This window comes from Ambystoma mexicanum, chromosome 2p (genome assembly GCF_040938575.1).
Source record: "Ambystoma mexicanum isolate Mex_15411 chromosome 2p, UKY_AmexF1_1, whole genome shotgun sequence".
Lineage (NCBI taxonomy): Eukaryota > Metazoa > Chordata > Amphibia > Caudata > Ambystomatidae > Ambystoma > Ambystoma mexicanum.
The window spans coordinates 511230279-511302367 of record NC_090923.1 but is presented as its reverse complement, the minus strand read 5'-3'; the positions used below and the strand labels follow the sequence as shown (position 1 = coordinate 511302367).

The 72089-nt window shown below is 47.3% G+C and overlaps 1 long non-coding RNA gene across 1 annotated transcript; it reads right to left on the bottom strand.

Moving 5' to 3' along the window:
• Window positions 1-59577: 59577 nt before the first annotated feature.
• Window positions 59578-68952, bottom strand: LOC138566512 (uncharacterized). The gene is made up of 3 exons (XR_011301948.1): window positions 68861-68952; window positions 60941-62335; window positions 59578-60514 (listed from the first exon to the last, which is right to left on the bottom strand). It is a non-coding gene; the product is annotated as an uncharacterized lncRNA (long non-coding RNA).
• Window positions 68953-72089: the final 3137 nt, after the last annotated feature.

The window sequence follows — 72089 nt, the reverse complement described above, 5'->3', positions numbered from 1 at the left end:
GCAAAGATTGTATGTGAAACAATGGCACCATAGCCGAATGTACATATCAACAAATGTTACACGGCCATCGGGTACAAATACATGATTGCAATAGCAAGATGCCATTCCTCGATTCGCAGCGTTGTGTGCGGGACGTGCTCGCCCAAAGGGGAGAGCAGCTTGCACAGGTGGAATGAATCACCACAGGTGGAGGCCATACAGCCTGAAAACACATAAAATGCACACCCAGTCTCCTCCCACAACCACACCCACTCCGAAATGCTACCGGCAGGACTCGCGATGTTGGCCCTGGGGGACTTGATAGCACTGCAAGTACTGCAACTCCAAGATGAAGACGAACACCAACTACAACCGGCCGCACGGAGGAGAGGCAGGAGGAGGAGGAGGCCAAGGCAGGGCCAGCAAGGGCCGCCAGCACAGCCACTACCACCACGCAGGCAGCCCGCAATCCCACGCCTCCGAGCACATCCGTTCAACCTCACTGATGAGCAGATCCACACCCTCTACCGTTTGGACCGGGACACCATAGCCGCAATAGTGGACATGACACAGGCTGACCTTGTCAGCATGATAGATAGCCCAACCGCCATCCCACCCCTACTGAAGGTGGTGTCTGTACTCCACTTCCTGGCCACAGGCACCTACCAGCACACAGTCGGACAGTTGCATGGCATTTCTCAGCCACTGTTCTCACGGACACTATTGCAAGTGCTCGATGCCCTCCTGCAGCACGCAGACGACTACATCTCTCTACCACGCTCGGAGCAGGAAATTACCAACACAAAAGTGGGATTCCATGCACTTGCCGGCATACCGGGTTGCATTGGTGCCATCGACTGCACCCATGTGGAATTGGTCGTCCCACATGCCATGGAGGCCCAGTACCGCAACCGAAAACAATTTCATTCCCTGAATGTACAGATGGTGTGTGACTCCAACAGGATCATTACACATTGTTGTGCCAGATTCCCTAGATCAACCCATGATTCTATGGTCTTGAGGAACTCTACTATACCACGCTACATGGAGCGACACGCAGGGAACAGATCCTGGCTACTCGGTGAGTCTCTTTTCATGCATGATGATGTGGGGTATGTGATGCGGCAATGACCTGGCAGGAAGGGGGGGGGTGTGCGTACGTAGCAATGGCATTCCACATCATACGTTTATCGTCCACATACAGGTGATGCTGGGTATCCACTGAAGAGATGGCTCCTCACACCAGTCCGGAACCCACGGAACCAGCAAGAGGAGGACTACAACCATGCCCACTCACGTACCCGTGTAGTCATTGAACAGGCATTCGGCCTACTGAAGACTCGTTTGCGCTGCCTCAGCAGGTCTGGCGGGGCACTCCTGTACCGCCATGAGAAGGTTGCTAAGATGGTCATGGCATGTGTCATGCTCCACAACATGTGCGTACGTAGAAATGTGCCCATGCCCCCTGACGCAGAACTGCAGGCACCTGATGATGGTCATGATGAGGGTGGGGATGTGGCAGCACCTCAAGGAGTCTGCGAGGCACCGGAGGGCCGTGACATTCATCAGCATCTCATTGATGCATGCTTCTAGCACTCACGCCTGGTGGCTGATACATGGACACGGGACTCGTGGCACTGTGTGTGTCTGGTACATGCACAATATGGACTGTACGCCTATGATGGCCTAGTACACTAAAATCATTGTCCACACATCTCATTTGTTGATCGTGCACTGTTTATGGCATATGTGATATCATGTTGAACACCCTATCGACCCGCCACCCTAGTGAGCCCAACACACCCCCTCCACCCTCCTACCTCCCCCCCGAACACCAGTGTCCAAAGATGCTCATTGTCAGTGGGCGGTCGCTATTGCAAGCCCCCTCTGCGGGTGTCAGGGGCACCCCTGCCTGTGGAGCGCAGGTTCCTCCCAGATCTACGTTGGGGGCTGCCCTGGACGGAACTTGCAACGGATGATGTCTCTGCCTCCTCACGTCCATGCATGTCCCTAAGGGTTTGTGAGAGCTCAGTGAGCACACGGCGCACTGCGGCAAGTTCGGCACATACGTCTTTGGACGTCGCATGCAGTTCCCCCCTCAGGCACTCGGTGCTACTCTCCATTTGTGCCCTTAGTGTCTCTGTACTTCTCTCCATTTCTGCCCTGAGTGTCTCAGTTGATGTTTCTATGTCTGCCTTAGTGCGCCCACATTCATCGGCATGGTCCTTGAGGAGCGTGGCCAGTTGCTGCTGTTGCACGATTAACTGGTCGAGGGACTGTTGCCTCTGCTGGGCCATGGCCATTTTCGGGGGTGTCACAGAGGGGCTGTTGACCTCATGTTGCCTTGCCACAGGGCTTGTGGGGGATGGCCAGTCGTCGTCTTGTGGGTGCCCCTGCGTGGTATCCTCATGTTGTATGGGATGGGACAGACAGGGGGAATGGGACAGGTCATGGATGGATCTGACTTCGACATCCCCGTCTTCTGTGTCGGAGCATGCTGCCATCATTGGGGTGTCACCTATGGTGCTGCTGCCACCAGAGGCAGTGCCTTCTGTGGCATCCGTTGAGGGGACCGGTGGTGGTGGTGTTGTGGGCATGCTGGCTGCTGGGGTGCCTGTTGATGTTCCCTCCTCTGTGCTGACACCTGATGTGTGCTGCTGCCGTGTCTTGATGCGTGCAGCTGAGGTGGAGGGTCTTTGGCCGTTGGTCTTGGCCCTCTTTGCAGGTGCGCTGGTAGGGGTGTCCTGATGCTCGTCGTTTGGATCAGACACTGTGGTGGAGTAAAGGAGGGCGAGGGTTAATAATGGGTCTATGGGTATTGGAATGGCATTGTATCACATGCATTGGGGTGGTACCTGAGGGTGATTTGGGTCGGGGCCTTGGAGGTGCTTTCATTTGTGTGTGGAGTGAGGGTGCAGTTGTTTGGCAGCCTGCAGTTAGGGTGTGCCTGCTGCACGTGTAGTGGGTGTTTTAGGGGTTTTTAATTATTTATGTATTTATTGTGAGTTTTAAAGTGCACTATCAGGGCGATGTGTGTGGACGTTCTCCTGGACATGTGTTTCTGTTGCACTATGTGGACACATGGTAGTTCACAGGATTGGACATTGTGGATTTAGCATTGTTTTATCTGGCCCACCTACCTGAATCTTCGGATGTCTGCACTCCTTTCTCCATCCCTCCGACTCCCTCTATGCTCTCCATTCCGATGGTGGAGGCACAGATTTCTTCCCAGGGGGTCAACTTGATGGGTGATTCTGGGCCTCCCCCGGTGGCTGTGGCAATGTTGCGGTTGGCAGAGAGTATGCTGCGGACGCGTATCCGCAGGTCGTCCCATCGCTTTCGGCATTGCTGTGGGGTGCGGGGTGCGGTCCCCACCGCACTTACCCGCTGTGCCACCAGAGCCCATATGGCCTTCTTGTTCGCAAGTGCCGTCCTGGTCATTTGCGTGGAGAAGACGACGGCAGCATTCTCCTGGAGAGTCTCTGTTAGCACGGTGAGTTCCTCACGGGAGAAGTGGACCTGCCGTTTGCGGTCGCACGCTTTCTTCGCTACTTTTCCCATTTTTCTTGGTTTCGCTAGGGTGGATGACGGGTTGGGGTGTGTCTCGGGGTAGTGTTCTTAGTGGTTGTGTGGTTTTTGTGGTTTTATAGGTGTACGGCGGGATGTTTCCCGTTCCGGGCCCATGTTTTTACTTCCGTTTCCGTATATTTCCGGTCACCGTACTTTCCGGTAGGCGCACTCTGCGGTGTCCGCTGTGATGGGTGGCGGTATTGCACCTAGGGCGACGTATGGCGGCGGTGTGGGCCGTTTTGGGGTCATTTCCGCCATCGCGGAGTTTGCACTTCCGCCATGCCGTGGTGCTCGTGCCCGATGGGTCGGAATGGGCCGCACTTTGCTCCTTCGTGCAATGGCGGAAACGCTATTTACGCTGTTGCGGTCCGGTCAGTCACTTTCCGCCAGGGTCGTAATGAGGCCCAATAACTTTTACCACCAGGCTTACCTGATTTACCACCGGAGGCATTACCCTTCACTACGCCACATCTTCTTATGCTGCATCTATAAAGAGAGAGAAAACAACAAGTTAAACTCACGCAACTTTTACCAGACAGTGTTGGGTAATACAGACTCTTACCTGAACGCCATCAGCAGCCTCCAGCCAATATTTTTAGCTGCAATTCAACAAGGGTATGCAAGAGTGAACATCGGACATATTGAACTCTTTGAACTTTATAAACCCCAGAGTCAATTTTCCTCCGGAACTCTTCCAGTACCCCAAACCAGTGAAGTAACTGGTATCTACGCGCCCCTGCATGCCACGCAGGATGGAGAGCTCATCATTTAAAAATATAATGTGAGGATACTAATTGAGAATATCGGAGGTGACTAGTGTGGAGAACGAGAACACTGGGGAGGGACCATCACTAAAATCCACGGGGCTAAATCCCTTTCTCCACTTGCAGGAGAATACTTCTACGGGTCAAGCAGACGAGATTAGGCGGGCCAGTCCAGACTGTCATCTCTGCACTACGCTTCACATTGGTGGAGACCGCAGCTGTCCGGGTTCGATCGACACCCCTGTGGGAACCAGGTGAGCGTAACAGGCACCTGCAGAGGAGAGAGATCTACCCTCCACTCTCTGCTTGGAGAAGCATCTTATCTGCAGAGAGTTAGAGCTAGACGACCGAAGGGCTCTAGCAGGGACATATTTAGGGAGAGCGAGTTGGATGTAGCGGGGTCCCAGGCCTCAGAAAGCCTTGTGGGTGATGCAGAGGGTCTTGTACTTGATCCTCACAGCAACCAGGAGCCAGTGGAGAGATTTAAGGGCTGGAGAGATGCGGTCCCTGGGCTTGAGGCAGGGATACATCCTGCAGTCCTGTTCTGGATTAATTGAAGGGGGCGAAGGGAGGAGTTAGGCAGATTGAGGAAGAGGCTGTTGCAGTAGTCTACCCTGGAAAGGGCCAGAGCTCTGGAGACATTGGGCCTCATTATAAGAAGGGCGGAATGGGTTTAACGGCGCCGGTAATGGTGCCGGCACCGTTAAACCCATTCTGCCATACTAGGAGGTTCCCTCACGGGACCCGCTCTGGACGTCTGGTTTTACCAGATGTTCATAGCGGGTCCCACTAGGGTGCCAGGGAGCTAACAATGGGCCTGTTATTAATGGGCCCGTTGTTCGATCCCTCCCCATTCCCATTGAGCCCTATGGGGGCTTGAATGGGAATGGGGAACAACCGGGTCCGGGTTCCCTGAAGGAGGAAATACCGGGCCCTCCAAAGTCTGAATGGCCTGGTATTTCCCCATTCAGGGAACCCAAACACGATTTTGGAGGCAGCCATGGCGCTAATAGCACCATGGCTACTTCCAAAGTCGTAATGAGGCCCCTTGAGTTTCTGGGGAAGGTGAGGAAAGGGAGAATGCCTCTGAGGATTTGTAGCTGAAAGTGGGCCTTATTGGCAAGGTCTGTGATGTGAGGAGAGATAAGAATCGAAGAGGCACCAAGGTTTTTTGCCTCACAGGAGGGTGAGGGGATGGGTCCATGGAGGGCGGCCAGACTGTGGGAGGGAAAGAGGGAGCAGAGTTCCCAATTAGAAGTATCTCTGTCTCACTAGTATTAAGGCAGAGATTGTTAGCAGAGCACCATCCCTGAATAGCAGACAGGCCATTAGGAATGAGAGAGGAAGAGGAGGATGCAGAGGAGGTAAGCTTGAAAGAGAGCAACATGACATCTGCATAACACTGGAAGTTAGGAGAGAAGTTGGAGATCAAATGGGCTAGAGGGGCCAGGTAGATGGGGGGACAATGCAGGTGGAGAATGAGATGGCAGAGAGAAAAGGGCCCAGTTGAACATGGGACGGTTGGTCCAAGAGGAAGGAGGTAAACCAGTCCAGAGCCAGATCAGTGATGCCAAGGGTATCAGAGAGCTGTTTTATCAGGGTGGCATGATGGACTGTATCAAAGGCAGAGGAAAGGTCAAGAAGGATGAGAATGGAGAGAGAGATGGAATTGAAAGTTTTGAAAAGGTCTAGTTTGATGTTTTAAATAGGAAGGATCTTTATGAAGAACAATGGGGCGAATTCAATGAGTTTTATACATGACTTGTCATAATAGGTTTTCTTTTGCTTTGAATCGGTATTGGAGCAGTTAATTTATGGGTGGGATTAAATGTTTGTCTTGTGTCTTGTGTTTTAATAAATAATGTGTTGCTTCTGTTGATTTTTTTGTTATTTCACAGGAAATTGGTTAGGATATTGTGTGCATGTTGATGAATTTTATATTGTCTCTATTTTTGCCTATACTAATTTATTGCTATTTTGATATTTGCTTTTACAGATGCTCTCTATATTGATCTGATATTGTTGTTTGAAAAATATAAATAAAGTTTAAAAAAAAAAAAAATTGAGAGCAAGTCTACACAGGTGCTCAGGAGAGAAGTTTCCGTGTATCTGGTACATGTGAAGCCAGACTGGTGGTTGTGTAGACAACCAACAGATGCAATTTGGTGGATAAGCTGGGAGATGGCCAGCTTCTCCAAGTGTTTGCCCAGGAAGGGGGTAATGGGCATAGGACGGTCATTTGCTGGACAGGAAGGGTCAGCAGAAGGCTTGTTGATGAGAGGTTGCACAAGGGAGTGCTTGAGGAGTGAGGGGAAGGATCCAGTGATTGCAGAAATCGGCCAAGGCTGGAGCAAGGGAGACAATGTGTCCTTCATAGTTCTGGATGAGCAGGTGGACACCTGTTTGGATGAGACTTTCATAGAGCGGACTTGTCTAGAAACCTCATCAGGTGATATGGGAGAAAAAGAGGAGAGTAGGAGGGGAGTGGCGAGAGGGGCCAAGGGAGGCCTGAGAGCGGCAGAGGGTGTTGTCAACACTCGCCCTTCCTGGCATCTCTGGAGTACGTGGGTACTCCGGTATCGCTGCGGTCTAGTCTATTCTCAGATGGCCGCCGCCAGAAGGTTTACCTTCAGTCAATGGCTTTCCCCCTGTGTTCTTTTTTCCTCTGGTCAGACTTATCCTCCCCTGACAGTGCTTCTCCAGTCTTCTACTCTCCAGGCACTTCTCCTTTCTGCAGCGCTGTTGCTCTCTATCTGTGGTTTGGATGAATCTACGGCTCAGGAATTCTACTCACATTCTCTCAGGATACTACTTAACAATTGTAGCCAGCTTCACCATCACACAGGGTTTTTTTGAGCTTTGAGCTACCAAGGCTTTTTCCCCTAACACAGCTGTTCCAGGTGAGAGGGCCCTTGCCTAGATAGTCTTAAAGTCTGACATAGTGGCTTCCCTTCATGGCAGACCTTATCTGTATAAGGAGAGAAGAACCACCAGGAGAAAGAAACAGGCGACACCCCTGGAAGACCCTTCATCTCCTTTGTCCATAGAAGAATCAGGTGAGGAGGAGGAGGAGGGCAGCTTTGACAAGTGTAGAGTAGAGCAGAGTGTGGACAAGATATCTTGAGTTTTAGAAATGAAGTGAGAGGCCAAAGAAGTGCAGAGGGCCAGAGGAGACGTAGAGACTGCAGTAGGGTTGACGGGTTCCTTGCAGATTTTGAGAAGTTCAGCAGTGTTGTTAGTGGCCGCAGAGATGCGGGCTTGGATATAGGCCCTCTTCTTTGAGCCTATAAATCGAGCTTTCTGCTTTTATAAGTCAAATGCTAGCCAGTTTTTGAGATTTGTGGTTTTAGAGATGACAGTTTATCGGTATCAGGTAATATTGTCCCTGTATACAATGTCGCCATACATATAGTCGCCGGGAAACAGCATAGGCAACATTATATATGGGGACAATATATGGAGTCAATGGGAGCAGGGGTTGCGGGGTTGTCCCCCTGATCCCTTCAAAACAAAAACAAAAAATTCAGGGGCTACAGGGGTGTCCCCTGCATATTCCCTATGACAATGTCTCAGAAAAACAAATGGGGACATTCTTGCATGGCGACATTTTGCAGGGACATTATCACATGGAACCATTTTATCATAGTAGTATGTGTTTATGTAATTATTGTATGCTTAAATTGGTTAAACAATGTATACGTTTATGCATAAACTATAAAAACCTAAACTAAAAAATAAGAAAGATTAAAACAAATAGTACACCACAGACAAGGATCAGTGCTTTGAAACTACTACATTGGTGATGCTGGACAGTACGAAAGCATTGTACCATAACATAGCATTCACAGAACAGATGCCGCAGAATAGTGTGTGCTTCCTCTCTTCATGCTATTCATTTTTCTTTCTCCTCCCCTTTCTCTCTCAGTCATTTGTAATGCACCAATATAAATTGTGGCAATCTTGCTCTACCTCTCTTATTTTCTCATCACCATGTCTCCAGGTCTGTCTCCCCTCAATTTCCACCTCTGCTACCTTTGTGCTGAAACTATGGGGGTCATTCCGAGTATGGATGCAGCCATACGGCTTTTAGCGGCATGGCTACCCCCATACCGGGTACCGGGTCCGGGTTCCCTGAATGGGGAAATACCGGGCCATTCCAACCCTGGAGGGCCCGGTATTTCCCCATTCAGGGAACCCAGACCCTGTGCATCCCCATTCCCATTTGAGCCCCCATAGGGCTCAATGGGAATGAGGAGCATGCAAACAACGGGCCCGTTAATGACGTGCCCATTGATAGCATGCTGGACCGCCTCCAGGACCTGCTAAGGATGCCTGGTTTTACTAGGCGTCCTTAGCGGGTCCCGCGAGCGGACCTCGTAATGAGGCGGTAGTGAGTTGTAATGACCCCCTATATATAAACCAGTTAAGCAGCCACAGATATCTATTTTCAATCTACAGGAGAGATGTTTAAATCCTGGCAGTCAGCCTATCATCTTTCCTATGTCAATGCATTGAGCAACATCAACTTTGTTGATAATAGCTCTAGCTTCTACAGTAGTGAGAAGTGACAAGAATCCTGCAATAAAGTCTATATTTTAATGTGATGTTGTAATAATTATTTATAAAATCTCTTTTGATCCCCAGATTATCCTCTCAACATTTCCAGATCTACTTCTCTTATTGCCATGATTTACCATCTCTTTCCCTTTTTTCTCTTATCTTTACCACTTTCCAAATGTTTCCTGCTGCCTTCTCTTCCTTTCATCCCCTCCTTCCATTCATTCCTCACCACCTATCATCCAGTCTTACTCTATTTCTTCCCATACATATCTATCCCCCTCTTTCTTTCCTTCATCCTTCACCCTTCTTCTCTGTCCTTGTTCCACCTTTGCCTTAGTTCTTCCCACCTTACCCTTCTACATTTTTCCTTGCAATCTCTTTTCCCTTCTTGACCTCTTCCTTCCCTTTGTTTCTTTTTCATTCCTTCCTCCTCCTTCCACTCACTTGATTTAATTCTCTCTTTGTTTTTTTTCTTCATATTCTCTCTCTGCTGATCTCTTTTTCCATTTCGTCTTTGGTTTCAGGAGTGGGTACATGCAGCTAGTAGTACCCTTGGCGAGAAAGCCTGTGAACTCTTCCCAGGTCAGCTTTTCTTGCTGAATAAAATCAGGTGGTGCAGCTGCATAACCACCAATGCCACAAAGTATATGTGCCCCTAATAAACACAAATGAGAACATTTCTGTTGAATATATGATACCTTTCTTTCCAACGGAATTCCGACAAACCTGCAGTGAGGCCCTTTGGGTTCAATGGTACAAGTCTCTTCTGCCATTTGCCAGGACACAGTCCTGCCTACTGTTCCTAACACTGCCCTCGCATTTGCATATTGCTATCCTAGTTGTGTGCAAACAAATGAGCGTGCTTTCAAAACCAAAAACGAAAATACAAACTGGGAAGAGGGTACATTCCTTAAAGGCTCCATTACTATTCAGCAGTGTCAGGCACACAGGAACTCTGAGGGTAAAACACTGACGATGTCCCTGTTGCAGCGCTGTGATGCCACAGGGTTAGAGCCATGAGGACTTAGAGCATGCTCAGGGGAGGCATCTGCCAAAGAGGGAAAAGTAGCAATGATGAAACAGGATCTCAGTAACACAAGCAGCCTTCTATTTAGGTGCAATGACGCCCTAATTATTGTCCCTATTGATATATAATAGGCAGGACCTCTTATGGTTTTGCACTTCTCTCCCCTTCAATCAGTAGAAACATGGTATCACCCACACTTTGTGATATCATGATGACAGGGATTAAATCCCCATTGTGACAAGTCTCTGGTATAAAAGCCTTATCACCAGGGAGCTGCAACATTGGAGATCAGGACCTTGGTCAGGGATGATGACTGCTGAAGCAATGGGAAGTAAATGGATATAAGGTGCAGTGGTGCCCAGGAGAAAACAAAGGAATAGGGCGTAGGGTGGGGGGGCAAGGGGAAGAACGGTGAGTAAATAAACTAACAAAGAGAAAACTAACAGAACTGCACTCAACCGAACAGATTACCAAAATGAATACCAAATTGAAAATCCCCTTTGAACCTTACCCTGAACTTCTGCTCCCCACTCAACCCTCACAATCCTCTAAACTGAACCATTTTCAGAATCTTTGTAATCCACACTTCAGCCATTATTTTCCTTTCACAGCTGTTTCGACAATCTTATTTCTATGCTTCTGCAATCCCCCTTCTCATCTATTTCAACCCACAATCCTTCCTCACCACTATCAATAGTTAGCATTTATAAAATATACCTTAACCTGCTACCCATTATAGCCCTTGACCCAAACCCACTGCTCCTTTCCTCTATATCCCTGCCACATACTCCAGTCTCTCCCTTACTTTACCTCTGCCTACTCCCATTTACTTCCTCTGCCTTAACCACACCATCCCTCTCCGCACCAGCACCATATATTACCACCCAGCCAACTATCCACTGCAGTCTCCTAATCCCACCTTCTTTTCTCACATCTATTCCCACCCCCTCACATCTTCTGCATCCTTTCAACTCCCTCTTACCACTCATACGCTATCTCCTTCCTTTTCCCTTTCCATATATCCCCTCTGCATCCACTCACAGTTTGCCCCGGAGCCTTCTCCCTCCTCATGCCCCATTTTTATTCTCACAGTATCTACCCTTCCATTCTCTCCTCCATCTTCACTATCCCCTGTCATCCCCATCACAACACTCCATCAGTCCCTCCTCCTTCTCACCCATACACTCCTTACCCCTCTCTTCCCTCCTATCACTCTTTTCCAACTCTATGCATGTCAACTCTCCCAATTTAGGCAGGAGACTCCCAATTTTTGTTTTGAAAATGTTGATAATTTTTCATTTTTTAAATTATTGTTTATGGTTTAAAACAAACTAATGCAATTCACGTTAAAATATACAGTCAAAGGGGTGTGGCCACGATGGCGAGTTGAGCGGACGTGGGCAATGCAAGCTCCATTCCTGCATTTGAAAATATACAGTGGATTCCCGCATTTCCTATAAAGTGATTGGGGGACTGTAAAGTGCAGGAGGTGGAGCAGGCATCTGATAAGGAAAGAAGGTGTAGATGTGACAAAGAGGGTTGTGGACTGCTCATTAAGGAGGAAAGTACGAGTGAGAAGGGAGAATCCTGGCAGGAAGGCTGAAGAGGAGACAAACAGCCTTGGGTGGAAGAGGGAGAGGCAAAAAGGAACATTTTAAAGCTACTCCAAGAGTAAGGTGAAAGGAGTGCCATCTGGAGCGTCAAGCAGCAGCACCACTGGAGGCCTCTGAAAAGGGGCCTGCAGGTGTTCATGGTGGACAGACTGGCTGCCAGTAGCTAGTGGAGGTGGACAAGCGGAGAGGGTTCGACCTCGCCCATGGAGGGGAGACCAGCTGAGAGGTGCACCCACAAGCTGTGAAGGTGCCCAGGTGCTACAGTGGATAATCATGGAGGGGCAGAAAGGAGTAGAGAAGCAGCAGAGTGCTCCCATCGAAGTGGTGGAGCCAACTAGCAGAGGCGGCCTGGAGGATCTAGATGGGACCGAAGAGGAAAGGTATCACATCTGGAGCTTGGGAGCAGGAGAGACACCAATGGGGGCACACTCAGACCACTCTCCACTTTGGGAACCAGACAGGGCAAAGCAGAGAAGAGAAGAGAGATGGCATTCACCAAGGAGGAAGTTTAAGGCGGGCGTTAAAACAGAGGCAGCCAGTATCAGGGAGGAACTCTCGCAGGCAATCACGGCAAATCTTAGAGACATTGACGCACTGGGGGTGAGCGATTGATGGAAGTGAAGGGTCACATCATGGGACTGGCCAAAAAAGAACCTGAACTGGCACAGCATGCACAAGGCGCGGACAACAATATACGGGTTCTGAAGGAGAAGTGCAAGGATCTTGAAAGTAGATCACGGAGGGACAATATCCGGATCAAAGACCTTAAGGAAGGGGTGGAAGGTTCAGACCTAGAGGGCTGCATCCAGGAGATGTTCATAGATCTCGTGGAGGGGGAACGAGGCCGAAACATGGAGATTGATAGTGTGCACAGAGTAGTTAGTCGGAAAGCAGAGCCAGGGACCAGGCATCGGGAAGTTGTGGTGAAGATCTACAGTTTCAAAGACAAATCAAGATTTATGAGTGCATCCAGAGGGAAATGGAAAATTCAACTGAGGGGGAGCGAAATTCAACTATACAATGACCTGTCTCAGACAACACGGACGAAGAAAAGGCTGTTTAAACCACTTACGGAGGAACTTAATAAGAGGAAGATGAGGTACCGGTGGCTTTTCTCAACAAGGCTTCAGTTTTGCAGGGGGAATGAAGAAAACATTGTCTCTCAGGTGGGGTTGACCTGAGAGTGTTGGGCATGTGTTCCAGAGACTCTATGGAGGAGAAGGCAGTCTCAGGTTCCTGTTTTGCCTTCTGAAGGAGCTGCTGAACCCCACAGTCCCTCTCCAGCTGTGCTGTGCCCCACTTTTGATTTTACATTGTGGATCAGATCAGATAGGAGGGGAAAGGGGAATGGGACAAAACAAAAAATGACACAGGAGCTCTTCTTGCTTCTTGCTCACACCCTGCAGAGGAATTACATCATGTTAAAACATAATAGCACATACAATTGAAATTAAACACTTCCAATTCAACTCCTTGTACTGTAATATACCTGTGACTCCTCTGCCTCTGGCTTGGAGGAAAGGATTAGACTGGTAATGCTTTAAATGTATTTTGAAATTCAAGATTTCTTTGGCTCAATTGCCTTCCTTCAGATTTCACCTTTTACCTTCCAGGCAAACTTGCATTCCTTATATTGTATTGGAACTTAGAACATTTCACCAGTTTTCCAAAGAAGAGTAGTTAAAATATGCAACTTGTGAAAAAAACTTTTATTGCCCCACTGCTTGCTATATTCTGCTAGTCTTTCAACTAGAAGGTATTAAACTTCAGAAAGGAACTAAAAATGAAAATACAGTTTATTTTCTGACTAAAAAACTACTGTCTACCTAAGATGCACATCTCTGACTACATTTCCCAGAATGCCCAAACAAGATGTCTGCCGGCCTTTTGATTGCGTGAAAAGCGCCTCAACCAGCTTTTTTATAAATGTGAGGCTTTCAGATAATGTGTTGCTTCCTGGTGCACATGCAGGTACAGGCTTTCTTGTTATTTATTTTCAAATTCGTAATTCTAAAGCTTGCTTGCCTGTTTTACCTACACATGCCACCGAAATTGGAGTTGCGTAGTCCAGCAGAACTCCAGCATCGCTTTATAATAATGACAAACGCATCCGCGGCTTTGCAAAGCTTCCCAGCAGAAGAATGGATCACACGCGAGAGAACGAGTTACTCAGAATGCTTTTTAAAACAAAACTGTTTGGGAAACTGTCACAAGTTAACTGTACAGGACATGAATGAGACTCTGAGTCAATACGTAGGTTGTTTGGATTACAACGAGAATCCAATTCTTTTATTAAAATAACTGGTTTTTATTCTTTCTTTCTAGGTATTTTGGAAAAGGATACGTCTTCTCTTGAGGAGTTTCCGGCTTCAGCAGGAAGGCGTCGCCAAGGTAAGTTCAGGTAAGAGTCATTATGTGTAGTTTTTTAATGTCTCTCCTTTCTTGACTCTTATGTATATTTCTTTAATGTCTCTCTTTTCTTGTGAGCTTCTTACTTCTTGTCTTTGGTTTATTTAAGAATGAATCTCTGAAAATGTCTTTCTCCCTTTCTTTGTCTTTTCTTTTTTTTCTCTTGCTCTGGTGTCTTATTTGTACACGTAGCTTCTGGTTATTGGGTACTGGTGCAGCTTTTGTCTGTCTCTTTATTTAAGTTCTTTGTCATTAGGCACATCCCTCTTCTTTATGGTAAAGGTGCACTGGAGGACGGAGTTCTCTTATATTTCATTGGTTAAAACTGTTCTCTCCTTCTCTTTCAGTGACTAACTCCCCTTCAGTGATAGAGACAGTACGTGCTCCGTTCACCATTTAAATGATTAAACTCAGGCTCTTTCAGGCTATGTTACAGCTCATGGGTGCTTATATTCTAATCTGGTACGAGCGTAACAGTTCCTTTACCTCTGACAGCTTCTGAATGGTGGTAGCGCAATGGCGCTTAACTCATAACTTTATATAAACCTTAAAATTTGTGTTCGTCATATAAATCTCATTAAGGAAAAGCGCAACAGTGCCAACTTCGTTAATGTCTATTCAGCGACAACAGTCGCTTGGGCTCTTTACCCAACCCTCATACGAGCAAGCCGGTATAAACTGCCCCTCTCTCTCACTCACCTCCAACTGCGTGATGTTTGCCACGGTAGGATATAAAGGCCGTCTTCAGATACGGTCTTCCCATCGGCCTCCGACGAAAACGTTTGCCTCGTCAGTTTCACTTCCTTGTTATCTTACTGCTTTGGTTGTCAGGAAACCAGCGCTCAGGACTCAATCGCGGACGTCCCCGCTTCGGCCAGCTTCCCACATCTGAATCGACCTTTTTTAAATATATCAGCACACAGTGAGCCGCTTCTCGCTCAGCTGTTCAGTTTCCCTGTTACCTTTTCTTCAGTACGCCCAGCTCAAACCATCGTTCTCTGGCTCACACTCCTCGAGGACCGTTCCCTAGGTAACCAAACAGAGGCAATCACTAGAGGAAAGTCCATACATGCAGGACTTCCTGTATTTACATTCTGTATCTTTTCCCCACTATTATGTCTTCAAACCTTGTTAACCAGGTGTCTAATATGACACATTGTCACAGAAACATTTAAAGCAGCAGCCCTGCCAACAGAGGTGTAGCTGGGAGGGGCATAGGGGGGAGGGGGGCTATAGCCCCTGGTATTTTGGTTGTAGCCCCGGATAGAATCTCAGGAGCTGCAACCAAAAGGCTAGCTAGCCCCCAGTCCAGACAGTTCCGACAATAGAGTAGCCCTGGATCGTTTCCAGGCCTAGCAACACCCCTGCCTGCCAGAAACGTAGTATTTATTTATGCATAACTTCACAGTTGAGAAATACACTATACACGTAAGGTCGCATTTCCTCAGAATGCTTTCTTTTATAAGCAGAACAGTTTGGGAAACATTCAAAGCAGCAGCCCTTCCAGCAACGTAGTAATACTTATTGCGCAGCTCCACATTAGCGAAATACGCCATACACGAAAGGTTGCGTTTCGTCAGAATGCCTTCCTAGTTTCAACGGAACAGTTCAGGAACATCAAAGCGACAGTTTCTCCTGCCACGTAATAAATACTTATTATATCAAGTGCCGCTATGCTGCAACTCGTGTAGACATGCAAGTTACTTTCAGTTTTATAAACAAAGCGCGAAGGTCGCATCAAAGCTGAATGCTCACAGAGTCTGATCTCATCAGTTCAGGAATTAAAGTCATTACATTAAACAACTTGCAACTAAGCATTAATTAATTCCTTTATGCGCTGCTTTCCCTAACTTGTCACACAGTTCAAAGGCTTTAAAACTAAAAATTTAATTTGCACTTAGCTCGCCAAAAAGTTGTGCTCGCACCAGTTTATAGTAGATAGCTGGTCTCTTCAAACTTCCTTCTTCTTCAGGTTTCAAATGGCAAAAAAAGGTAGGCCTCAAGGGAGCTAAACTAAAACATGACTGTAAATTCTAAGAGAGTTGATGAAAGGCAGTTTAGAATTATCTGCCAAGACTATCTGCCCTCAACATTCTAAAATGGATCACTGCTAAGGGATCCACCATCTTGGCCTGGGTTCGAGCCCAATGCTGATCTCTGACAAAAGGCACTAAGTAAATAACATAACCACTCTTCCTGTATGACCCCTGATGTCCCTAAAAGGCAGGAAGGAGGAGCCTCGAGAGCAGAGCAAAGCAACCTCCATTGATGGAGCTCAAAAAAAGGGAAGAAGCCGTGAATTGGACAGATGGACCAAGGAAAAGATACATATCTCATATGCCTACAAGCCTCACTATTGGGGACAGAAAAGGCTAGAGCAGGAGATTGGGGAGGGACAAGGGGAACAGGAATTGCACGATGCTCATATATGGGGGTCATGTCGAGAACCTGGACGAAGGATCTAGGGATAGTTGTGGGTGGGGTATATGCTACTAGTCTAGGGGGCAGTGTTAGGCAGAATCATATGCAGTACCCTTTGGGAACACCACACACAATTAAGACTAAAGGTGCAGCACAATTTCACCTTTGGTGCAAGCCTATACTACACAGTAGATTGGTAGCGATGGCTGAGCAGCCAAACTTATCTCAAGAGTAAGTGAGCAGTATCAGAAGTTACACAAAGGACAGCAATTACTATGGCTCAAACAAACACTGATTCACAAGTTAAGCTCAAAATGAAGTGTGAGCAAAATGGCACTCCAGCAATTTAAAAGGGGAGGAAAGACAAAGGTTAACAAAATCAACAACACCAACAGGTGATATGCAGGGCAATCTAGAAAAGGCTTACTACAACTAGGATTCAATTCAATAGGCCTGGGCCAATGTTAATGGTTCAGCGTCTTTGCAGAGGATCACACAGTTCAGAGTAGTTTGCGGTTAAGTCTTTGCCAAGAGTTCAAAACGAAGTTGGTCGGAGGAAAAGTTATTCAAAAGAGTAGAGAAGGACAAGCCTTCGGTTAGGCGAAAGATTTAAAACACTTTCACCGCGGTCGGACGGAACGAACGACAGGGTTTGAACAGTACCTTAAAAGAAGAAGAATGCTGTACCTGAGGCGGTAGTTCCTGGCAGTTCCTGCAGGCTCAAGGATCCTGAAGTGACTGTCAGGCTGACAAGAAGGAGGAAGAATGGAGGGTCCTGCACTGAATACGGAAGAAGCCAGCAGCAGAGCTAAACAAAACGTTGAATAAACGGTGCGCTCCTTAAATCCCAAACAGGTTACTCTCCACCTGGCTATCCGGTTCACTGCATCAATGCAAAGCAAATTCAGCCAGGAAGAGGATCGTTGTCTGGCGTTTGGTTATCTGGTTGGTCCCACCAAGCTCAAGGGAAGAAGATTCCTTGCAGATCTTCTCTGTCGTCTGAGTTCTGGTGATTCGGACCTGCAGCAGGGCTTCACTCGGATGTCCAGTAGTTGCAACAGTCGTCTTCCTTCAGCTCCTCGTTGGTTCTCTCGTTCCAGTGGCGACTCTGCCTTCCAAGTCCCAGAGACCTGCTTTTAAGCAGTTTTCTCCCGTTCACACAGCCTGGCTGTCACTCACAAATCAGGCTGGCTGTCCTGGCAGGACAGCCACCTAGTCTATCAAACTAGAGTGTGACTTGAGTCTCCAAGGAGATCCTGTGCAGGGGGCCTAAAACCCCTCCCGCACATCCTGTCCACCCAGACACTCAGGCGCCTACGGAGGGCTTCTGTGCAGAAGCCCGCGAAAGGCCGGCGAACAAAGAAACCAAACCTGGGTTGGCGCGCAGGGTAAAACACGAGAAAGACCTTTACAAAAAGAAATGGCGAATAAACCCGACCGGAACCAAAATAAAATAAAAGGGGTCCAGCGGGTTTGTGTTTGAGGCTACCACCATAGCCTCTAACAGTACCGAGACTATTGTCATAGCTCGCGGTAGAATAAAAAGGGTACATACCACTCCCACCAGCCAAATCTTAGAGAAAGGGGAACAAAATAATGTTCCATGAGAAACAGACAAAAAGGGATAACTATTAACCCTTCCAGTACTCTATTGGAAGATAGGTTGTACTGGGTTTGTACATTTAAAAAGACTAGTAAAGTAAGTGGCAACTTTACATGTTCTTGGAGACAGTAGTCAGTCCCAGAAAATGGAGTTTAAAGTGGGAAGTCTCAAAAGACATCCCTGTGTCACTGCACTGAAGGTGCTGTGTGACACACAGTAAAAAGATGATGCCTATGGAGTGGGTGAGACTCCATAGCCCATGAGCATAAAAGTAAAACACACAGCAAAGCACGTGTAAGAGTGGGAAACAAAGGCTCACACTCTTACCAGGTGAACAGATAAATCTTAGAAATCCAGCAAAGCCGCTGAGGGACTCTAAAGATAAGGGAAATTAGCCATTCTGGAGAATTCTCCCTAACACTCACCTCCCCACACCCCAGACTAGGGGAAAGGAGAATTTAATGCACTCCTGGATGAATCTCTTCATTCTAGTCGGTTACAAACATACTAGAGAGACCATCAGCATTTTGGTGGTGACATCCAGAACTGTGCTCAATGGTGAAATCAAACCCTTGCAGGCAGATTGACCATCTTAGTAGTTTTGGGTTTTCCCCTTTCATTTGCATTAACCATCTCAAGGGTTGGTGGTCTGTCTGAATCACAAAAGTAGATCCATACAAGTATGGTCTAAACTTCTTCAGAGACCACAAAATGGCAAAGCACTCATGTTCAATGGCTGCCCACCTTGTTTCTGGTTCCTTCAGCTTCCTGCTGATGAAGCAAATGGGGTGCTCCCTACCTTTCTCATCCAGTTGACTAAGGACTACACATATAACTGTATTGGATGCATCTGTCTGTACAATGAAGGGTTGGTGATAATCAGGAGCTCTTAGGGCTGGAGCTTGACAAAGGGCTTTCTTCAGATTTTCAACGGCATTCCTTATTCCATCTGACCGTCTTAGGGAATTTTGGAGAGGAGACTACTTTAAAGGGAGAAGCTAAGCTCCCATAGTTCTCTATGAAATTCCTGTAGTACCCAGTGAGACCTAGGAAGGCTCTCACCTGGGTTTGAGTAGTAGGGGTGGGCCAGTTTTGTACAGCTTGTACTTTGCTAGGCAATGGCCTTATTTCACCTCCTCCTACCTCATGACCAAGGTAGACCACTTTGCTCTGACCAATTTGGTATTTACTTGCCTTTTTACTCAGATGGGCCTGCTCAAGAGCCTGCAATACATATCCTAAGTGGCCAACATGCTCTTTCCAAGTAGGGCTGAACACTGCAATGTCATCCAAGTATGCCATGCAGAAGTCCTCCATCCCATTCAGAACTTGGTTAACCATCCTTTGGAATGTAGCAGGTGCATTCTTTAATCCAAAGGGCATAATCTTAAACTGGTAGAGGCCTGCTGGGGTTGAAAATGCAGTTTTCTCCTTGGCATGGTCTGTCAGGGCTATTTGCCAATAGCCTGACATCAGATCAAATGTACTGAGGTACTTGGCTGCACCAAGTTTATCCTCCAGTTCATCTGTCCTTGGTAAAGGATGGGCATCATTCTTTGTGACTGCATTTAGAGCTCTATAGTCCGCACAGAATCTGAACTCCTTGGATCCTGCCTTTCGTACTAGAACAACTGGACTAGACCATGGACTTGTAGATGGCTCTATAACCCCGAGATTAAGCATCTTGTTGACCTCTTCCTTTATGTGGGTTCTTACATGGTCTGACATTCTGTAACCTCTGCTTTTCACAGGTAAACAGTCACCAGTTTGAATTTCATGCTGGCATCAAGTGGTCAAGGCGGGTGAAAGTCAAACAGGGAGGCAAACTGATTTAACAGAACCTTGCACTCCTCCTGGTGTTCAGATGTCAGATTAGAAGAGAGATTAACTCCTTATATGTTGTCTATAGGTTGTCCTCTGAGTAGGTCAGGTAGAGGTTGACTCTCCTCCTCCTCTTGACCCGAAGCTAGAAGGAAAGCCCCCACTTCTGGTCTCGAGACATATGCCTTCAAACGGTTGGTGTGAAAGATTCTGGGAGCCTTCTTAGATCTGTGTAGGTCCACTAGATAGTTCACCTCTCCAAGTTTTCCCACAACCTTGAAGGGTCCTATCCATTTGTCCTGCAATGCCCTCTGCCTTGTTGGCACCATAACTAGTACAAGCTGGTCTTGAGTGAACTCAACCATGTTGGCCTTCTGGTCATGCCAATGTTTGACCAGAGCCTGACCTGCTTTTAAGTTATCACTAGCTTCTGCCATCTTGTGTGACATTCTCCTCTGGAGATCTATCACATAGTCAGTCACTCTGACTGGCTTGTGGGAAGGAGCACTCTCCAACCCCTCCTTAATCAGGGCCAAAGGACCTCTGACTTGATGGCCATAAAGAAGTTTAAAGGGACTATATCCAACTCCCTCCTGAGGGACTGCTCTATAAGCAAAGAGAAGGCATGGCAGTAGAAGGTCCAACTTTCTTTTAAGGGGTTCTTCTAAAGCACCTATCATGCTCTTCATAGTGCGATTAAACCTCTCTACCAGTCCATTGGTTTGTGGATGGTAGGCTGTAGAGAACTTGTAAGTGACACCACAGTGTAGTGGGACATAAAATCGGATCCACTGTCGGCTATCACTTCCTTAGGAAACCCTACTCTGGTAAAAATACAAAGTAGAGCCTTAGCCACGGCCTGAGCTGTAACAGTTCTCATAGGTATTGCTTCAGGATATCTAGCAGCATGGTCTACTACAACCAGGATAAACCTGTTTCCTGAAGATGTGGGAGGGTCAAGGGGACCAACAATGTCGATGCCCACCCTCTCAAAAGGAACTCCCACCACTGGGAGAGGCACCAATTCTGCCACATTCTTGGCTCCACTCTTGCCAGTGGTTTGGCAAGTGTGACAGCTCCTGCAGAATTTGTCACCTTCTGCACCCATTTTAGGCCGGTAGACCTATAAAGAGAGCCTTTCCTTGGTCTATTTGAAATTCAAGTGACCAGCCAAAGGTATCTCGTGGGCCAACTGTAGGAACTGGAGTCTGTTTTCTAGGGGCACTACAAGTCTTTTGCAGTCCCCAGGGATAGACTCAGTCAGTTCACTGTAGAAGACGCCATCTTCCCAGTGTAACCTTTGCTTCCCAGGCTCTTGCCCATTGTGCTGAGAAGCTGCCTGTAGGCAAAGCCCTTCAAGAGTAGGACACTATCTTTGTCCTCTGCTGAAGTCTGCCCTGTTGGGTCTATCTTCTGCCAGTAAAGACTGCAGCTCAGGATGGTCAACAGGATCCAGATCTCCAACTAGAGTAATGTCTTTTTCCAGATCTGATTCTTCAGAAACTGGATCAACCACACAGGGTTGTACCTCACACTCAGCCTCAGCTGGTGGAGGAGTCACAGGTGTGACTTTGGACAATCTTGAGGATGTCCCTGTTGGTAGCACAGGGGTGCTATCTGCTTTCTTCTGTGAGGTCTTAGGTTTCCCCTTTGCCTCTTTCTTTCTTGAAATAGCAATGAGCAAGTCCTGTGGACTGGGGGTGATAGTTTCCTCTATCAAGTCCCCTGGAGAGCCTCTCAAGGTCATCTCCCTTGCAGGCCTAGTGAGCTCCTGTCTCCTTTTACTGGGAGGCCTGGGGGTACTAGATACAACTCCAAGAGTTTTAAGGTCATTATCCAGCAGGACTCTCCCAGGTTCTTCACTCTGCACACTAACAGGTATCTTGACAGTCATGTCATTGCACTCGATGAGAACTGGTAACTGGGGAAGCATTTGCACAGGGCCTCCAGCAAACTTGGTTAGGTGTTTAGGTGCCTTAGCAACATCCTCTAGCTTGAAAAATGATTCATCAGCCACAGTTATGCTGGCCCCAGTGTCTCTAATGGCAGGAGTCTCACTGCCATTCACAAGAACACTATCTTTATAATACTCTTTAGTATTATCTGGGATGGAATTATAGACATCTAAATTATGTTGTTCCCACAAACCCAGGGACACTAAAGAAACACTTGCTGAGACTCTCATGGGTTCATCAGCCATTAGGTGAAAGTTCCCACTTGCCATAGGTACTTCTTCCTCTGGGGAGAGGCTAAGATAACAGTGTGGACCCCTGAAGGTTTACCCTTACAACTGGGATCCCCTTTCACATGGTCAGTTGACCCACAAACATAACATTTCCCAAATGTTTTGATGAATGGGGGCTTGTTCTGACCTCCTTCTGGTGTGGGTCCAGAAGGTACACTACCCTGATTCAGTTTCCCAGGTGGCTTACCCTTATGTTGTGGTTTGTGGCCATCCTTTGGATTGGAGGTATTAGAATTCTCCTTTTTATCTTTCTTCTGAGTTGCCCCAGAATCCTTGTGAGTAGCCCTGTTGGCAACCCGCAAGTCAGCAGTATTAGCTTATTTCTTGGGATCTATCTCCTTAGAATCAGCCAAGTGCTGTCTGAGCTCAGGAGAGCAGGCATCATAAATTGGCTTCAACATAACAAATGTCTCATACCTTCATAAGTGTTAACTCTGTAACCCTTAACCCAACCATCTAAGTTTTTCAAACATTCACATACCCAGGTAGTCCAAGGTGTACCATCATGATTCTTGAGGGTCCTAAACCTCTTAAGGTACTGGGAAGGGGTCTTCCCAAATCTAGCAATTAAAGCTAGCTTCACACACTCATAATCCATCATATCCACCTTCCCCAACTCCATCACAACATCAGATGCAACAGTGGGTAGCCTAGGGAAGAGCCAAGGAAGCAACTGCTTCCCTGTAATGTCTTGAATCCCATGGTTATACTCAAACATTGCCAACCAATCCAAAATATCAGGCTTAGCCTCATACATACCAACAATTTCTTTAGGCATACGTGGTCTCTTAGGACTGGAAGACCTAGAAGACTCTGGGAGAGAAGTATTCTCAATAGACAACATTTTCATTTCTAATGCATGGTTCATCTCCATTTCTCTGAGCTTAAGTTCTTGATGCTTTTGTTCAGTTTGAGCATTAATACGTTTGAATTCCAATTCAAGCCTCATCTTTTCTAGAGCAATTTATTCAGGACTGAGTGTAGGACCTGTAGGGGTCCCAATGGACAAGGGTTGAGGTTTCTGAGCAGGTAGAGGAGCTGTAGAGCCTATATTTGGAGACTCTTCTGCCTCATCTAACTCATCAATAAAATTAGAGTTTGATTCTGAAACATTATCATCCTCAACAACATTTCCCACATTTACTGGAGGGTCAGGCATTTCAGACCCACTCCCCCAGACTTTGTTTCTCCAACAACCTTTCCATTAATTCTGACTTTTTGCCTTTAACAGAGAGATTCCTTTCTCTACACAGATTTTTCAAATGATCAACAGTGTAACCAAGGAGGGTCTCCTGACTGTAGCTTTCCATATCAGACACGAGAAAAATCTGCTTTTTAGTGATGTTTAGCATTGTGGTGAGTTGATCCAAGGTAATAGCAGCAGTCTAAGTGTAATCCTTGATCCTCACTGCTGTACACCAGTGTTAGGCAAAATCATATGCAGTACCGTTTGAGAACACCACACACAATTAAGACTACAGGTGCAGCACAATTTCACCTTTGGTACAAGCCTGTACTACACAGTAAAGTGGTAGCGATGGCTGAGCAGCCAAACTTATCTCAAGAGTAAGTGAGCAGTATCAGAAGTTACACAAAGGACAGCAATTACTATGGTTCAAACAAACACTGACTCAAGGTTTCTGAGTAAAAAAATATACATTTATTCATACCATCAGTTATAAAACAGTTCACTTATATAAAGCAGCAGAAGAATCACAGTCTTAATACACTACACAACACCCAATCAATTCTGGACAAGTTAAACTCAAAATGAAGTGTGAACATAATGGCACTCCAGCAATTTAAAAGGGGAGGAAAGACAAATGTAAACAAAATCAACAACACCAACAAGTGATAGGCAGGCCAATCTAGAAAAGGCTTACTAAAACTAGGACTCAAATCAATAGCCCTGGGCCAATGTTAATGGTTCAGAGTCTTTTCAGAGGATCACACAGTTCAGAGTAGTTTGCGGTTAAATCTTTGCCAAGACTTAAAAACGAAGTTGGTCAGAGGAAAAGTTATTCAAAAGAGTAGAGGAGGACAAGCCTTCGGATAGGCAAAGGATTTAAAACACTTTCACCGCAGTCGGACGGAACGAACGACCGGGTTTGAACAGTACCTTAAAAGAAGAAGAATGCTGTAGCTGAGGCAGTGGTTCCTGGCAGTTCCTGCAGGCTCACGGTTCCTGAAGCGACTATCGGGCTGACAAGAAGGAGGAAGACTGGAGGGTCCTGCAATGCCCAGGGAAAAAACCAGTAGCGGAGCAAAACGACGAATAAAAGGTGCGCTCCTTAAAATCCAAACAGGTTACTCTCCACCTCGCTATCCGGTTCACTGCAGCGATGCACAGCGATTCGACCAGGGAGACGATCGGTGTCTGGCATTTGGCGAGCTGGTTGGTCCCACCAAGCTCAAGGGAAGAAGATTCCTTGCAGATCTTCTCTGTCGTCGGAGTTCTGGCAATTCGGACCTGCAGCAAGGCTTCACCGGGATGTCCGGTAGTTGCAGAGACCTGCTTTTAAGCAGTTTTCCCTCATTCACACAGCCTGGCTGTCACTCACACAGCAGGGTGGCTGTCCTGGCAGGACAGCCACCTTGCCAATCAAACTAGATTGTGACTTGCGTCTCCAAGCAGACCATGTGCAGGGGGCCTAAAACCCCTTCCTCACATCCTGTCCACCCAGACACTCAGGCGCCCAAGGAGGGCTTCTGTGCAGAAGCCCGCCAAAGGACGACGAACAAAGGAACCAAACCTGGTTTGGCGCGCAGAGTAAAACACGAGAAAGACCTTTACAAAAAGAAATGGTGAATAAATCAGACCGAAACCAAAATAAAATAAAAGGGGTCCTGCGGGTTTGTTTTCGAGGCTACCACCATAGCCTCTAACAGTACCGAGGCTATTTTCATAGCTCGCGGTAGAATAAAAAGGGTACATACCACTGCCACCAGCCAAATCTTAGAGAAAGGGGAACAAAATAATGTTCCATGAGAAACAGACAAAAAGGGATAACTATTAACCCTTCCAGTACTCTATTGGAAGTTAGGTTGTACTGGGTTTGTACATTTAAAAAGACTAGTAAAGTAAATGGCAACTTTACATGTTCTGGGAGACAGTAGTCAGTCCCAGAAAATGGAGTTTAAAGTGGGAAGTCTGAAAAGACAACCCTGTGTCACTACACTGAAGGTGCTGTGTGACACACAGTAAAAAGATGATGCCTATTGAGTGGATGAGACCCCATAGCCTATGAGCATAAAAGTAAAACACACAGCAAAACACATGTAAGAGTGGGGAAAAAAGGCTCACACTCTTACCAGGTGAAAACATAAATCCTAGACATCCAACAAAACTGCTGAGGGACTCTAAAGGTAAGGGAAATTAGCCATTCTGGAGAATTCTCCCTAACAGGCAGCCAGGTAGAATATGGTAAAAGGGGCTTTGTCTGGGAGGGGAATGTGTCCGGGGCAGTAGGAGCATCTACAATCAAAGAGAGATGTGTAGTCTAGACTCATGGAATGTGAAGGGACTGAACAGCCCTAGCAAGAGAGAGACGGTGCTCCAGGAGATTATGTAAAGGGGAGCAGGAATAGTATGCCTGTAGAAAACTCATCTGACGAACAGGGTTGTAGGGTCTCTTCACAATAGGGATATCCACTTCAATATCATGGGCGGGGGTGGCCATCCTTTTCACAAGTCAATTAAGCTTGAAGGGGTCATAGTGAAATGAGATCCTGAGGGGAGATTTGTGTTGGTGAAGGGGAGATTGGGAGGTCAAATGTACACATGGGCATCAATGCATGCACCCAACCAGGGGCAGGAAAGGTTTTTAGAAGGGTGCCTGGCTGAATTGGGCAGGTTTGGAGAGGGTGAGCTGGTGATGGCAGGGGATTATAATTTAGCTATGGGCTCGAATATGGACCAGTCGAGTGGGGTGAGGGGGCACGTAACAGGGATAATGTCCAAACAGTTCAAAGAGAGAACTGAGGGTATGGTTCTTAAGGACACATGGTGGATACAGCACCCACAGTATAGGAATTATTCATTTTATTCACACGTCCACATAACATATTCCCGGATAGATTACATTATGGCGACGCAGCGGGTAGTGCAGGCAGCTGCGAGGGTGCATATAGGGAGCATGATGATCTTGGACCACGTGCCAGTCACATTGGAGTGGGAAGGAGGGGTCATGCAGGGAGGGCATAAAAGATGGAGACTGGAATAATAACTCCTTAGGGATCAAGGGGTACGGATTCACATGGAGGCAGACATCCACAGGTTCGTGGAGGAGGGTGGGGAAAACAGAGGAGTAATGGGAGAGCAGTGGGATGCATTTAAGAATAGGGTCAATAACACCTAATAGAAGCATCCAAGAGATTAAGGGAAGCGAGAAGGGAGGTGGAGCTGGAGCTAGAAAAGGAAATACAGGAACTGGAGGCAGTCCACAAGAAGAAGGGTACAAACAAGGTCGCTAGGCAACTGTCCCATGCGAGGGTACAACTAAAGCAACTGGTTGGCAGGTTGGTGGAGAGCACCCTCTTGAGGAGTAGGAAGACATTCTACAAGCACACGAATAAGGTTGGGATGGTGCTGGTGAGGCAGTTAAGGGCCAAAGAACAGAGAGCATTCATAGCTAACTTGGAGAATAAAGGGGGAAGGCTGGTGGGGGCGGAGTGAGATAAGAGCAAAGGGGCAAGATATCGCCATCCATGGAAATAGCCACATCGCTGTCATCCTGAAACTGGGGAAGAACCCACAACTGAGCTCATCATTCAGGCCGATTGCTCTTGTCATCGTAGATGCCAAATTCTATACAAGGGTGCTAGCAGGCAGGCTAGAAAAGGTGCTTTCGAACTTAATAGCGCAAGACCAATGAGGGTTCAAAAGCCAAAAAGGAGGAAGTTCTATACCAACCTGATTACTAATGCTTGATGCCAAGAAGGTGTCTGATTGTGTTAACTGCTTTTGAGGATGGTCCAAACAAACTACCAGAATCCCCAAGCCATCAGTTAAAGTGAATGAGGGGCTGACAAGCCTGTTTTCAATCAGACGGGGAACCAAGCAAGGGTGCCAGCTTTTTCCCCTACTCTTTACGCTAGTGATGGAGCCCTTTGCGCATCTGATAAAGGAGAACATGGAGATGCAGGGCATTAGATGGGCAAACTCATATCTCAAAATCGGCCTATTTGCAGATGATGTGGTCCTCATGGTCACTAAGCCGGAAAGATCACTGCCAGCGGTAATGGGTGAGATGCAGGCTTTCTCTGAGATATCTGGATTCAAGGTGAATTACTGAAGTCAGTGACACTAAATCTGTTGGTAGGGGAGGAAGAAATTGAACGTTTACAGATCAATAACCCATTCAGATGGGCGACGGGCCCGGGTAGGTATCTGGGGGTGAATATGACAGCAACTATAAACCAAATAATTGGGGAAAATTACCCACCACTGGTGAGCCAAATTAAAGCAGATCTCACACAATGGAAGGGGCTGTACGTATCATGTTAGGAATGATATCCATTGTGAAGATGAACATCCTCCCCCGTCTTCTATACCTTTTCCAGGCGATTCCCTTACCAATACCGGGGAAGATGATGAAGGAGATTCATGGGGATATTATGGGCTTCATATGGAACGAAAGAAGAAGCCCCAAATACGTAGGAAGATTTTATTTAGCGGTAAAAGGTGGGGGTGGGCTGTCCTGGCATGGTGAAATACTTCTATGCGGCACAGCTAAGAGCCCTAGCAAAGTGGGGGAGAAAGGATAACAAGAAGCACTGGGTAGCCATGGAGCAGGCAGTGGGGGCAGAATATCTTTGTAAAATGCCCTGGATGAGGAAGGAGGATAGGCTTGAAGGGCCTATGGGGAATCCAGGCAGAGAATTGCTCAGTGAGGCTCTCACTGAGCTTGGAGACACCTGTTAGTGTAGTGACTACTACGTCAAAAATGAATATCTTTGATATCCAATGGTCTAATCTGTATGAATTTATTCATTCAACTATGGGTGGTCAAAGAAATAATAATTTCCACATCATTTTGGTTTTCATGTAATTAGTGTAGTTTTAATTCAATGTTCATCAGCAGAGGCCCTTATCCGATGCATTTCAGACACTTTGTCCTTCACCAGGGCGGGCTCTAAAACGAATTAACAGATGATAGGTTAATGAACCTCTATTGCTCTTACTTCCAATTTCAAGTATCAAACACAAAAGAAATGAACATCTTCTCAGAAAAACATACCTGTCAAATAGAAATCGAGCCTATTAGAATTTCAAAGTCCATTTTCATTATATCTTTCTTTATCCTGATTAATTCGACATCTTTGCACACTTGCTCAGGGACGTCATTTGGGGGTCGCCAGAAGTCGCAAGTGCGACCTCTGAGGTCTCCCTTGCGACCTCTCTGGTCTACCTTGCGACCTCTAAAAAAAAAAAAAACTTTTTTTTTTTTTTTTGCAATGCCAGCTCCTGGGCTGTTGCCAGCACCATGTGGCTCTTTAACTCTGGAGTGGCTAGCTTTCTTGTTCAGGTCCCTCAAAAAAAGAAGAAAAATAAGAACATGAGGGCCACAGGTCTAACACTTTCAGCACTGAACCTAAATAAGAAAGAATAGGAATGCCAAAAAATGTGTCTTTCTGGAATTCTATACAATAATTGCTAGACTCATTAAAGGTTTATTTCATGCACACTTCAGGGGGTGACTCACTGATTTAGTCTGTTCTCAAACGCCTCAACTCAGCCTTTCATCCTTCTGAGGTCGATAAATGGGTACCAACACAGGTTGGGTGATATTGGGTGTATATTTCTTCTATGTAAAGCGCTTAAGTGCTATATAATAACACATCATTATCATTTGGTCATGGACGTCTGCTTGCAATCACAGTAATTTTGTAATATGGGCCTATACACACTGTTCTTAACGATACATATGGCGATCCATTCAGGTATGAAATGTACATCACATTATTGTGATATCATAACCATATTTTCCATAGTGTATAATGCTATGTGATGCCACTTGCTGTTTTGTCAACGGGTGAAAGGTCATGTTCCATCGCTTCCCGCGATATCACTTTGGGGTGGGGTCAAATGACAACACTTCCTGTGATGTCATCAGGGGTCAAGGGTTGTGTGATGTCACTTCCACTACCCCTGGCATTTTGGTGAAATGATGTCCCTGCACTTGCTGCATACCATAAACAAAACAAAACAAAAATAGCCGTTCCATGATGACAACCTCTATATAGACTATCAGTTTGTTTATGTGACAACTCATTACCAGAATTCAGTCTGATACCTTAGTTTTAGTCCAGAACACCTGTCTTGTGTTCAAATGCAGGAAACCGGGTATATGGTAAGTATGATGCAAAGAGTGATGATCCCCTTCCCTCTCTAGTATTTCTCTTGAGAGCAAAAAATACCATCGTCTAATGCATGTTCAATAAGGAACCACTTTCATGGATTAGACTAATGGTTAGATAATATAAAGTGCTACAGCATATTTGTTGTAAACTGCTTACCTCTACTGAGTTATATTCTGCGCTTGCAAGAGAGTAGAGGGTCAGCCGTAGTGTGCTGATGCAGCATTTAAGCTTCTTCACCCTTGTGTACAGGAAAAGATGCACGTGTCGGTAAATGTGCCGTTTTGTATGTTGCATATCTATATACTGAGATTTGTTAGTGGATTATATACTTGGTTATACCATCTCATTTACACTATGCTTCGCTTACCTTCAATGGGCTTCAGTCCTAACGCGGCTGGAAGTATTTGGCATACGTGTGGTTTGCGAAAAGGGACGGGAAGAAGCCTTGTTTGTCCTATTGGGTAAAGCCCAAATGACAGAGGTTAAAAGGTCTGAGCACCAAAAGTCTTATCCCCATTTGTTCGCATAGATATATGTGAGGGGTAAAGGTAATATAAAATGTATAGGCGTAAGGTGGAGAGGCTGTGGGGGGTCTCACCCCACATATATAAATGCGAACAAATGGGGGGAAAAAGAAATTCGGACTTTTAAACTCAGACATTTAACGCAGATCCGTCCTATTAAGAGAGAGCGTATGTAAGTAACTGTAGCAAAATGCTGCTGTTCGGAAGGATGTGGCACTGTTACAATGAAAGCAGCTTTGTTCGCTTACTGACTCAGAAGCAGGCATATTCATGTGCAGGAGGCCGGGCGGCGTCTCCGCGTCTACAGCAACGGTTGTTGCCTATGACAACGGGACGCCGCGACCCTCCATAGGAATAAATATGAGTGCGCCATCACGTGAAAATGTGATGACGTGTAGTTCCTGTTGTGCATGGTGGGAATTGTAGTATGTAACCATCCTCCATGATGTTGGACATTTTAATAGGGCTGCTTAACATGCCGTAAATTGTACATCTGCATCTATCCTAGTATAACAACATCCATTAAATACTGTACGTGTCATGTCACACACAGATAAAGGAAACTTACATGCCGGACAGTGGCTAATATGTGGAGTTTTGAGTAACGAAAAAATGATGCAGTGGAAAATAAAAAAGTGGGTGATTAAGGTCATATTAGGTTAAACCTTTGAAAAAAGCATTTACTTGCACCCTTTCTTGTGTTGTGTCAGCCCAATCAGAGTAGGCTCAGAACTGGAGAAATGTCTAACTATTGGAAGTTACACCAATATATGTTGTCATCATTCTGTAGTTGTATTCTGGGGATAAGTTTCCATATGATGGTAGTTTGGCCTTGAATTTGATTAAGCATCGTTATTGATGTTGTGTTACTAGTGCGATTGAAGGATTGAAGCTGATGTAACAGGGCTGCTAGGTGTATCAAAGACTTGTACTTCAGCGCTGATGTCTTTTGTATCTTACTCTGCGTGCTGTGCAATCTATGGGAGTAAATAGGTATAGTATTTTGTCCAACTTTGTCTTGAGGCACATATGTTTTCAATCTGCTGTCTGACTTTGTGAATGTAATAATGTGTACCACTTGCATTTTATGGTCATCGCACAAAACAGTGAAGATAAGATCTATGCATCAAAATCAATACAAAAAACGGTGTAAATCGAGTTGTTCATTAAGACCCGCTGGAGAGACAGTGTCAAATCTGTCAATTACGTAATTGATGAATTACGAACGAGGATCAGGGAACACCTCAACTCATTAAAAACAGCAGAAGCAAGGTATCCATTATCCATGCACTGGTAAGAACGAAATCAAATGGATAACCGGAAAGGGATCCAATTTGTCGGATTTGAAATTATCAGAAGCGGCGCAAGAGGAGGAAACCGGGCCCTGAGACTTCGTCATAATGAAGCAAGACTAATCTGCAGGACAAGAAACACTGAACATGGCATAAACATAGAACATGAGTTAAATGTATTTTTATGATGAAATGACTCTTTTTTGGCACACGTTTTGTTTGACCCTGGCAGACTGTAATTGTACCGTCCCAATGGGACTGTATCTAGAAGCAACTGTGAATTTTGGGGACTATGAAATACAGCACCCCGACTGCACATTTTCATTTTCATTTCACCGCCCACAGATCACCTACTCAGGGCCAAACCCTCTTGCACTACTATCATGTGACGACGTATTTGATCACACCATTCCTCTACATCCGCACCACTCAATGGAACCTTGGTCAACCCATATTGACTTTAATCCTAGCAATGGGCACCTGCCTTCAGGCAGATAACTTGACAGTGAACCCTTTGCAGACACATACAACAGATGGCTGGTACCGGTCAGACAGTTTACCGACTAATGTTTTCACGCTCCACAGCGAGCCAATTCACCAAGCCCAAGCGGTCTATGGTGCCAACCAGCAGAGCACTTACAGCTCGCACACCACTTACGGTCATATGTCTAAAAACGTATCCCCAGTGGGCCGAACATGAGCAGCTGAGCCACCAGACCGTATTTTTATTTTTAATAACCACTGTTTAGCTGGTTTAATCACCACGGGCCTTTCTAGATGACAGTAAACACTCTTAGCTTTAAAACCAGCGTTTCAGCGTCACCTTCAATTCTAGACGTAGGCAGAGACCACGTGGCAGATCTGACCAACCACTGGTCAGGACACCTTGGCCTATCCATGATCACCTGATGTAGCCTATCAAATATTTTTCGGACCAGGAAGTCCGGTCCAACTGAATGAACGGCAGACCGTACCACTGGGTTAACAAGCACCATAGGAAACAGGTAAGCGATACGCCATCCCAACCCTGGACCCCCGTCTCCGCTATGACCATGGGAGACACCAGGCTCCCTTTTCCATTGGCACCTCCACAACCCATATGCACAGCAGCACTAGCGGGGGGGGGGCAGGAATCTTTGCCCTTTATTTTATGAGACACTGTCACTCTCGCACGCGGGATCACCATTCCTGCACACCTGCTCTTATACCATTATTGTGCACCAGCACCCATCCCACTTCCAACCCCCCAGTATCACAGCACCAGCGGGGTCACCACACTTGTGACTCGCCAACCGGCACTAGTTATTTACTTTTGTGAACGCTTTACTTTTGTGAACGCCTGCAATTTTAAGGCATTGTGATTAGTAGCGCCCATTTTCCTCTTACCAGGAATACTTTTACTGTGACAGATTACATATCACACGCGTGACTGGTGAAACACAGAGGAACAGCACTTGACAATATAGTGATACCAGGCACTTGCACCATACTACTTTTAACGCCCATCTATTTCGCACAATCACACTGTAAATCTTCTCATGCAACAACCTTTCATCTATTTTCACTGCCCCAGGTCCTACGTAGGCGGACACTCTAGCTCCTGGCACACATCTCCAGCTGCCAGGGAGTTACACAACCCCTCCTACTCTAACACCACCACTCTGAAGGCACTACTTATGCGCCACGTCTATCCAACCAATATCATTTCCTCCTCACAGATGCACCTAACCAGGAAGTAAACCTCAGCCCGAGGCTAGGCGCCTTTTCCATATTCTCTACTCAAGAGACACCTAAACCCTAGGTGAGCATGTCCACTCCTTACTCTACTCCCACACATTAATGTACCTACAGCATGTAGCTCCTAACCCAGCTAACCTACTCTCCTCTACCTCTTTCTTCCGTTGTGCTTCATTCTCTCCTCTCATGAACACAATTGGAATCTACGGACCAAATTCCTTCTGTCACTAATACAACTATGATGTATGCTTTTACCATTTCGTACCTTTCAATGACTAAAATGTTGTTACATCATGTGGATATCTGTGTCCTAATATTCAACCCTCTGCTTTGATCAAATATTTCCCTCATGTCTTTAATAAAAAATCTTTTTCTTCACGCAATGCACTGAATCACTAATCACACTGAACATGTCACAACAATGGTTTGTTTTGAAAAATGATACCCTATAAACCTGTCAACGACTGCAGCCTTGATAAAGACCTGCTAATGGTCGAAACATATGTCTGCACTTTTGGTGAATAACACATTTTCAATAAATCACAATGGTATCCAAAGCAGAACGTGTGGACTATACCTACCATGCATTTCAGTGAATGTAGCAAATGCATATAACAAAATGCACCAGCGCCATATGAGTAGAAACACCAACGAAATTGCATAGTCTTGTTCAACCGATCCCAGATCCCCAGGGTGCTCCCTGTGATTGGATTCTCCCACCATGCACAACAAGAAGAACTACACGTCATCACGTTTGTATGTGATACTGCACTGATATTTATTCCTTTGGAGGGTTGTGGCGTCCCGTTGTCATAGGCAACAACCGTTGCTGTAGACGCGGAGACGCCGCCTGACCTCCTGCACACGAATATGCCTGCTTCTGAGTGAGTAAACGAACAAAGCCGCTTTCATTGTAACAGTGCCACACCATTCCGAACAACAGCATTTTGTACAGTTACGTACTCTATCCCTCAATAGCAAGCCTTCTTCCCATCTCAGTATATAGATATGCAACATACAATACGGCACATTTACCAACACTTGCATCTTTTCCTGTACACAAAGTTGAAGAAGCTTAAATGTCGCATCAGCACACTATGGCTGACCCTCTTCTCTCTTGCAAGCACAGAATATAACTCAGTAGAGATAAGCAGCAACAAATATGCTATAGCACATTATTTTATCTAACCATTAGTCTAATCCATGAAAGTGGTTCTTTAGTGAACATGCATTAAAATATGCATGTTTTACTCTCAATAGAACTACTAGAGAGGGAAGGCGATCATCACTCTTTGCATCATACTTACCATATACCTGGTTTCCTGCATTTGAACACAAGACAGGTGTTCTGGACTAAAACTAAGGTATCAGACTGAATTTCGGTAATGAGTTACCAGATAAACTGATAGTCTATATAGAGGTTGCCATCACGGAACAGCTATTTTGTTTTGGTTCATTGTGTTTACAGTATGCAGCAAGTGTGCAAAGATGTCTGATTAATCAGGATAAAGAAAGATATAATGAAAATGGACTTTGAAATTCTAATAGACAGGACTTCTATTTGACGGTTAAGTTTTTCTGAGAACAATTCCCATATAGTTCTCCCTATGTATTTCAGACCACATATACATATGATTACTTAGATTACATATTTTGACCTGCAGTTGTTGAACTGCTCAATACTTTCTTCATGGATCATGCTAAATTGTACAGTCTTAGTGGTCAGTGCATGTGCCACATTAATGGAATCCATGCTTGGTTTGCCTTTTTAGCCAATTTGTTGCTTTGGTTGCCTGTGGTTCCATAAATGAGGGACTCAGCATGCTTTTCAAGGTGGTTGCTGTGCAATAGGATATTTTGGGGTAGTCACAAACCCAGTCCTGCATGCCTTTGTCCACTCCAAGAATGTGCCAGTGTTTTTAAAGAATTCTTTGAAATGTATAACTGTCTGCGTTGTATTCCGTTACAAATCTAATGTTGCTTTCTAAATGGGATCTGTGATTCTTGGACTTGGGGTTAAGTAGCTTGTCCCTGGGGATTGTGCTGTCCTTGTTCATTGCAGTTTTGATATTGGATCTCTTGTATCCTGTCTCCAGAAATCTGTCCTGTAGTAGGTCGCATTCTTCTTGGTATGTTTCAATCATGCTACAGTTCCTACGTGCCCTGATTAATTCGCCTTTCGGGATGTTTTCAATCACCTTTTTTTATGGCAGCTTGTGGAAAAGAGGAACGAGTTAACCTCTGCGTGCTTCCTGTAGGTCCTGGTTTCTATGCCATCTGGAGTGACCGAGATTCTAATATCCAAAACGTCAATCGTGTTCTCATTCTCTGTTCCAGTCAGCTCTATCCCAAAGCTGTTGGCGTTTAGGTATGCTTTGTACTTAAGCAGTTCATCTCTGCCACTGGTCCAAATCAGCACAGGTCCTATGGTTTCTACCAACCGGCTGCAAGTGCAACCAGACCTGATAGAACACAACAAGTAAGGCACGGTAACCACCAGTTCCTAGTGCACCTATCTCTTTTCGGTTGAACAAGAGGCTCAGACTGGCGAGATGGCATTCACCACGGACCCCCATCTTTCATAATCCTGCATTCCCACCGCGGATAGATTACAATAGGTTCAAACGGTGGATTGCGGGAGGGGTGAGAGAAATTGGAGATCTCTATGAAGGGACCCAACTCAAATCATTCAAAGGTTGCCATAGGGAGGATGACTTAGGAAAGGAGGATGTCTATGCTTATCAACAGTTAAAACACTGGGTGGGTACGCTAACGATAATGGAAGGGGCCACAAGGGATTTGACAGAGTGATAAAGGCTGATGTCAGTCAGCGAAAATAACAGGGGTTTGATCTCGACCATCTACAAGATCCTATGAGATAAGGAGAAGCAGGGCAACTGGGCAGTGAGGAATACATGGGAGGCTGGATTGTGGAGGGTATTCACGGATAAGGAGTGGGGACAAGCATTAAAGGAGTGGTACAGCCTATACACCTTGGTACAACATCAGGAGCTGCAATATAAGTTGCTATATAGGTGGCACTACACCCCGGAGGAGCTCCACAAAATGTGCACCTTGCACTCTTCATTGTGTTGGCAGGAATGTGGGGGGGGGGAAACGGAGAGTATCTGGAAGGGATGCCTGCAACTCTTTTGGCAGCAGGCGATGTCAAAGATGGGCTGGGATTTGACCTAGAGTTGGATGGGGGGCTATGGCGCTCTTGAACATTCTGCTGGGTGGGAACTACCGGCTGGGAAGGCGAGCAGGAACACTCTGGGCACACCTGTTAATGAGTGCTAGACACTGCATAGTGAGACAATGGAAGCAAAAGGATCTGCCATACATTATACAGTGGTACTATGCAATCTGGGACACTGTTGATGTGGAAAGAATGACGGCGAGAGTACGGGTTACGATGGGGAGGTTTGGCAAAGTTTGGTGGCCCTTTATTACCTCTGTACTTAAAGGCTATACTTGTCTATACATCCCAAAGAGACTGAGGACACTTGGGATATTACCGGAGGAAGAGGACTGAGTCATGGGGGGAGGATACAGGGGGACTGGAATTCCATGAGGGGGTGGAGGGTGGACATGCGGGTGGGTTGACGCAGTTAATGTTAGAAACATTGGCTCTTGGTAAGTTCATGTGAGACGGACAATGCAAATGTTATATTACTGTACTTGTGCATATTCATGTGCTAATAAAGATTTGGTTGAACAAAACATACAGACAAAATCTGTGCAATTCATCACGTTACAATATCCTGAGGTACTTGCTAATTTTTACTTTCCCCCTCCTATAATAGTTGTAACACTAATACAACCCAATGTTAACCTTCAATTATCCGGTTTTTGGTGAGGAAATCTCCTACCCAGGTGCTGCAAAATGTTGGCATGTATGCAACCACCTACCCTCTCGTCCTGTCCCCTCCCTGCTTTACCTTCCTCTCTGCACCATCCACCTAACATCCACTTCCTGTTCGTCTCCTCTCCACCTGCTTGCAATCCCTCTCCTTCCTGTCTCTGCCCTTTTTCTGTTTCCCCTTTACTTCCCTCTCCTCTGCCTACAACCTTTCTATGTGGGTCTCCCATCACTATTTACACATTCCTTCTGTCCCCCTCACCCTTGACCACTCCATTCTAACCCTTCCTCCTCCATTCCCCTCCCCTCCTCTTACCCTTCTACATTAACCTATTTTGCTCTCCTCTCCCACCCCCTCTCTTCCTCATCCCATTGTCTCCTCCTTCTCCCCTTCCTCATACCCTTTCCCCCTCTCCCCACCAGCTCATCACCATTTGATTCTTCTCTCACCTTACACTCTCTCCAATTCCCCCTCATTCCTCTGTCCCTTCCTAATTTCTCTGTCCCATTTCTCTGTCCCTGCCACAATCTCTCCTTAACCCCTCACCCTCTCCGCTTTCTCCGACCCTCTGCCCTTCTCTCTCCTCCTTCACCCCTTCCCACACTCCCCATGCTTCTTTAGTCACACTCACCCCCTCTGCCACCACTTCTCAACCCCCTGTTCTCTGGTGCCCCCACTCCTAACTCTCCGCTCCTGACCCTCTCCCTCTTCTCCCCCTGACCCACTCACACTATTACCACCTCAACCTGGCACCTTTTCACTCTTAACCCCACTCTCTACTTCTGTCCCTCTTCAGCCCTATGCTTTCTCCCCCACCTTTTGTCCCCTCAGCCCCCTTTCCTGCCACTCGATGTCCTAGTCACCCCACCCCCTCTCTCCTTCCACCTTACCGTTGCCCTACATTCCATGTTCCTCATCCCAACATTCTACCTTCGCTCCCTTCTTCCCTTCTCCCATCCACTCCTTGAGCCACTGCTACCCCTCCACAGACTACCCCTCACCACCATTCTATTCTCCATTATCCACCGTCCTTCACCCAATGTCTCATCTCATCCCCCTCCCCTAATCCTCTCCCCTTACACATTCTCCCTGCCATCTCACCTTCTCCTCTCCTTCATTCTTCCTGGTCCCTATCTTCCCCTCTCTCCATTGCACTCATATCAACCCCACGTCTTCCCCACTATTCCACATGCCCACATGTCCACCTGTCCATCCTCTGCCCTTTCATCTCGCTTTCCTAGACCATACCTCCCCATTCCCCATCCTACTGCTCCTCCTCCCCCTCTCATTCATTTTACCTTGTATCCCCACATACCCATTTCCCCTTGCTCTGCTCATATTCTCCACCCCTTCCTACTCTGCTACTGCCCCTTTCTACTCTCCTGCTTGTCCACAAATGCCATGTTCCCTCTCCTTTGCCCTGCCCACTTTTCACTCCCACTCCTATCTATCCCTTACTCAGATCTCTGCCCCACCCCCTCATCCCTGCTCAGCTCTGCCCCATCTCCAAACCCCCAATCCCATAACCCTCTCCCACACTACAATGTCATCTCTTTATTCCACCTCTCCCCTCTCCACCCTCTTTATTACTACTCCCCTTTCCCCCTCCTGATCCTTGTTTCCTTCACCCCCTTGCCCTTTTTCTATACCTGCCATCCTCTTCCCCCACTTCTTCTTTCCCCTGCCCATTCTCCCTCCTCCCATCTTCTCCACAGCTCTATCATATCCCCTTACCTTGTATCCTCCCTCTCACCCATGCACCCTCGCATTTACCTCTCTTTAACCCCACAATGTTTCTCAGCTGTCTTCACCTCCTCTTCACCATGTCTCCCTTGCTGCACTCCCTCCCTTCGCCCTCTCTCCTCCTGCTAAATCTCTCCCTTTTCCCCCTCTACTCCACCTTCTAACCATTAATATAATCTACTCTTCCCCTTTCCCTGCAATTTCTCCTCTTCTCCTCCTTGCCTTGCTCCCCTTTCTCTTTCTGCCTCACCTATCTTCCTCTTTCCGTCTATCCCCTCACCAATATAATCTCATCCCCTACTCTTACCTCTCTTTCCCTTCGCAGCAATCATGTTCCCTTTCCTTACTCTCAACCCTGTAACGCCCTCAACCTCATTCCACCCCTCTCCCTCCCTCCCTTCGCAATACCACACCCCTTCTGTTCCCATTGCTACCAAAGCCCTTCCCTACTCCCCTTCATCCAGTTTCCCTCCCCTCCCCACCCCTGTCTTCCACCCTTCCACAACCCCTTACTCTGCCATGTCCCATCTTCCCACTCCCCCTTCCCCTCATCCCTCTTAGCCTGTCAAGTGTTCTGTGTACCTCTCGCTTCTCTCTCCTTGTCCCCCTTGCACCCTCTTGCCCCATACCCAATTCCCCTCTACTGTCTCCATCAACCCCTCTTCTTTCTCCTTCATGGCTCTCCTCTTTACAAACTGTCTCACCCCCTACTGTCCCCGCCCCTTTCCCCCAGTTCCTCTTTGTCTTCCCTCTCCCATTACCTTACCCTCTTTCCTCTCCCCTTTCTCCCTCTTACATTCTGCCCCTCTCTTTGGCCCGATCCTCTTTCCGCAATCTGCTTCCCTTCACCTCTCCCACACCATAACCCCTCGCTTGTTGTGCCCTTCTCCACCCCTCCACTCTCTTTCCCATCACATCCTCCTATCCTAAACCCTTCTCACCATCCCCCTTTCCTCCTATTCGTCCGCCTGTTTATCCACTTCCCATATCCCTGCCCTGGTATATTTATGCATTTCCACCCGTTCCCCTGCTCCTTTTCCCATTGCCATCTTCCCCCTCCATCTATCCCCTTCATAGCTTTCTGCCAACCACCTGTAATTCCTCCACCATGGCCTCTCACCATCTGCTCCCTCCCACCATCTCCCCTTCTCGTATACTCTCTCATGCTTCCAACCCCTCCTGCTCTCCTCCCTCTCCTCTCTTCCTGCTTAACTCTTTCACTTTTCTTCCCTTACTTACTCTCTCTTCTGCCACACTCTCTGTGCCCCAGCCCCTTCTTCTGACACCCTCTTCTGTTTCACTCTCTCCTTACCCCTGACTTTTTCACCTCACTACTGTACCATGTCATTCCACTCTCTTTTCCCCGCTCCCCTCTTCCCAGACACCTTTCCCCTCTCACCATATTTCCATCTCCGCTCCCACTCCTCTCAAGCGGTCCCCTCCATGCCCCATCTCACTCTCCTCTCTCCATCCTTCCTCTAACGCACCCCCTCTAACCCTTATATCTTTGCCTATTCTCCCATTCTCTTTTCTTCCCTATCATTTCCACATCCCCATTCCCGTTTCCTCTCTCCCACACTTCTTTTCACCCTTTCTTCCCATGATTCCCTCTTATCCCCTTGCCTTTCCCCTCATGTCTCCTGCTCCATCACCACCCCTACACTCTACTGTATCCCTTCCCCTTTTCCCTCTTAGCACTTCTCCCAGCCTCCCACTTTCCATTCTGCTTGACTTACTCCTCTCTCCTCTTTTATATTTTCCCTTGCCTGATTCCACTAAATCCTCTCTTCACATCCCCTCCCCAAGGCCCTTCATCCCCCTTCCCCATACCCATATCTTCCACCCTCTCACCTATGATATAATATGGCATTTATAACGCAACTATGAGATAGTGCTTCAATACGCGACGAGGCAAGGGAGGGGAACAAAGGGCGGACGGACAACGATCCTACTAGGCCAGGTGTCATTTAGATCGCACAAGTGCATGGGAAGGGGGCAGAGACAGTGCAGTAGAAGATGGTAACAATAAGTAACTAATGGCCAATATGTGGCAAGTGCATGGGTAAGTGCGGCCATCAGGTGTCAGGGGATGGTAGGGGGGCTGTAGGGATACAGAAACAGTCCCCAAGTGAAGGGGTTGCCAGGTGGGCAGTGCAGGTGTGAGACACTGGCGGGGTAGCGACCTGGGCCCGAGATCAGAGGGTGTCCAGGTAGCCAGTGCAGTTCAGGTTACAGCCAGGAGGTCAGCAGAGGATAGGAGGAGAAAAAGAAGAAGCAAAGAGAAAGGTTTTGAGGTGTTTCCGGACCGGAGATGGTTCTCCTCATGTTTAAGGGAGGCAGGGAGGCTGTTCCAGAGGGAGGCAACAGCCGAAGAAAGAGATCTACCACCAACTCGTTGCTTGGAGAAGCGACTGACCCTGAGGGAGTCAGAGGCGGATGAGCGAAGAGCTCGAGAAGGAAATTATTTAGGAAGAGAGAGTTGAAGGTATTGAAGCCCGATGCCCCAGAAGGCCTTGTGGACGATGCAGAGGGTTTTGTACTTAATCCTCGCAGCCACTGGCAGCCAGTGCAGAGATTTCAGTCCGGGAGAGATACAATCCCTGGGCTTGAGGCCAAGGACAAGTCTCGCAGTCCTGTTTTGGATGAGTTGCAGAGGGCGGAGAGTAGAAGCAGGCAGATTTAGATAGAGGCTGTTACAATAGTCCAGCCTAAAGATAACCAGAGCTCTGGAGACAGTGAGCTTCTGGGGGAAGGAGAGGAAAGGAAGAATACCTCTGAGGAGGTGTAGCTGGTAGTGTGACTTCTTAGAGACGTCGGAGATGTGAGGAGAGAAGGAGAGTGTGGAGTCGAGATGAACCCGAAGTTTTTTGCCTTGCAGGTGGAAGCGGGAAGAGGGCCAAGAGAGGACAGCCAGAGAGCTACAGAGAAGGAGGGAGCGGGTGTGCCGATGAGGAGAATCTCAGTCTTACTGGCATTAAGGCAGAGATCATTGGCGGCACACCACTCCTGGATAGCAGACAGACAGTCAGAGATGAAGGAAGGAGAGGAGGAGGCTGAGGGTAGCCTGAAAATGAGCTGGGTGTTAGCCGCATAGCACTGAAAGTTGGGGCAGAGAGCAGGGATGCAGTGGGCAAGGAGTGGCAGGTATTGGTTGAACAGCCAGGGAGATAGGTTAGACCCCTGGGGGACACCACAGGTAGAGAAAAAGATAGTGGAGCGGAAGGACCCAAGCTCGACCTGGGAGGGTCGGTCAGAGAGGGAAGAGGTCAGCCACGCCACAGCCTGATCAGTGATACCCAGGTTATCACTGAGACGGTTGAGCAGGATGGCATCGTTGACACTGTCAAAGGCAGAAGAGAGATCAAGCAAGATGAGGAAGCAAGGGGTTTTAGAGTCAAGGTTGGAAAGCAGGTCTTCACGGATGTTCAGGAGAGCCGTTTCCATGCTTCTGGCAGCTCTCAAGCCACACTGATAGTCATGAAGACAACAGATTCAGTGTGGAGATTAAGCTGGGAGATGGCCAGTTTCTCCAGGAGCTTTCCCAGGAAGGGAGTTGTGGAGATTGGGCGATAGTTAGCCAGGCAGGAGGGGTCGGCAGAGGGTGTCTTGAGAAGAGGGTGCACAAGGGCATGCTTAAGGGGGTGTTAGGAAGACTCCAGGGGCAAAGGAGTGATTGCCGAAATCAGCGAGGGCAGGAGCCAGGGAGTCGATGTAGTCCTTGATAGTTTTGGAGGAACAGGGGTGAACCTGTTTCGACTAGACTTTCATAGATTGGACAAGTCCAGAAACATCGTCAGCGGAGAACAGGGTAAAGGCAGAGAAGGAGGGAGGAGAGGTGGCTGCATAAGGGCCAGAGGAAAAGCAGGCAGTGGGGGAGCGAGGGAATAGGAGGAGAGTGAGGACAGGAGGAGAGTGAGCACAGGATGTCCTGAGTTTTAGAGATGAAGTGTGAAGCCAGTGTCGTGCAGTGCAGAAGGCCTGGGAAGGGACAGGAGAGGTAGAAATTGAGGTAGTATCAGCCAGTTCCTTGCAAATTTTAAAGAGTTCAGAGGAGTTGTTAGATGCAGCAGAGACGCAGGCTTGGATATAAGCTCTCTTCTTGGTTAGGACAGAGAGCTGGTATTGCCTCTGCAAAAGGCGGCAGGCCAGTTTGTCAGAGTATGAACATGAGGCACGCCATTTTCTCTCGGCCACCCTGCACTTTCGTTTTAGGCTGATGAGGTCTGAGTCGTACCAGGAGTTGCATTTGGCTTTGGGCTTCAGGCGGATTCTCATGACAGGGGCAAGGATATCAAGAGTATCAGATATAGCAGAGTGGAGCCTGGAGAGGGCTGTGTCAGGGTGAGAGTCAGCAAAGGGTAACAGGGGGTAAGAAGGTGGCAGCGAAAGCCTCAGCTAACACATGCTTCATGGGTCGGATGAACGAGAAGGTGGGTGGCAGTGATGGAAGTGACTTGGACTGAGGGGTAGAGAGGGTGAGGTGGGAGTAGAGGAGAAAGTGATCACTTCAGGAGAGAGGAGTGGTGAGAGGGACAGAGAGGGGAAGGTTTGAGGAGATCAGAACATCCAGAGTGTGCCCTGCAGAGTGAGTCGGGCCAGAGCGGAGAATAGTGAGTGTGAGAGAGTCGTGGACGTTGCGAAAGAGTCCAGAGGGAGGACAGGAGGCATCCAAGTGGATGTTGAAGTCTCTAAGAAGGAGGAGTTGAGTGGTTGAGGCCAGGAGTGAGGAGGAGAGGTCCGCCCACTCAGAGACGAAGGATGAAATCAGACTATGTGGCCGATAGATAGTAGCCACAGTAAGGGAATGGCTCAGGGAGAGAGAGAGCCTGCAGACAAGGCTTTCAAAAGAGGAGTAGGCCTGCGTAGGAAAGACAGAGGAAGGAATCCACTCGGAGAAGATCAGGGCTACACCCCCACCAGAGCGATTGGCCCTGGGGGTGAAGAGGATCTTGTAGCCATCAGGTAGGAGCGTATCAAAGCTTGTGACAGATCTGGCCGTGAACCATGTCTCGGTGAAACCGAGGACATCAAGGTGAAGTTTGTCCATCTCTATAACCACTTCCTTGCCACCTCGACCTCTCTCCAGCTTGCCCCTTCCAACTCTTCTTTTCACTCTCCTACACTCCCTTACACCTTAACACTGCCATCTTCTCTTTCTTATCACATCTCCCATGCCTCTTCTCGATTTCTCCCCCTCTTCCGCTGACACATTTACCCTGTCTACCCTTCTTAACTCCCGTCCTTCTCCCCTTCCAACCAATCTCCATCCCACAACTTCCCCTTCTCCAAAGCTCCCTTAAGACCTTGCATCAACGTCTCTCCTCTGCTTTCCCCTCTCACCCAACCCTCTAAGCCCCTCTTCCTGTCCACACTGCTCTTTCCCCATCCACTTGCCTCTTTGCCTCATCACATCTTTCCCCACCCATGTCACCTTCTACACTCCCCCTACCCCTTTCTAACCAGCCTCCTATATCCCTTTTACCACTTTCCTTCCTTGCACTCTACTGTTGTATCTCTCCTGCTGGTGCTGCCGGCGGGGAGGTGGATCAAAGGGGGCTGCATCTATGGGCCTTTTGGTGCACGGCATGGGAGGTACAGAACACGTGTCACACCAGTTTCTAATCAGGCCCCAAACTGCTTGCCTTCCGACAGGGTGGGCCCTTTATTGCACCTCACGTCAGCGAGCAGCAGGAAATGAGGCGGATAGAACATTCCTCCATTTTCCCAACAAACAATCTAAACACAAACCTATAACAGTGGTCAAGCAACATCGGAAAACTACCCTGTGCAAATCTAGTCCAGCACAGGTGCATGCTCCCTGCCTTTCCTCTCACCATTCATAGTTTCTTAGTGTCTCTGGGGCCTTTGGGACTGCCCTTAGGTTATACCTACTGGGCCTCTGCCGGGGTGTTGTCTTTGGGTTATCTCCCCCTTCTGGCTCACCTCCATCTTCTGGATATGCCTCCTCATTTTCTTCTTGCGGCTCACCTGGCACACCGCTCTGTGTTGCATCGTCTTTGCATTTGAGGCCTTGGGGTGTGCTGTGAATGCTCATTGTCTTCATGTGATTGTCTCTCCCTGTCTTTCCACATCTGCCGGGCACCCTCTTGAACCAGGATGCATTCCTGGCGAGTGTTTGCTGTCCTTGTGCCGCCGTCACCATCGTTCCTTCCGTTCGGATCACTGTCCATGGTGCATAGTCATAGCATGTTTCCTGCTTGGACTTAGTGGGGTTTCACAATACCAGTACATGATCTCTGACCTTGTTCTTGGATCTTCTTGTGCGTCTCCTGTCGCTCATATGAATGTTTGCTGCAACTCTTTTCCTTTGGGTGCCGTCGCTGTTGAGAACATCCACTCCCATGCTAGGGTGATGGGGTATGGTTGAGTTCACCATGGTCCCATACATGAGGTCTGCAGTTTCGTGGAGCTGTGGGGTGTCACCCTGTAGTTCCATAAGAATCGGTACAGATCCACTTTCCAGGGGCTGTTTTGGATATGGATATGTCCAACACTTTGTTGATGGTCCTCATGAATCTCTCCACATCCCCGTTGGCCTCTGGCCACCTGGGCATGATGTGGTGATGTCTGATGTGTAGATCGTCCATGTATTCTTTTAGCTCCGTCCCCCGGAAGGGGGTTCCATTGTCGTTCCCAATGCATCTTGGCAGTCCGTGTCTTGCAAACATCTTCTCTAGCGCTGGGATTCCGGTCTCCGCTGCTGTTGAGGACATGATCTCCACTTCCAGGTACCGCGAGCGGCTGTCAATAGCCACCAAGCAGGTATGCTCCGTCTTGCAACATACAGAAGTCGATGCTGATGGCGTCCCATCTTCACATACACGCTCTGCCAACTGAACTGGCTCAGGGTTTGGAGGTGCTCACATGATTTGGCATGGATGGCACGATGTGACGGTCTCCTCCACCTTGGTGTCAATGTGTGGGAACCACACTCAGTGGCGTATTCTGGCCTTTATCCTGACCATTCCCTGGTGCCCTTCGTGTGTGAGGGCAACAATCCTGTTCTGTAAGCTGCTGGGGATGACTATGCGGGTGCCTCTCAGATTGGCCCTTCACTGGTGACAGACAGCTCCTCTCGTACCGGGAACATACCTGTGAGGAGGTCTCCGGCCGCCGGTGTGCAGTTGTGTACATGTCGGCGGAATGATTTCCAATCACCCGATATGATTGTGTTTTTCACTATGTCACAACAAGGGTCGTTTTGGGTGGCCTCCACAATGTCGTTGATGCCGACCGCCCTGGGCTTCATGGTGTACAGAATTTGACAGATATGGTCTTCCTTCTCTTCAGCCTTGCTCACCTCAACCAGGGTCGCAACCCTCAGATACCTGGACAGGAAGTCTGCTGGGTTGTCGGTACCTGCATGGCAAGCCAATTCATACTCATACTCCTGTACGGTGGAGCAACCATTTACCATTTACCAATTATAGCCAGAGGGTGTGCTGATGACCCAGTGAAGATCAGAATGAATGGCTTGTGGTCCGTGCATGCCCTAAGCGTTCGTCCCTAGAGCTAGATGTGAAAGTGTCGACAGCCCCAGAGTACCACTATAGCCTCCTTCTTGACGTGCTGTTCGGTAGGCGTAATGGCCCGGGAAGCATATGCGATAGGCTTGGTTTACCCTGTCCGTGACTGTTGGACAAAAATGGGCGGAGGCCAACGGGGCTCGCATCCACATACAGTTCTGTCATCAGGGTTGGGTCGTAATAGGCCATTGTTGTGTCCAAAGATGGTGATGTCTTGATTTGCTCCAACGCTTCCTGACATTCAGGGCTCCAGTCCCATTTGACATTTGACCTGGTGGGTTCTCTGGGTGGGTCGGACATGGTCGCAAGGTTGGGAATTAATCTTCTGCAATATGTTGCCATTCCCAAGAAACTGCATACTTCTGTGGGTGTTGTCGGTGGGGAGGCCTCCTTTATGTCTGCTGCCTTTTGTGGGTCAGCGGATACCCCCTCGCTGTTAAAGACGTACCCGAAGAACGTTGTCTCTTCTTTCTGAAATTCACATTTGTCCCTGTGGATGGTGAGGCCTGCAGTCTCCAGCCTGCTGGACACCCTTTCTAGGCAACGCAATTGCTCCTGCCTGTCGCTGGCGTGGATGAGGATGTCGTCACTGACATTCAGCACACCTGGGATCTCTTGAATCACTTCTTGAATAGCTTGTTGGAACACTTCGGGCACGGAGGATATTCCAACTTTTAGCCTCTTGTACCACCACAGACCCAGGTGGGTGGAGAAGGTTGTGATGTACCTCGAGTCTCAGTGTAGTTTCAATTGGTAGTAGCCAGCATTGAGGTCAATCTTTTTTTAAAAAACTTTGACTCTGTGAGGTCCTTCATTATCTCATCTAGAGTGGGGGTGATGTGCTGCTCCCTTTTAATTGATGTGTCAGGTAGGCGCATGTCTATGCAAATCCATACCTTCCCTGGTTGTTTCGGGTTTTTTGTGAACATCATAGGCGATACCCATGGCGTTAGTCCAGTCACTTGTTCGATGATGCCAACCTTTTCAAGTTCCTGTAACTCATTTGCCATCAGGTCTCCCATGTGAAATGGAGTTCTCCTATAGCATACCACACAGGCAGGGACGTCAGTTCACCAAAAGGCCAGGGGTAGCGGAAGTGACATCACACGACCCTTGACCCCTGATGACATCACAGGAAGTGATGTCATTTGACCCCACCCCGAAGAGATATCGCGGGAAGCGATGGAACACGACCTTTCACCCGTTGCCAAAACAGGAAGTGACATCACAGCATTGTACACTACGAAAAATATGGTTCCGATATCACTATAATGTGATGTACATTTCATGCAAGAATGGATCGCCATATGTAGCGTTAAGATCTGTGTGTATAGGCCCATATTACCAAATTACTGTGAATACAAGCAGACGTCCATGACCAAATGATAATGATGTGTTATTATATAGCACTTACGCTTCAGCGCTTTATATAGAAAAAATATACACCCAATATCACCCAACCTGTCTTGGTACTCATTTATCGACCTCAGAAGGATGAAAGGCTGAGTTGAGGCGTTTAAGAACAGACTAAATCAGTGACTCACCCCCTGAAGTGTGCCTGAAATAAACCTTTAATGAGTCTAGCAATTATTGTACAGAATTCCAGAAAGACACATTATTTGGTTTCCTATTCTTTCTTATTTAGGGTCAGTGCTGAAAGTGTTAAACTTGTGGCACTCCTGTTCTTATTTTTCTTATTTTTTTTTAAAGGGCCTGTACATGAGAGCCAGCCACTCCAGGACTTTGCATTACAAAAAACAGAAGAAAAAAAAAATACGATTTTTTTTTTTTTTTTTTTTTTTTTTTTTACAGAGGTCGCAAGTGAGACCACAGAGGTCGCAAGGGAGACCTCAGAGGTCGCAAGGGAGACCTCAGAGGTCGCAGTTGCGACCTCTGGCGACCCCCAAATGACGTCCCTGCACACAGGGCTGTACTGTAGGGTCAATATGTAGTTTTATGAACTTGCCTTTTAGGCATCCAGTGCCTTTAAGGATGCCAGGGTGTTTGGCTAGTAGGTCAGTGATGTCAGTGGAATCTCTGACATCTCAGATGAAGCGGATCAGTCCTAAGTCTTCAGCTATGTCCCCGCTAAGTAGGCATTTGATTACAACGTTGACAATGTAGATCTTTGATTTAATTGCGGTCTTGCATCTGCTTAGTTCAGTTCTGAACCATACCTCTACCAGGATTGGTGTCTTACTGCCATAGACCGAATAGGAGTGTTTCGGTTGTCTTGAGTTCCGGTTGGGGACGCAGTGTTCGGAACATGTTGGTTGGCATTACATTTACCAATGCTCCCGTCTTGATTGTCATTAGTGTCTCTTGACCCTGTATGTTTACGAGGCATTTGGGTCTTCTCCTCTTCTTTGTTGGGTCAGCGTTTCCATGGTCCAGTGCCGAGATCAGGTGGATTTTGCTCGTCCTCCTCGTTCTCCCAGTCCCCACAGCCGTCGCTGTTTCTCCATGGTTGTCCCTGGTTTCGTCTGTGGACGAGTTGTCCTCCGTAGCTACACAAGGCTGCCCTAAGGATCTGCAGGCACATGTGTAGTGGTCCTTCCAGTCGCATGCTCCACACATGGTTCCTTGCGCTGGGCAGTTTCTCCTTCCGTGACATGCTCCTACGCACTATTCGCACTCGGTCGGCCCTGGGATTCTTGGTTGCCAAAGCAGTGAGTTGTGTGTTTCACTGTAGTCATCCTTCGGCGGTTTGAGATTTGTGCTATTACCGCTTTTGTCAGCGCCAGTTGATGTTTCTGTAGTGTGGTGCCCATTTGTGCTGCCCTCGCGGGCGACAGCTCCCTCTGGCGTCGGCATTCGAGAATCCTGGCTCGGGTGATGCCTTTTTCACGGTATTACCCAAATTGACCTTTTACAATTGACCTTTTGCACAATTGACTTAATTATAGTGGTCCTAATTGACCTTCTGCACAATTGACCTTTATATTATTTAGTTATTTTATATATGTATTGGGTTGGTTTTGGATTATAAATAATATAACGGGATTGGGTGGGGGGTTGCAGGGGTTTTTGGTTTGGGTGGGGGGTTGCGTGGGGTTTCCCCCCCCCACCGCATATATGTCCTAATGACCTTCTAAATTAGGTCAATTCTCTCGAGGTCAACTCCCCCGAGGTCAATTGGGAAAAGGTCAATTAGTATACAACTTTTGTCACCCAACACCATTCTGCGCAATTTCTCCGAGCACATGTCATTGATGATTTGGCGCCTTATTTCTTTTTCGACGTTGTCAAATTCACATGATAGTGCTAGCTTTCTGAGTCTCGTGTGGTAGACATCCAGTGTCTCGTCCTCCATTTGCACTGTGGTGCAGAAATTGAAGGGTTGATTGTCCAGATTTAACTGCGGCATAAAATGTGATGAGAGGGCGTCCTTGGCTAGCTGGTATATGTCTGCACCATCGTCGATGATCAAAGAGTTGAAAATGTGCAGTACGTCGTCGCCCACCTTGAGGTGTGATCTCATTTTTCTGGGTGTTGTTATGTCCTTGCAGTCCATCGCCATTTCGAACTTTTGGATCCACAGCATCCAGAGGGGCCCCACTGATGATGGATCCGTGTAGGGGTCAAAAGTCCCCAATGCAGCAGTGGCACCTCCATGATGTTGAGGGGGGTGGCACTGGCAGTGTTGGTGATGCAGCTATCCTTGCGGGCGTGATTGGCCTTGGCGTGGAGAGACTAGTTGCCAAGTCGCCCTAATACTGTTGTGCACCCTGTGTGCTGATTGGCAATGGGCTCCTCCTCACCTGTGTTTTCCAGATTCCCGGTGATGGTCAGTGGTTCAGCAGTGCATGTTTCTCTCCAGAGCCTTCATGTAGCATGGTTTGTGGCAGCCATTTCTGTTTCCTTCACCATGTGTGGGGGAGGGTATCCCCACAGGGTTTCCAAAAATGTGTTCCTTATGGTCGTGTTGTGCTGAAAATCCCATGCTGATTACTGCGCATGTGCTCCATTCCGTCAGCTTGTTGCCAGTGTTGTATCTCTCTACCGGTGCTGCCGGCAGGGAGAGAGATTAAAGGGGGCTGCATCTACGTGCCTTCTGGTGAGTGGCACGGAAGGCACATAACACGCGTCACACCAGTTTCGAATCGTGCCCCGAACTGCCTGCCTTCCGGCAGGGCAGGCCCTTTATTGTGCCTCACTTCACTGCACATGCAGGACATGAAGCGGATATAACAGCTACCTGCTTCACCTTCTCCTGTCACCCCTCTCCTCCCTGTGTCCTTCCCCTCCTATCACTCCTACACACTCTCCCTTCCCCTTTCCCTTCTTATTGCATCTCCCCTTTCCTCACACCCCATTACTGACTCTTCTCTCCCCATTTACTTCTGTTCCTTCTACACCCTCTCCCCTGCCTCCTTCATCCCTTTCCCTCTCTTCCTCCGTACCTTATCTTTCTCCACCCTCGCCCTCTTCTTATCTATGGTCCCTCACTCCTGCCACCTCGTCTCTATCCCAGCTCTCTCCAGTTACCCTCTCATCAACTCTCATTCCTTCCCTTCTCCCTCTCTCTTCTCTCACTACCCCTCCACCCTCTCCTATTCCCTTCCCCATTTCCACTCATTTCCACTCGCCCTTTCATCCTTTTGCCCTTTCATCCTTTTGCCTATCTACTCTAAACCATATTCCATTCCCTATTTCCCCATCCCTCCACTCTGCCTTCTACTCTCCCACTGCCTCACCCATCATGCACCTCCCCTATTTCCATCTTCACCTCTCTTTTCCTCCCCCTCTTACCTAGTTATGTACCCAATTCTCCCTCCCCACTTCTCCATCTAACACTTGCCCCATTCCCTCCCCATCGTGCTCTCTTCCCCTCAACTCCTCATTCCCCTCATCCTACTTCCACATTTCATTACTCTGCTATTTTTCCCTTTCACTATCTCGCAATCGTACTCACTTCCCCATCCCACCGATCCCCATTCTGCCTGTAGACCCTTTTCCTCTTGGCACTCCCCTGTCCTCTTCCCAATCCCATCCATACCCCATGGCCCCTAGAATCCTCTGTACTCCCCCTGTCCACCAGTCTCTTTCATGCCCCATAACCCTTGTGTACCACTGCCCCCTCTCCACCTCATTACTGCCTCTAACTCCTCTCCCCTTCCATCTTACCCATACCCTTCACCTCACTATCTCCTTTCCCCTTCTTGCTCCTTTCCCTCTTCCCACTCCCACTCACTCCTGCCTCACATGCTCACCCTCTTCCCCTCTCTCATTGCCTCATTCCATTCTCTTCCTCCTTCTCCATTCCCCTGCTGCCTAACCTCTAACCATCTTTCTCCATGTTCCTATTCTCTCTCCTTGTGCCCCATTGATTGTTTATCTCATCACACGGCTTCCCCCACCCCACTCTCCCAACACACACAGCCTGTGCACCTCTGTCCCCCCTTCCCTCTAGCCTTTCTCATTCCCCTCCTCATTCCTGCTCCCCTCATCCCACTCTCCTCAGACCTCCCATCTCCCAGTTCATCCCCTACTCTGCCTTTCAGTCTCACACTGTCTCACCCCTCATACCCATGTCTTGAGTCCATCTACCTCTCCTCTCTTTTCTCCTCCTCTCTCCCAGTTCTGCACCCATTTCCTCATTTCTATTTCCATACTCACTCTTTCAATGCTCACCCACCAAATTATGCCCTTCCCCCTCAGCTCTCTTCCCCACATTCCCACTCATCCCTTGCCTTTAATTTTCCCTCGCCCCACTTTCACATTCACTGACTCTCCGCTCCCCTTTTGCTTACACTCTCCTACCCTCTTACATCCTCATCCCTTTCAACCGCTTGCTGGCACCTTTCTCGTGCCCCCACTAGACCTCCCATTCTTCTTTTTACCATTCCCATACCATTTTCCTTCCAACTACTCCAGTACTGCTTCCTTATCCCCTCTTTGCCCACTTCTGCCTCTTGCACCTTGCCCCATCCCTCCATTCCCCACTCCATATGTCACCTCTACCACTCTCTCTTCCCTTTTTACCTAGCCCATCCAATACTCACTCTGTTTGCTTCCCACACCTCCTCTTGCACCTGCCATCTATATCAACCTCTCCCTTTGCTTGCTTTTCTACTTCACCGTCCTATCATTTCTCCTTCGTGACTCCTCACGCTGCACTTTCTCCCTCCAACCTCTGTAATCTCCCTCCCTCCAGCATATGTATCTCCTTCACATCTCTTGTGCATACTGCTCCCCTTCTCTTCACCTTACCCTCACCACTCTTCTTCCCAAGTCCTTCCAACCTCCTCCTTCCCCAAGTCCCCGACACTGCTCCCCATCCCCTCTCTCTCTCTCTCTTTCTCTCTCTCTCTCTGTCCGTTCTCACCTAACACTTTAGCCCTCCAATCTTATGTTTTCCCCCTCCTTCCTGTATTCCATTGTATGTATCCTTCCTCTTCTTCCTCTCATCTCTTCAAGCCCTCTTACCACCCCCTCAGCTGGCTACTCCCCCTCTATTTCCGCCTCCTCTTATCAGTCCCTCTTTCCAGTTTTCACCGCCACATCACCCCATCTAATTCTCCCTAACCATGCTCACTCCTCTTCTGTCTTCTGCCTTCCTTGCTCCCTTTTGCATTTTCTCCACCAGACCTCATTCAACTCCACGTTCCAACGTATCCTCTCCCCGTCCTTTATGCTGGCCCTATTTGCCTTTTCCATTCTCATTTTCTTACCCCTTTGCCTCTGTCCCTCCTTTTTTCTCTTTCTCCTCTTCCGTCTTTCCCGCTCCTCTTTCAAGTTGACCCTGACCGCACTATTCCCTCTCCCCATCTCTACTTCCCACATACTAGTTTGCCCCTCTTACAAGACACCCCCATTCTCTGCCTTTCTAGCTCATACCTCTCCTCCCTTCATCCTTTCACTTTCTCTTCCCCTCCGGCAGTCATGTTGACCTCTTTTCCTTCTCCTTCTTCAACCCATCAGTCTCTCACCCCATCACCTTATAGGGTAAGGCCCAAAAATGATTATTATAAAAGTAATCCAATGAGCCAATAAAAAGTGCACCGGAGCAAGAAAACCCATCTTTTATATCATGCAACCACAGCCTGGAATAATCCACACATCATTCAACATTACATCATTATATGGCAGCTTGTATTATTAGGAGTGGAGTGGCGTTTTGAAATTTTTTTCAAGATGCATGTAAATTCACATTTGCTGATTGGACAGTCTTGGTTGCTCTATAGGTGATTCTATACAATACCTAGTCCTATTGGCCTATCCTATCCCTGATGACCATTCTAAGGACTACCTTTTAACAATGATCTCATGACAGGATCATCTAGTTTCACACAGTTTTGATTGGACAGTTGACTAGTTAAAATGGTTCATATACAACTTGATTGCTGATTGGCTATGGCCCTTCGGATGTGCTGGCAGGGTCAATTCCCTTATAATTAGCCAACAGAATTGTGAGGTATGAACAGTTTTACTACAAAAAGAATACCTCACATCCTTACCATTCTCACCCTTGTGACTGTTCAACTGACAGTATAATATTGTGACTTCTGGTAGAAACGTTACCCTTCTCCTTTCTTTCTCATGATGTGCCTGCATGATCTCATGGGGTGTGCTTGTTGCTCCGGGACCATGTGCACATCTAAATAGTGTATATCAATGTGTGGAAGTGTATGGTGCTGTTAATTATGCATATCTATAATTCAGGGATTGTCAGGAATCAATGTATAATCTTTAATGTATTTTCTATGATGTACTAGGACATCTGGCTTCTCTTGGTCTTGGATGTCGATCTCCTCCTGGGTTGGGGGTTCAAGTTGTTCTGTATTTGTGATTACAGTCCTAGTGGATGTTTTCCTACAGGGAGCAGTATGTGTCTTCTCCCTGATCAACTTGTCTTGTGCACCCTTCTGCTCAGTTCTTATTATTTGCAGCCGTGACCTTCATCATGCTAGTTTCTAAAGCATGGGATAGGCATATTACTTGTTACATGTTTAATTTACTCCAAACCTGGGAACGTGTTGCCCTTCTGCTTCTTGCCCATCCCCTGTGAATCTCTTGAACTCTTCCTCATGCGCTTTTAACAAAGATGTAACAGCTAATTATGTCACTGCTTGTGAATTAATTTTGCCTCTCTGCTCTTACCAATCGCAGCGCTATTTTACACCATGTAAAGTGACCTATGTCACCCTCTAGAACAGTACTGCTGACCTTGGCGGTGTGTGTGTCTACTGTGAGATGGAACTGGATGCATTTTACTGTGTGGAATTATCCATGCATTTCTGGGGCTTAAATCTAAATGGCTTCTGAAACTACCTTTATCCTGAGGCCTACTCTTTGTGTTACACACATAAAGGATGTTAAATATATAAGTATATCTTATATTTGCTACCTCTTAGTGTTTGTAATGAATGTTTATCCGACTACTTGAAGCACTACTCATGTCTTTGTCTTGCTTGTTTGTGCATTTCTGGTTAAGCCTAATGTTTGCCTATTAATTAATTATCCTTGCCATCATCCTACATGAACTCAATTCTAAAGTATGTGTGTGTGTGTGTCTTGCTGGCTATTGGCTATCCCACATTGAAGGGGGATATTGGGAGTGCTGGTATGTCGTGCATGTTGCCTGGGCCCCTGGCCCTTGGTGTGTTTTCAGACTCATGTTTTATGGGTTTTCTTAGTTTATATGTTCTCTCGTGTGTGGGACGTTGGACGTTCATCCCAACATTCTCCCCATTCGTTCTATCCGGAATGAATTTCCTCATGTATTCCTTGTCCCTTAATTCCTGTTCCCTTGCCCAATCATATTTATCTTTTGGCACCCATATCTTGCTAATGTTTCTCAAATGTCCTCCCTCTTTTGCATAGTCCCAAGGGCTGAATCTTAAGAAACTACAATATCCATCTTGTGTGGGATCAACATAACATTCAAGGTAGTTTTCGGCATCTGGCGGTGGTGACCAAAGTGTTCCTGGCGGGCCTATTGGGTGCTCTATTTGTACCATCCTGATTTTAGATTTGACCTCTATCTCGTCTGTTTGGGTGTTTTCATCAGAAGTGGCATTGTCTATCTTAACTGCAAGTAACTTTACACTGTTTCCACGGGACACACAACAGAACATTATTACTTGATATAGGCTCCAAACTAAAATTAGAACCGCTCCCAATCGCCCCGAGCCACTTTGACCACTGGGTACACATTGGTTAACCAGTTTGGCATCCAGGAGAATATTTAATTTATCAAGTAGTGTTCTTTCTTAATTGCTCCTTCCCCTTCCATACCTATTTTCAAATGGTGCAACGCTTTTATTGCTATACTCAAAGACCCATTGGGCCTCATTACAAGGTTGGTGCTCCGGTAATTATGGTACCGGTAAGGCAATACTGGCATCCATTACCGGGACATTGTATTAGGACCCTAGATGCCGGTACTACCGGCATCGACAGGGACCCGCTGTGGCCGTACACCACCATAATGGTGTGCGCGCGGGTGCCGTGCCAGTAACACCGGCATGCCGCAAGGAAGAGGACATTACGAGCCGCATGGACCTGCACATACCAGCATCCAGTTGCCGGTAAGAAGGGCCACCATGATGCCGGCAATACCGGCATCGCGTATCACCCGTTAACAGCAATCTGCTACGTTCCCAACTGCCACAGGTGCACACAATCAGCGCAGGTGGAGGAAATGGAGTCAGGCCCAGCATAAAAGGAGCACACCCACACACCACACCCCTGCCCACACCAAAATGATCTGACTTTCTGTTGTGATTTTGGGCCTGGAGGACATGCCTGCACTGCTATTCCATGAGCAGCAACTACAACAGGCACTACAGAGGAGACGCAGGAGGAGAAGGAGGGTGAGACAGGCCCAGCAAGTCCCACCAGTGCAGGCAGTGGTTCCACAGAGGCAGCCACCAATCCCTTGCATCAGGGCAAGTACATTCAACCTACCCCTGTGCAGATCCACACCCTGTACCGCCTGGACCGGGACACCATCACCTCCATTGTGGACATGATACACAACAACATGGTCAGCCTGATTGAAATCCGTACCGCCATCCCCCCACAACTGAAGGTAGTGTCTGTGCTCCACTTCCTGGCCACAGGCACCTACCAGCACACAGTTGGACAGCTACATGGCATATCACAACCTTGTTTTTCACGCATGCTGAACCAAGTGCTGGATGCCCTCCTGAAGCATGAAAGGGACTACATATAACCTACCATGGACTGGCCAGGAGGTGAATGACACAAAAATTGGTTTCCATGTACTGGCAGGCATGCCTAATTGCATTGGTGCCCTCGACAGCACCCATGTGGAATTGATGGTCCCTCATGCCATGGAGGCGGTGTACCGCAATCGTAAGCTATACCACTCCATCAATGTGCAGATGGTAAGTGACTCCAGCAAGATGATCACACATTGCTGTGCACGATACCCCGGATCAACTCACGATGCAATGGTACTGCGGAACTCTTCGCTACCCTGCTACATGGAGCGACATGCTTCACAACGTGTCTGGCTGCTGGGTAAGTTGGCTGACGGGGCCATGGTAGTGAATTGGCAGGGGAGAGATGCATATACCACCTGGGTGAGTCTGGGGTGGGGGGAGATGCATATACCACCTGGGTGAGTCTGAGGGGGAGAGATGCATATATACCACCTGGGTAAGTCTGGGGTGGTGACTGTACACTGTTCATACTGCAAAACACTGTGCCCCTAAACATCCCAACCTGAACATGACACTGAAAATATCATCCAACTTACTCTGGCGGCACACCAATGCCAAAATGTCAGACTAGCAAGCAGCCCACACCCCTCATCATGTCCACTGTACATCATCAAACCGTACCCTAAGCAACACAAATCAGATACATGCAGTCAGTAAGCATAAGGTGCATGACCGCATCAAAGCAGCACACAGGTCATGTATCCATGAGTGTGCATGAATAAATCCCACCCAGGGAAACCACTGATTATCACTGCATGCCAAATGAACAGAGGAATGACAACGCAATGACAAACTTGTGACAAGACTACTAGTAGACCTACATACCAAGTAGTCAACATCACCTATATGAGTGCACTTTGAGTGGAAGGCATCCACAGTACATGAGTACCACCATGCAAGTGGACACCCTGCATCATCATAGGAACGGAACCCCACACCTGTGGACCATACCACCCAACAAATTGTGGCATATTAACATGTGTGCAGATGTCCTGGGACATGTGCATGGCATCATCAAATAGCTACAAGCATGAGAGTGCAAAGTACATGTAACATGGTGGACATCAGCCTAAAGCACCAAACATTGGCCAACATGATTTTTGTCACATCACCTTGTTAGGCAGAATTATATGCAGTACCCTTTGGGAACACTACACACAATTAAGACTACAAGTGACGGTACAATTTCACCTTTGGCACAAGCCTGTACTACACAGTTATAGTGGTAGCAGTAGCGGAGCAGCCAGACTTCTCAAGAGTAAGTGAGCAGTACAAATTGTTACACAAAGGACAGCAATTACTATGATTCAGGCAAACACTGACTAAAGGTTTCTAAGTAAAAGAAAATATATTTATTTACTCAACAGTTGTATAACATTTCACTGTTCTAAGCAAGTTAAAAATCACAACCATAAATACACCACACCACTTCCCTTAAATTCCAGACAAGTTAAGCTCACAAAATGAAGTGGGAGCAAAATGGCACTCCAGCAATTTAAAAGGGAGGGAAAGACAAAGTTATTAGAAATTAGACAAAACCAACAGGTAAGTACTCAGGGCAATTGAACAAGAGAGACTACAGTGAGGAGATTAGCTAGAAAAGGCTTAGGGCCAAAGTCAATGGGTCAAAAGTCTTTTGCTCAAGATCACACAGTTCTGGGTAGTTTGCGGTAAAGTTTGTGGCACAGATTCCGGATGAGGTTGGTTGGTATAAAAGTTATTTCAAAGAGAAGAGAAGGACAAGCCGGATTGGAGAAAGATTTCAAACACTTTCACCGCGGCTGAACGAAACGGACAACCGGATTTGCACAGTACCTTAAAACGGAGAGGGAGCTGTAGCTGAGGCGGACGTTCCTGGTGTTTCCTGCAGGCTCACGGTTCCTGAAGCGACTGTCAGACTGACACGAAGTAGGAAGACTGGAAGGTCCTGCGCCACCCAGGGAAGAAACCAGCAGCAGAGCAAAACAACGAATAAAAGGTGCACTTCTTAAAACCCAAGCAGGCTCCGACCTTCCTGGCTATCCGGCCCACTGTAGCTCTGTACAGCGAATTCCACCAGAGGAGGGGTCCTGGCTTGTAGTTTGGGCAAACTGGTTGGTCCCATCAGCTCAAGGGAAGAAGTTTCCTGGAGGATCTTCTCTGTCGTCGGATTCTGGCAATTCGGACCTGCAGCAGGGCTTCACCGGGCGGTTCAGTCGTGGTAGGGGTCCTCTTCTTCCAGTTCCTCATTGGTTCTTTCGTTCCAGTGGTGACTCTGCTCTTCCAGTCCCAGAGACCTGCTTTTTATGCAGTTTTCCCCCATTCATACAGCCTGGCTGTCAGTCACACAGCAGGGTGGCTGTTCTGGCAAGGCCAGTCCCCTTAGCCGATCAGACAAGAGCGCGACTTGGGTTACCAAGGGAACCCATGGCAGGGGTCCGAAGATCCCTCCATCACATCCTGCCTACCTAGACTATCAGATGCCTTAAGGCGGGCTTCTGTGCAGAAGCCCGCGAAAAGACAGCAAACAAAGGAGTCATCCCCGGTTTGGCGCGCAGAGAGAAACATGAGAAAGACTTTAACAAAAAGAAATGGCGAATAATAAACCAGCCGGAACCAAAATAAAATGTATTTGGTCAAGTGGGTTTATGTTTGAGGCTAATATAATAGCCTAAAACAATACCACGTTTATATAAGATAACTGCGGTAGGAAAGTTAGGGTAGATACCACTGCCACCAGCCAAGTCGTAATGTTAAGGGAGCGAAACAATGCCCCTATAGTCACAGAACAAAAAGGTATAAGAGTTAACCCTTTCCAATACTCCATGTAAAATGGGGTGTACTGGGTATGTGGTTTAAAGTGACTATATAAAGTTAATGGCAACTTTACCTGTTTCTGGGGGACAATAGTCAGCCCCAGAAAAATTGAGTCAGTGGGAAGTCTCAAAGACAACCCTGTGTCACTGCACTGAAGGTGTTGTGTAACACACACAAATAGTGGTGCACATGGAGCAGGTGAGGCTCCAGTGTCCCAGATCACACAGAAAGTAGAAATACATATAGCAAAGCACATGTAAGAGTGGGAAAAAGACTCACACTCTTACCAGGTGAAAAAAATAAATCCTAGAAATCCAGCAAAGCTGCTGAGGGACTCATTAGGTAAGGGAAATCAGCCATTTATGAGAATTCTCCCTAACACACCTGCCACACATCCCTCACAGGTGCCTACATCATGGTCCCTCTCACTCCATCTGGTTGAGTGGTGAGTCTGATGTGAACACCCCCTCCCCCTTTCCCCCCACACATGATGTGCAATAAATGTTATTGGATGCAACTGAAGTGAGCACATGCAGGGTGCCTCTGCTACTTGCGGAATCTCTTAGGATCCAGTGGCTGCATTTCGGAGCGCCGCGTGCTGCGCGTGGCTCTTCGCACAGAGCTGGTTTGGGTGGAGCTGGCAGGTGTGCCAGATTATGATGATGTGCCTGGTTATGTGTCGGTTGGTGCAGGACACTGCTGCTCCAAGTTCTCCGCTATCCTGGCCAGGACCTGGGTGACTGCTGCTAACCCATAATGGATCAGCTTACTGTTCTTATTCATGGCCTCTATTATGGCCACAGTGTTAGCATGAGCTTCACGCCATGTTAACTCGCCCTCTGCCACATACTGCTTTACAAGGTCTGTCATCTGCTGCTGGTGCCCCTCCATTCGCGTCATGCGCCCCTCTATGTCCTGAATAGCGGCGGAGGTGGACGGGGCATTTGCAGAGGGGCCCAATGCAGGGCTGCCCGCTGATGGGGACCAAACCTCTTGACTCCCCTGTTCTCTAGACTGGAGCTGAGGGGTGCCATCTGGGGTGCCCTATGGGGTGTGCTGGGGGGTGGGCTGGGGGCTTGGTGCATGTGCAGAATCCCCAGCCAGGTTGTCATCCTCGTGTACGTACACCTCACCGTGGCCCTCTCCCTCATCACCACTATTGGGCGCTGAGGCAGCTGCCTCCCCGATAGAGCTGGTGGCGTCTGCCTCTGATTCAGCAACAGTGGACACGTCCTGTGTTACGGTTTCCTCCTGTGGTGTTTCAGCTGATGTTTGGCGGTCCTGTGCCTTGGGCTGTGATGATGGTGGTGCTTTGAGTGGCAGTTGGGGCATCCGAATGCCCCTCGATGTTGATGGCCTGGTGCCATCATCCCTGGCCCTGGACTTTTTCACTGCTCTCCTGGCCTGTGCGGCTGCATCCTGCCCATCACTTTCAGCATACGGGCCTGTGGGGGACCGAGAGAGGCAGGGCATCAATGATGGTAGTACGTGTATCATGCATACATTGGTGTCAGTGCAGTTATTCACATGTGATTCATTGCATTCTTGTAGTTGTGGCAGACAGGGTGCTTGCAATATGGGGGTGTTATATTGGCATACAGCGAGTTCTCACATGTTTGCGGTGGTGTCTGTTGTGGGGCCTACCGTTGTGTTGTGGTTTGCATGCTGTGTGGTACATGCTGTTTTGCTGTGTGTAGGGTGTGTATTGGGTATGGAATTGCCATGCAGCATGCATGTTAATGTGCTGGGCCCAGCATTTGGACAGGGATATGTCAATGTGTGTATGATGGGCCATGCATTGGCTTACATCACAATCACATTAATTGGCCAACATCATGCTTCGGTTATCTACGGTTTGTGTGGACACTCACCTTCATCTGCAGATGACGGTACTCCTAACGCCGAATCTCCAATTCCCTCAATTCCATCCATGTTGATGGTTGTGCTACATGTCTCTTCCCACCTGTTAAGCTTGATGGGAGAGTGATCCCTGCCGCCTGTTGCCAGACCTTGGCTGCGGTTGGCCGACAATATGTTCTTTAGGCAGAGGTGTAGGTCGTTCCACTACTTTTTACAATCTTTGACCGTGCTGTCAGTGGTGCCGACTGCACTGACCTTCCTGGCCACTTCCTCCCGTATGTCCTTCTTACGAAGTTGTGCGAGATGCCTCAGGTCTGCGGCAAACATTTAATCGGCGTGCTCCACCAATGTGTCCGCCAACTTATTGAGCTCTTCATCAGAGAATCGAGACTTGCGCTGCCGGGGGGTGCCTTTCTTGGTAGCTTTTGAAATCTTTAGCAGGTTGTGTGTGCTGTCTTGACAGTACAGGTCCTGTGTGTCGAGGATTGCAATGGATTGTGTTTTTAAAGATGGCCGCTGGTGCATTTCCCATTCCGGCGCGATGACGTTACTTCAGGGTCTGGTATGCCGGGGCTGTTATTTAGGGGTGGCCGGAGGCGGTATCAGCGCCTTGCATGACACTGCTATCAGGGCTTTCGAGGGTCGTTAACGGCATGGTGGTACAGCCATTCCTGGCATGGCGGTACGCACGTGCATGCACTCTCGCTATGCACGCTATTTGCGGCGTCAAGACAACCCGGACACTTTCTTACTGCCATGCTCGTAAAGAACTGATTTTTACTGCGAATCTTGGAATGAGGCCCATTGTCTTGATCATTTGGAGTCACATATGTGCAACATGTACTTCCAATCTTTCTGCAGACCCCACCCTCGATGGCTGTGATGAGGTCAAGTACCATACGATTCTGCCATGCCATGATCATGAGAGCTTGCATCTCTTCTCTCATGGCAACAAGGCCATGCTATGTGGCATTAGCAAGCTGGATCAAATCCCAACAGACGATGTGGAGCAATTTGGCATTTGTGGATGACCGTGTTCCAGGAGCTAAATAAGTTGCAAAGAATATTTCTGTCTTTGAAAAGATTTGGTATTGTGCCAGTATCTTCTCCAGGGTTTCATTTGCTTCTGTGTTGAAATAATTAGATCTCTTTCTGCGTGATAGTGTCTGCAAACTGTTCTGTTTTTGTACTGTTGAGGGCACTGTTCTTCCAGGATTAATAATACGTGGGCATGAAGGTTCACCTGGGAGCACACCTCGTTCTACGATGATGGTAAATGGAAGTAAGCTTTGTTCCCACACAGCCAGAAGACATCCATTACTGTCACTGTGCCTTCCCATAATTCTGTCATGGTAAGAGTCTTATTGCATCCCGTATGCTGACCAACAGGTAATTTTGCTTCGCTTCTGAAACAAAATGAAGATCTAGTGAGTCACAGTGCTTTTACTGGTTGTTCATGTTATTGCCGACTTGTTAACATATGATGCCCATACCTCTCAGCATTTTCCATCTACATAATTTATGACATTTTAGGCATAACCCACCAGTCTCTCTTCTTTAACTACTGCTCGCCCCTTCACCAATTGTTTGTTCCAATATGTTGAACCTTTTATGTGCATCTGGGGTCCTTTGTTCCCTTCGCAATTGCTTTTATCGGTCTCTTCGAGGCATTTTTGAACTGTGTGTCCCTGGAATTGCCCTTGCAGAGTATCAAATTTGCCAAGCACTATGCCTCTACTATTGATAAGCCTGCACACATAACATAATATAACGTGAGTCGTTATACTGGGCCCCGCCTATTTCTTTCATGGTGTTATACCAGATATTATTTCCTTCTGAATGATGTTTATCTATAATATTGGTAGGTGTGCTTTCTATTACTGGTACATTTGTGTGGGAGGAAATGCCATTTGGGCCCCCTCCCCTCCATTCCCGTCCCCGCACGCACACTATGCTCGTCCCCCGGCTGGCCATGCGCCTCTGGCCAAAGGAGCCAGAAAGCATCGGGACGACACATACAGGTGCACCACCTGTAAGAGGTTTGATTATTGACTCCATTTTGTATAGCACCAGCACCATTTTGTAACTACCCCAGCAGGCCTCTCAGAAACGCCAGCCAGCAGGCCTGCATTTCTCCCCTGGGGCTGCGCACAGTCAGCCTGTTACTCCCTCCACCGCCTCCCCTCTGGTGTCCCTGTGACTGTCCTATTCCCACAAATACCTGGGCGTGAGCATTTACAAGCAAAACATTGTATCTCTCGCCTTGCTGCCAGCATCACTGCCCTGTAAATGACCAGGCCAAGGCCTGGTCTTAGAAAAAACCCATCCATCTCCACAAACCTGCTCCGCAGCCACAGACCCCACTCAAAGGATATACTACTCGCACAACCTCTACCCTCACCCCTTATTTGATGTAACAGATGCCTGCCCCACAACTGCGTGCCACTCAGATTCACCCCTGCCACTAATCCCGCATGTGACCATATATCCTTTATTGTACTAAATCCATGGCAAAATGGCCTTCATGAGGTCTAAAGGACTGTGTGATAAATATGTTAGCTGATTGATTGTGGTAGATAAAAGATTTGGGCCCCAGCACCCTTGCCCCACAGTCTAGGCCAATTGCTGTTAACATAATGTGCACATAGATATGTTTTTAGAAGGACTATGTGACAGAATGTAAATCTCATGGACCCAAGGGCAGTAACAACAAAAAATGGTATCTCATCATGAAATGAACATGACCAGGGCAGGGTAACTTAATGCATGTAAAAGTACAACTTGGATTTGGACCAGCCTCTTCTTAGGGCATATGCAGCGATGGCATTTGTAAAACACACTCAAGATTAATTATGTGTATCTTCAAACGTATTGTCTTGCCCTCCCCGCTGCAGCACCGTGGATGGCGCACGCAAGGCCCCCACCTTTTCTCTCCCCTTATGACTATGCTGCTAGAGGCCCATTTCTCACGGATGTATCAGTGCAACAAATGTATCCTCTCATCCTTGTACTGGGCCCTCACGGAGCGTTCACGCCCATATCCCCTGGCAGAGATGACCCCCATACCTTTCACCTGACCAGTGATTCAGGTCATACGTATATAAAAGCAACATGTGAAATATATGGTTTTCTCCCCACCTGTCGTAATGTAAATGATTGTCTTTTTTATTGTGCACTTTGAAGTAGTGTTTAGATTAGAGAGCTAGTATCAATCACCTTATCCAGAACCACCTGAACTTCACCTCGCACTGGCTAGCCCAGCTGATACACGTGATGTCCGCCTTCCCGCCAAGCAGCCACCCAATCACGTGGAAGCAGCCCCTATGAAGATATACTGGATCTGCGGCTCCACCAATTAAAATGTAACCTTTGCATTATATATGATTTCGTCACTGATGACGCTGTAACCCGTCTTAATGCAATGACAGTGTATTGTTTGGCAAAGCGCCCTCAGAGTAAGCAGAGTTCTCTGCATGCCCTATTTTATCTAGATAAACTTTACCTCTTAAACTCACCCGCACTTGGTCTTGGTGTCATTCCCTACTGGGGTGTGTCCGTTACTGACTCTCATTGGGGAGTTTGGATTGTACTTTGGGGGACTGCTCACTTTCATTTGGTGACCCCTGGACGTGATAGCGTCCTTCCGTTCCTTCTGACACAAGATATCCCCGGCCACAGTGGAGACCCAGGGTGCGCCCACCAAAAACTCGGCGAGGGGGTGGAAGGCGCTGCATAGTACTATCTTGACTAGTACAGGATATAACAAGGAAAATAAGTGGAAAACAGTAGGAGTCTTATTTAAGGGGAAGACTCAGAATAGTATTTAGAACAGCTTCATCTTTTTCTTCTTTCTTTGGTTAGGGGACACTCATAAACAGGATGGAAGGTCCAGAAATGACTAAGATAGGGGGATGAGCTGGGTACCAACGGATAATATTATAAAGGAGGAGAGGGACAAGCAGGGAGGATTTGTGTTTAAATGGTAAATGTGTTATGTCCAAGTCCCGTGATGTATAATATATGTTGTTTATGTTTGCTGCACGTTTTTTTCTAATGACTAAGTACTGGAAAAAAAAGTGAAATTACAAAAGGTGATTTGAAACATGCTTTATTAGAGATAGTGTGACAGATAGCGTTTAATCACAAGTATTGTCACATAGTGTGACATAAGAGGTGTGTAGCATTGCATCCTATTGATAGATTGTCTAGATCTGAGACATGAAGAAGAGACAGACATTGATAGAATAAAAATGGGTGCAAAAACACCACTTTCACACATCTGCAACCTTTGTCAGGGTATGCAGACAGAATCAACAAGTACCATAACCAGTGGATCACAAAATTGAAGGGGGAAGGCTTGCCCCAGGTATGGCCCCAAGGGGGGTCATTTGATAAAAGTGTTCTAGACATGGTAGTGACATGCTTGTTTGTAAAATACAAGGGAAAACAGGTCCAAAACAGGAGAGAAATATTAGATTTGTAGAGGCTCTTTAAAGAAGTACCTCCGAATAAAATGAAAGGGCAGGGTACATCTCCCCTGGCAGCAAGTAGCGGTGAGAGAGAAGGGGAACATAAATAGAGAGAGGTAGAGGTAACACAGCTGTACCCACTCCTGCCCAAGCCAGCACCAGCTTGGGGATATAGTGACCTGGTGCATGTGTCAAAGCCCACGTCACCCCCTGCACCTTTACCAACAGCCCCAGCACTGCCCCCATATGATCTCCGGGGAGCAGGTGCGCAGGTGAGTTCTCCAGCTATAGACATAGAGCAGTTCACCCAAGATCTAGACTCAAGATTAACAATGGCCCGAACAGAATTGTCACGATTAAGAGGAATATATGAACAAATTTGCTCGCCTACACACAGAACACAACAGATGCAAATGCCCCAAACACATGATAGGTCAATGGAGGAGTGTTAGAAAACGGGAGAAATACTGTTACGAATTAATGACAAGCCCACAAGAATAATAGAAACAGACCAAGTGGCCAGTGAGATGGGTGCAAAAGGTAGGGACACAGTATCTGACAGGGACTAAGAATACTGGTGCGAAATAGAAGAGCAAGAGAAAAGGAGACTGGGGAGTGCAACGGGGAGGGTGATGGAAGAAGAGTGGTGTGGAAGGTTAAGAAATAGAACAGGAACGATGGTGCTGTTAGGGAGAAAGGTAACAACGGTAAGTTCAGGGAGGATAAGGAACAAATTACAACTACCCCTGATACACAGAGGGGCGAGAAGGCCTAATTACATCCCTTGGGCCCAAATGGACAAAGCAAATTGGCTAAAGACGTTACCCTCGCTCTCGGGAGGAGCAAGTAAGTGGATATATGCATTTGAGAAAAACACTGCAGGGGTCCCCCTAGCAATCGGCGATGTCAAAAGTCTGTTGGTGTCTGAGGTAGGTGACCAAGCTAACAGGGTGTGGGCAAAGGCGGGATTCCCCAGAATAACACTAGATTGTGACTGCCATGATGGGGCATCATTTCACACAGTAAGAGCAAGAGTATGGGATTCACTGAGAGGGACCTTTCTGGATACACCAGATTTACAGTTAGTGATGCAATGCACCATGGGGGAGGAGGAAGATGTGTTGGCTTACATTATTCGGGTGCAGGAGATGTGGAGAAAGGAGACAGGCACGGCGTAGAATCAATCCACCTCCATGTTTTATTTTATAATTAAAAGAGGGCTCCTGAAGGAAGTGCAGAAGGCTCCTGATAAAATAGCTGGGATAGAAGCCAAGGGCTGTCCAGAGATACAGAGCATTATAGTGCACCATTGTAAAAGGATCAAAGAAAGAGAAAAGGAAGTAGCCCAAAGGAGTCTGGCAGATGAGACTAAATTAATACAGACATAACTAGTGAAGGTCACAGCAGCAGTAGCCACCCTCCCCAAAGCGAGAGAAAGGGAGGAGGAGGAAGGGCCAATAGCTTTACAGGCAAGAATGGAAGCTAACTGGGCAGGAATTGGACCGGAGCAATGGGCTGGTGAGGAGCAATATGGAGGGCCGCAATGGCAGGGAAGGAGTACCCGAGGAGCAAGAGGTGGGCATAGAGGGTACAGAGGTGGTGGGTATGGGTACGGAGGACCGGGCCCCAGTGGAGGAGGACAAGGGTTATGTTGGAATTGTGGGAGGTGGGGGTATTTTTAGAGAGAATGTCGGAGTCGTCCCATGGGCCCTTATCAAAATGAACAACAGTATGGCCGCTCCTACCCAGATGGCCCGAATGGATTAGCTATAGGGGGTTCCAAAAGAGACGAGCAACCCGATCAACGGTACACAGATGCACAACAACACGCACAATCAAGGGAGCACATGACCCCGGCCTGCAGAAATCCTTTTGTTACTACAGCAAATGGTGCACCAGGACCTTTCAGAGGAGCTGCAGTGGTAGGAGGCAATGTTTTTGACAATAGTGAAAACACCAGATACTCAGCATAGGACAGCCCACAGAGAGCACTTGCATGTCCAGTACTATCGACGCCCCCTCAATGCAGCAGAGGAACCACTAGTGGGGGCAGAGATGGGAAATAAACAATACATTTTCACGGTTGATTCGGGAGCGGAAATATCATGCCTAAGAGAAGGCCGATTTCCATTATCAAATCATAAAATGGAGACGCAGGGGTTTTCTGGGGCGGTGGTCGAGGTTCCATACACAGAAGAATTGGATGTGACAGGAGGAGAGAAGACAGTGCGAGCACGCTGTGACAATGTGGATGTCTTACTGCAGAAGCTGCTTTCATTTAATGCAAACCGGACCATAAAGCCTTATTGAGGGGAGATATGAAAGCAGGAAGTAAAACATGTAGGACCTTTCCTCTAACCCTGTGTTTGGTTTCCTAGGAAACGGTGGGTGACGAGGAGGATGTCGAGCCCAACGGTCTCAGCTGGGCGTATTAATGGACTGTTGGAAGACGAGGTGGCGAGAGTCCCGTTGCGCCGTTGCGCATAGTTCGGTTAAAGAAGTTCAATAGTAATATAGGGCTTGTTCAGGCGCCAGAACGAGAGTAGCTGTTTCGCCCAGAGAAGAGAAAATGGTACCGCGTACAGTGTTGTGAGGAGGCACGGATCGCAGCGAACTGCTCCCCACCAGCGGAGTGAAGGAAAGAGAGAGGCAGTTTCCACGACAAAAAGTGAAGGTATCGAGCAGAGTCCGGAGGAAAGGTTTGAGGTCTGGAAGCAAAGGAGCAGCGGACGAGTACTCGTTCACCGATCGGGTGAAAAAAAGGAGAGGCGCCGCTCACAGGTAACCGCTCCGTATCATGAGGAGGAGTCACGGGCTAGGAACCACAGGGAGGCCGGCAAAGAGAGAGGACGGGCTAATTTAACCTAAAAAGGGGGCAGAGACTCCAAAAGGGGTGAAGTTGTATCCCTAAGGAGGAGTCAAGCACTAAGATCTATAAAAGAAGTTTACATAAGGAAAGAAATAAGGGGAAAAGACGACGGGAGAACACAAAGGAAACAGGGAAAACTACACTAGGGGGAAAGTTACAACCTTAAGAGATATTTTAAGATAAAGTGAGCCTCCTCAAGTGTGAGAAGTTAGGGAAAAGAGAACTTTAATAAAAAAGTAGTCACTTCGAACAAACTTTTGAAAGGAAACAGAAGCCAGCAGTGTGATTGAGAAATATTCAAGCCAACTGAAGCTCTGCAAGTCTATAGAAAGAGACAAAGGATAAACTGCTTGAAGTCTGAGGGGAGGACGAGGACAATTGAACTCTATCCGCTTAGTTACAAGCTAAACAGAAAAGACAAAGCAAAGACCCTTTCAGAAAAGAAAGCTAAGAGAAAAGACAAGAAAGGTCAAACAGAGTAAATAAAAATAAACAGAGCTACAAGGAAAGGGAAAGGAAGAGAGGCAAAGACAGGAGTTAGGATAAAGAGGACTAAAGAAAGGACTATAAGGAGACTTTAAAATAGAACTTACCCATGTAAACGTGGCCAATCAAACGAGACAATCCTCTCCATGAAGAATTGCTGAACACGGAAGCAGATGTATCCTTTTTCTGGGTTTTTCTGAAAAGAAAATAATTTCGTTAATAAAGAATTGGGCTCTCTTTCAGTCCAAAGAAAAACTACTTACTGGCTGAGGTCTCATGATTCTTGATCATTTATACAGTCTAATCATTAGATTATCACACACCCCTATTGTACTATCAATATTCACACATAAACTTATTAGGGAGGGACCTCCTTAGTAAGTTGAGCATGACAATATAATTTACAGAGAGAGGGATAGTGTGCTCCACACCAGGAATATGTGCTATGCTTGCTATGTTAACAATACACAGCCAGGCCATGGCACAACAAGTGTGTGAGGTACCAGTTGATCCAGATATGTTCGTACAGGGACTAAAAGTGTTGGCGCGTGTTGCGCCTGAGCTCACTCGCCACGAATGGCGAGTGCCATCAGAATTTGTATTCCATCCCGTGGCACCCCCCAGAGATAATAGCAGGATCAGTAATGTCTATAGACTTACATGGAGTGCAGGTGTCAAACAAAAGAATTGCAGTGATTGGCATGGACGAGCATGGATGTGAGTGGCGCACTGTTTTATGTATTAATGCCAATATAGCATTACGAGATTTTTCTGACGAAGAGTTGTTTACAGATGCAGACTCTGACGGGGAAATAATTATGGAAATAGCAATCCCCTGTGAGATAATGATCCAACACAGACAGGTACCTATCCCCCTTATGGCCATAATCAGCGTACTGCCAGAGCATTTCAACGAAGATATGCATCTAGTACCACCAATATTGTGGACTACCGGCCCCATGACGAAGGGTTGTTGCAAGAAGTGACACCTGTGAAAATAAAACTCAAACCCGGAGTATTACTACCCCGGGTAAAACAATACCCCCTGTCAAGGGAAGCAGAGGGGGGGTAAAAGAAACAACATATGCACTGTTACAGCAGGGATCATTATCCATCGAATTTCCCTTGTAACACTTGTATTTACCCAATTAAAAAGGCAAAGGAAGGGGCGTGGAGGATGATACAGGACCTACGCCCCCTCAATGACCTCATACAGAAAGAATTCCCACTTGTCCCAAATCCTGCATCACTTTTGTGCAGCATCCCAAAAACAGCAACACACTTTACAGTAGTGGATTTGAAAAATGCTTTTTTCTCAGTACCACTTGACCCTGAATCACAATATTTGACAGCATTTACACTAGGGGCGGGGGGAGGTATGAACATTGCAGGCTGCCCGAGGGATATTGAGAAAGCCCGAGCATTTTTAACAGGATATTACATGAAGATCTTGGGAATGTTGATACTGAGAGCACCATTATTGAGTATGTGGATGGTTTGTGGTGTGAATGATGACACCTGCAGAAAGGATTCAGTAGCACTACTCACTTTGTTAACACACAAGGGATATCAAGTGGACAAACAGAAATTGCAATATTGCCTAACTGAAGTACTATATATGGGTCAATTGATATCAAAAGATGGCAAACGAATAATCCCAGACAGGGCAGCCACAGTGCGAGCAGTCAGTGAGCCCAAAACAGTGAAAGAGATGCAGACATTTCTTGTCATGTGCAATTACTGCTGTGCCTGGATATTAGACTATGCCTCATACACAAAACCCATACTCCATGCACTCAAAGAGGCAAAGAGAGAACATACTGTGTTAGCATGTACACAAGAAATGCACACTGCTTTTGAAATGCTAAAAGAACTGATTTCCACAGCACCCGTCCTAGCGACACCCGATTATGATTGCAAATTCTACTTGTTCTCACACTGCAATGGAACGTTAATGACTGCAGTACTAACACGAAAACATTGCTAGGCCACAAGCCCCTGGCATACTACAGCAGCATTCTCGATGCAGTAATGCAAGGACACGTCGCCTGCAAAGAAGCTCTCGCAGCCGCAGCATTCGCCATTGAAAAAAGTGCCATTATTGTAATGGGATGCTCAGTGACCCTGTTCGTGGAGCACTCATTGTTTGCAATATTTAAGAGATCAAAATGTACACTAACAACTCAGTGAGCTAGTGCATATGAAATAATTTTGTCCAGCACAAACATACAGTACTTTGCAAGACAGTAAACCCAGCCACGTTTATCACAGAAGCATGTACAGTGGAATACATACATAATCATGATTGCGCAACATACAGGGGGGAGGATGAAGACACACCCACAGCATGTGATTATGCACTCTCAGCGGGCAAGGTATATTTCGTAGACGGGTCAGCATTAATAAATTGTGGGACAGGCGAGAGGCATGTAGGGGCAGCAGTGGTGACACTAGAGGAAGGGGAATACGAGGTGATTGTACAAAAAAGACTCCCCGCACAATTTTCAGCACAAGCAGCGGAGTTGGTTGCCGTGATTGAAGCATTACATACATCCGAAAGGGTCTGCAGTAGCAATATATACAGACTCTGCCTACATGACAACCACAGTACATGGGGGACTAGCACGATGGGGAAAAAGAGGTTTTAGGAGGGCAGATGGGTCCCCTGTACAGCATGCTGAATTATTGATCGAATTGATTGAGGCGCTGAAGGAACCAACAGTGGTAGCGCTAGTTAAGTGCAAAGCCCACACGAACAATAGTGACATCATCTCGCTAGGAAACGTGGCAGCGGATGCTGCTGCGAAAGAAGCAGCCCATCTCAAAAAAGAGATCTCAGGAGAATCTGTTTTACAAAACCATGTGGAGAAAGGGCAAGGTGAGGGATATAACTCAATGCCAATCTCTCAAATAATTGAACTGCAGCAAGAAGGACCGCCTGAAGAAAAGGAGTTGTGGGGAAAAAGGGGATGTAGCGAGTCATCCACAGACCTCCTATGGAGACAGAATAACACGGGTAAAGTTGTAATGCCAGTAAAGTTGTTAGAGATGGCTGCACATCAGCACCATTTCCCAGCCCACAATGCAAAACAGCACATAGCTGCAGAGATACAAGAAAATTGGATTGTGCCAGGATTACACGAGCATGTGTCTAAAATGGTAATAGAGTGTAAAACATGTCAAACGTATAATTCAGGGATGATGTTAAGGACACTAAGAGGAACACTGCCCCGTCCCATTGGGCCATTCCGTGAACTGCACATTGACTATGCAGACATCGGAGAAAGGTGCAATGGAGCACGATACTTGATAGTGCTGGTCTGCCTGTTTTCACGC